The sequence below is a fragment of the Mauremys reevesii genome, linkage group 11 (genome assembly GCF_016161935.1).
Source record: "Mauremys reevesii isolate NIE-2019 linkage group 11, ASM1616193v1, whole genome shotgun sequence".
NCBI lineage: Eukaryota > Metazoa > Chordata > Testudines > Geoemydidae > Mauremys > Mauremys reevesii.
Window position 1 is genome coordinate 2,235,786 of NC_052633.1, and position 72,089 is coordinate 2,307,874.

The 72,089-nt window shown below is 46.0% G+C and overlaps 1 long non-coding RNA gene across 1 annotated transcript; it reads right to left on the bottom strand.

Moving 5' to 3' along the window:
- Nucleotides 1-14,508: 14,508 nt before the first annotated feature.
- LOC120374228 lies at nt 14,509-37,414 on the bottom strand. The gene is made up of 3 exons (XR_005585950.1): nt 37,357-37,414; nt 23,227-23,338; nt 14,509-15,412 (listed from the first exon to the last, which is right to left on the bottom strand). It is a non-coding gene; the product is annotated as an uncharacterized LOC120374228 (long non-coding RNA).
- Between the last annotated feature and the right edge of the window lie 34,675 nt (nt 37,415-72,089).

Genomic DNA, 72,089 nt, shown 5'->3' on the forward strand with positions numbered 1-72,089 from the left:
CCTTCAAACTCTCCCTGGCCCTAAAGCCTGCACAAAATGGACAACAGTTAGGCTGCTGGGGTGCTGAAACCACTGCCCATTGGCTGTCTATTAGTGACTCTTCGCTTTCTTGCACTCCTCCACCAGTCTGCATCCACCCACTGTCTCTTGTCCTCCATTGCAAGCTCTTTGGGGGCAGAGACCATCGCTTAGTGCTGTGTTTGAGCCCAGCCCCGCGACGTCCTAGCCAACGACCGGGGCAACTAGGTGCTGCGGTAAGATAAATAAAATATGCAGCCACTTTGACCCAGGACTCTTGGTGCCAGCTGGCAGAGGCATGGGGGTGCACAGGGAGCCCCAGGGCAACTATGAGCATAGTAATTCACTAAGAGGTGGCATGCATGTACATACAGACAACTCCTTAAGTATAGATTTGCAATATCTAAAAATTATGTTCTTAAGTTCTTGGAGGTAAGGCAGATAACACGGTGTCTCAGCCCTCTGGAAAGCATCACAATCAGGACCCCGGGATGATGAAGATTTGGTCCTCAGTACAGTACTCCTAATCCTGCCTTTCATTTCATCAGGAGGCTCTTTTAGGGCCGGTTTCCCCATGTGAGCACAGACCCCCAGTGCCTGGAACCTATAGGCAGTGAAGTCACAGGTACAACTTCAAGGAGGACTACTTGGACTCAGCCTGTTGGCCCTGCACAGGTGACGCCACTGGCTCAGTTCAAGCTTACCGGCGTATATCGATTTACTCCCATGACACTCTCAAAAGCCAATTGAGAGTTTCACTGCAATTATTTGGCAAATCATTTAAATAAACCACTACATGTGATCGGCTTGGGGAGAGTTAGCTCCAGAAGGTGAAATTCTAATATATTTTCTCTGAACTAATCACCCAGCTACCCCCCACTTCCATTACCATTAAAGTCCTAGGGACTATAATTATACACTTGCACTTTGGAAACAAATTATTCAGCATAAACTAGAGCTGACGTTAAGAGAAAAGTTAGAAGCATCAAAATGGAGAACAAAGAGCTAGAGATGCAAAAACATGAATAAAAGATGAAGCATATCAGATGCCTGAAAAATAATTGGTGGGTTCTCTGGATCACCAAGGCTTAAAGGGAGGGCATTGATGAGAAACTGAATGATTTCTTTTCATCAGTCTTCACCATTGAGAACATTGGGGAAATTCCTACCCCAGATGTGATCTTTTCGATTTGCAAAGATGAAGTACTCTCAGAGATGGAGGTGACAGAAGGAAAGATGCTGGAGCAATAACAATAATATCCAGAGCTATCAAACTGGCAGTACAATTTTGTGGAAGGGACATTAAAACTCTTGCTCCCGGCCTTAATCCAATCTCTATTAAAGATCAAGATGAGGCCAATGTAGGGGCGGATTATCCCAAGTCTGCTACTGCATGGTACATTTTCCTTCAAAGCAGGTGGTGCTGTCACAGATGAGACACTGGGCAATGTGGGCCTCCACTCTAATCCAGTCTGGCCTTTTTGCATTATGTAATTTACTTGTGTAGTTACTTTTAATACCATCTTTATTAGCCCTTGGCACTAATGAGTGCAGTATGCAAGATTTGCAGGTTTATGGTTTTTTGAAAGTGTCCAGCAGTTACTGGGAGTTAAATAGAATCTGTCAATCAGATTTCTAAATGGATGTTGCTTCAATAAAAGTGTAAGAAGAAATAAATCAGGCTTCAACTAGGCAAAAATATATAAAAAATATGTTTGGGGTGGCTTTTGGGCAAGGAAGATTGGCAGCAACACAGACACTGTACAGACTGAGCCAGTCAATGGCACAGATTCAACAGGGGTGGATGGCAGAAGAGTTTGTGTCACTCTTGAGAGCGGGACAGAGGGTGCTGGCCAGCAGCTATGCGAAATTCCCAGTTCTGTCAGCCAGCCCCTTAAGTTCTCACTGTGGCAGGAATGTTTTGAAAGCTTCAGCACGGCTCTGCCACATTCTATCAAGGCTTCACGCAGGGTCCAAAGTAGTGTCATGACTGATCTAGTAAGTCCAGAAGCACTGGAGATGGGTTTCGACTGACACACATGCTCTGTTAAGCATCACGTCAGAATACTACTGAACTGGAGAGAGTTGAAATCAGGATTTGAACTTTCCCTGAAGTTCAGGGACCGTAATCAGACCCACTGGAGTTTGTGTTGCATAATTCTGGATTAAATCCCAGGGCTATTGACTTCAGTGGGACTCCAATTTCACCCTTTGGATCCAAATCCACATATGGAGTTTGTATCCAGGGCATTTTTTTTGTGCTTCTATCAAAGGAGAGTTTATCTGTCTCTCAGCTCCAGATCTATTTATGGTTCTAGCTTTCTTAAGGGACTGAGATTTGGGGAGCCCAAAGCTAACGTGATGTTGAAAAATAACTTAATTCACAGCTCTACTGCTCCAGTGCAGACCAGTCAATTGAAGCGGGGGGTCCTATAACCACCAAGTTTCACTGTGCCCACAATTCAGAAGGATGTTGATAAACTGGAGAGTGTTCAGAGAAGAGCCGCAAGAATGATTAAAGGATTAGAAAACCAGCCTTACAGTGATGAGCTAAATGGATTGAGGTCTTTGAGCCTAACAAAGAGAAGGTGAAGGGGTGACTTGGTTAGTCTGTAACTGGGTTTTCATAGTGAGCGTCCCTGAACTATGAAAAAATGATTGCGCCTCCCCATAGCCAGGGCCGGGTGGGGCTCCCACTGTCTCCTTTATCCCCTCGCCCCACCTTGTGTGTGCACACAGCCCTTTTGCATGAGCCCCATCCACTCAGGGCTGACAGCCCCAGCTCTGAGCAGGGGGGGGGGGCGGAAATAGCAGCACGCTGCACACACCTCCTTTGACACATTCCTGTGCCTCCCAAGGGAGGAGTGCCCCACCGTTTGAGAAGTGCTGGTCTATAAGCACAAGTATTTAACAATGGGCTCTTCAGTCCAGCAGAGAAAGGTATAACCTGATCAAATGGTTGGAAGTTGAAGCAAGACAAATTCAGATGAAAATATGGTGCATGTTTTTAAATGGTGAAAGTAATCAGCCATCAGAACAAGTTACCAAGGGTTGCAGTGGATTTGTTGTCACTGACAGATTTTAAATCAAGAGTGGATGTTTTTCTAAAAGATCTGTCCAAGGAATGTTTTTGGGAAGTTCTCTGGCCTGTGTCATACAAGAGGTCAGACTAGATGATAACAACGGTCCCTTCTGGCCTTGGAATGTATACACTTACGACTTTGATTGTCGATGGGCGTCCTTCCGGTGCACGAGATTAATTCTCTCTGTAGGGTACTTCCACTGAAACACAGCATTCGTTCCCCCAGTGCATTAACAGCAGGCCAGGAAGAATCACTTGTTTCTTCTTTAGCGCCTACCACCAAGGGGTGCACATTAGCAGGCAGTTCCCACTTGAAGGTCACATCCATTTCACCCAGCTGCAAAATGGGTACGTGCTCCATCAAGTTAGGGAGTCAAAGGCAGTCAGATGTGATACTGGCTGCACCACGCCCTTGTCCACTGCTGGCTGTGAAACTGACAGGTCTTAATCATGTCAACACAATTAGCCCTGGGCTCATGAGAATTGACTTTCGACCCTGCGGGCTGCCCCACTCCTATGATGTGCTGCTATATTTAGGGAACTTAGTATCAACACAAAGGCAAATCCATTTTCTTCCGGTGTTCATGCAGGATTGCACTTACTTGAAGGTTGCTCTCTGCATTCTGAATTTCAGTTACCGGGTCAGTTGGGATTGTATGTCTGGGGACTGTTTGAGCCTTTGCTCCCTGGATCATCCTTGATCAGTCTCAATCAGCCTTGTGATCACCCTCCCCTGTGTTATTAACGAGGGGGTAGGGCTGATCAAGGAGAGAAGGCCTTAAAATCCAGAGGCTAAGTGACAAGGGACCACAAACACGGGAGCTTGTAAGAGGGAGTCATAATATAATCGCTACGGTTAGGAAGGGCCACATTGCTGGTGGCAACGCTGCTTCTGTCTCCTCCACCTGCATCCAGATTGACAACCTGAACAACCTTGGGGAGGTCTAGGTTGGATATTAGGAAGCACTATTTCACTAGGAGGGTGGTTAAGCACTGGAACTGGCTACCTAGAGAGGTGGTGGAATCTCCTCCCTTAGAGGTTTCTAAGGTCAGGCTTGACAAAGCCCTGGCTGGGATGATTTAGTTGGGGTTGGTCCTGCTTTGAGCAGGGGGTTGGACTATATGACCTCGAGGTCTCTTCCAACCCTAATCTTCTAAGATTCTATGAACCTAACCATGGATACCTCTACCCAGATCCTGGCGTGGCTGTTTCAGAGGCTGTGGCCGGCATTTACCACTCACAGAAAGCCAGGCTGGGGGGACCATCCAGTGTGAAAGGTGCCTGCCGATGGAATCTCTCAGGAAACAGGTGGGAGAGCTACAGGAGGAGGTGGCTAGGCTGATGAGCATCCATACCCACGAGGAATTCCTTGAGAGTATTCATATGGTGACATCCAAGGCTGAGGAAGTGATCCAGCTAGAGAGGATTTCTGTCGCACCACTAGGGGAGGAAGATAGGTCTCTGCCACAAGGAGGACACTGGCTGCTGGTTACTTCTGGCAGCAGGCAGCACTCCACCCCTACTACCAATCCACCCACTATGGTGATGGAAAACCAATATACTGCCCGGGCAACAAGCAATGAGGAATCACCTCCAAAAGGTGGAGGAGGAGAAGCCATGTACCCTCAAAGCTGGGAGGATTGCAGCCACCACTGCCAGGAGGAAACATAGGGTAGTGGTTGTTGGTGACTCTCTTCTGAGGGGGACGGAGACACCCATCTGTCACCCTGACATGGCATCCTGGGAGGTATGCTGCCTGACAGGGGCCCCTATCAGAGATGTTACAGAGGGATTGTCGAAGACCATCTGGCCCTCTGACTACTACCCCATGCTACTCATCCATGTGGGCACTAATGATACTGCAAGGTATGACCCTCAGCAGATAAGAAGTGACTACAGGGCTCTGGGAGTAAGGCTGAGGGAGTTGGGAGTGCAGGTGGTGTTCTCTTCGATCCTTCCAGTCAAGGGTAGGGGCCCAGGCTGACACAGATGATGTTGCCGGACGGCTTTGGCTTCCTTGACCATGGGATGCTGTTCCAGGAAGAAGGACTGCTAAGCACAGATGGGCTCCACCTATTGAGGAAGGGGAAGAGCATATTTGGATACAGACTGGCTAACCTAGTGGGGAAGGCTTTAAACTAGGTTCGATGGGGCAGATGACAAAAGCCCACAGGTAAGTCATAAACATGGAGACCTGAGAGAAAGGTCGGAATCAGGGGGGAGGGGGTGGGGGGAGCATGGGCCGTTATAGCAGGGATAAGGGTGAGACAAGAGAGAACATGGGTGGGGGGAGAATCAAATCAGTATCTTAGATATCTGTACACTACTGCAAGACGTATGGGGAATAAGCAGGAATAACTCAAAATGCTAGTAAATAAACTGCTATTACATAGTTGACATTACAGAGACTTGTTGGGATAATACGCATGACTGGAATATTGGTATAGAAGGGTACAGCTTGCTCAGGAAGGACAGGCAGGGAAAAAAGGGAGGAGGTGTTGCCTTATGTATTGAAAATGTAGGCACTTGGACTGAGGTTGAGATTGAAATAGGAGAGACTTGTTGAAAGTCTCTGGGTAAGGATAAAAAGGGTAAAAAAACAAGGGTGATGTCATGGTAGGGGTCTACTACAGACCACCTAGCCAGGAAGAAGAGGTGGATGAGGCTTTTTAAAAAAATAACTAACAAAATCGTCCAAAGCGCAGGACTTGGTGGTGATGGGGACTTCAGCTACTCAGACATTTGTTGGAAAAAACAACACAGCAGGGCACAGATTATCCAACAAGTTCTTGGAAGGTATTGGAGACCATTTTTTTATTTAAGAAGGTGGAGAAAGCTACTAGGGGAGAGGCTGTTCTAGATTTGATTTTGACAAATAGGTAGAACTGGTTGAGAATTTGAAAGTGGAAGGCATCTTGGGTAGAAGTGATCTCATGAAATGATTGAGTTCATGATTCTAAGGAATGGTAGGAGGGAGAACAACAAAATAAAGACAATGGATTTCAAGAAGGCAGACTTTAGCAAACTCAGGGAGTTGATAGGTAAGATCCCATGGGAAGCAAGTCTAAGGGGAAAAACAATTGGCCGTTTTTCAGAGAGACATTATTAAGGGCAGAAGAGTAAACTATTCCACTGTGAAGGAAAGATAGGAAGTATGCAAGAGACCACCCTTGCTTAACCAGGAGATCTTCAATGATCTAAAAATCAAAAAGTCCTACAAAAAAGTGGAAACTAGGTCCAATTACAAAGGATGAATATAAACAAACACCACAATTATATAGGGACAAAATTAGAAAGGCCAAGGAACAAAATGAGATCAAAACTAGCTAGAGACATAAACAGTAACAAGAAAACATCCTACAAATACATTAGGAGCAAGAGGAAGACCAAGGACAAGGTAGGCTCGTTACTCAATGAGCAGGGGAAATAACAGAAAATGTGGAAATGGCAGAAGTGCTTAATGACTTCTTTGTTTCAGTTTTCACCAAGAAGGTTGGTGGTGATTGGATGTCTAACCGTGAATGTCAGTGAAAATGAGGTAGGATCAGAGGCTAAAATAGTAAAACAAGAAGTTAAAAATTAAACAAGTTAGACAACTTCAGGTCACCAGGGCCTGATTAAATGCACTCTAGAATACTCAAGGAGCTGACTGAGGAGATATCTGAGCCATTAGCAATTATTTTGGAAAAGTCATGGAAGACGGGAGAGATTCCAGATGACTGGAAAATATAGTGCCAATCTATAAAAAGGGAAATAAGGACAACCCAGGGAATTACAGACCAGTCAGCTTAACTTCTGTACCCGGAAAGATAATGGAGCAAATAATTAAGCAATCAATTTTCAAACATCTAGAAGATAATAAGATGATAAGTAACAGTCAGCATGGATTTGTCAAGAACAAATCGTGTCAGACCAACCTGATAGCTTTCTTTGACAGCATAACAACCCTCCTGGATGGGGGGGGGGGAAGTGGTAGACATGGTTTATCTTGACTTTAGTAAAGCTTTTGATACTGTCTCACATGACCCTCTCATAAATAAACTAGGAAAATGCAACCTAGATAGAGCTACTATACAGTGGGTGCAAAACTGGTTAGAAAACTGTTCCCAGAGAGTAGTTATCAGTGGTTCACAGTCATGCTGGAAGGACATAATGAATGGGGTCCCGCAGGGATCAGTTCTGGGTCCAGTTCTGTTCAATATCTTCATCAATGATTTAGATAATGGTATAGAGAGTACACTTATAAAGTTTGCAGACGATACCAAGCTGCTTTGAAGGACAGAATTAAAATTCAGAATGATCTCAAACTGGAGAAATGGTCTGAAGTAAATAGGATGAAATTAAATAAGGACAAATGCAAAGTAATTCATTTAGGAAGGAGCAATCATACAAAATGGGAAATGACTGCCTAGGAAGGAGCACTGCACAAGGGGATCTGTGTGTCATAGTGGACCACAAGCTAAATATGAGTCAACAGTGTAACACGGTTGCAAAAAAAGCAAACATAATTTTGGGATGTATTAGCAGGAGTGTTGTAAGCAAGACACAAGAAGTAATTCTTCCACTCTACTCTGATTAGGCCTCAACTGGAGTAGTGTGTCCGGTTTTGGGAGCCATATTTCAGGAAAGATGTGGACAAATTAGAGAAAGTCTAGAGAAGAGCAACAAAAATGATTAAAAGTCTAGAAAACCTGACCTGTGAGGGCAGATTTAAAAAATTGGGTTTGTTTAGTCTGGAAAAGAGAAGACTGAGTGGGGACATGATCACAGTGTTCAAGTACATAAAAGGTTGTTAAAAGGAGGAGGGAGAAAAATTGTTCGTCTTAACTTCTGAGGACAGGACAAGAAGCAATGGGCTTAACTTGCAGCAAGGCAGGTTTAGGTTGGGCATTAGAAAAAACTTACTAACTGTCAGGGTGGTTAAGCACTGGAATAAATGGCCTAGGGAGGTTGTGGAATGTCCATCATTGGAGATTTTTAAGAGCAAGTTGGACAAACACCTGTCAGGGGTGGTCTAGATAATACTTAGTTCTTCCATGAGTGCAGGGGACTGGACTAGATGACCTCTCGAGGTCCCTTCCAGTTCTACGATTCTACGAATGCCATACTAAAGTCAAGAGGAAGACCTCATTCTGCAACCGAGACATGCACATGCCATCAACAGGGAAGAGAACACCTTTCTTTGCTCATTTCCTGCGTCTTTCCCTACTTGTGATCCTCCGGTCTGGAGGAAAGCTGAAGGTTTAGCTTCCCTCCCCTCCCGCTCTAGGGCTATTGATTTAAAATAGCAAAAGATTAGAGCCCTGATAACTCTTTGCATGCATGTCGAGAAAGAGAAATTAGATAGGAATCTAATATCACCATCTTCCCCAGAGGCTCTTGTCTAGAGGCACCTTGTAATCTATCATTGGCATTACAGTTCCACCTGCCAACTCCTACCAACGTGGTGCCGCATTCTGCTAGACACAATCCATACACAGAAAGCCCTAGCCCCAAAGAGCTTACAAGCTACATAGACAAGTTATGAAGGTGGGGAAAAATCATCCCCTATTTACAGATGGAGAATTGAGGCACAGGGAGGCTAGGTAACCTGCATAAGTTTACATAAGAAGTATCTGCCAGACCCAGGCACTGAACTCAGACCACCCAAGTCCCAGGCCACCACCTTAGCCACAAAACTGTCTTTCCTCCCATCTCATTACTCACAACTGTGAGCTCTGGTTTGTATATGGCAGATTTTCCCCTCCAGAAATGATGCTCTGTGGGACAGATTGAAACTTAGACCTTCAATTCTGCATCTTCGATTGCCCATTCAAGTTATTCATAGAGAAAGAACTATCTAATTGCATGGTGTACAATGGGCAAGGTGGGAGATCATTCTTTCAGCATGGAAAATTAAGGAAGGGCTGAAAGTTTATTTCAGGCATCCCTGAGGAATACAACAGTCGTGTGAGTAACGATTAATACAAATGAGAACATTGTACAGTAAGTTATGCCTGTCCAAATCCACTGGGCTTCTTTCCTCTTTAAATAAACATTCCAAAGTCTTTGACAGGCAAGCTTTAAAAGGGACATTTGATTGCAGAGTAGTTGCAGAGTAGCTGCACTGAAGGAAGCCAGCCAAGGCAGACTCCAAGGCCAAATGACCTTCCTACACAGCATTGCAATTTCAACATAATCGGTCTTGTATCAGACATGCAAATCAGAGTGAAGACTGCTCTCCTGAGAGCTAGAAGAAAGCCTGAACTTTTCTAGATGAGGAAACTGAAAGGAATGGCAATATCTCCTGGAGACTCCCATAGGCTTAGGATATGTGTTTGAGTATGAGAGAGGTGCCTAATTGATTGGATGCCTGTGGAATAAAGACAAGGGACTGGCTTTGTAACAAAGGACACTATTTGAAGGGAAAGCAAATGCCTGCCAACAGAAGCCAGAGAAGGCACTTTTTGCCCTCACTACTTCCTGTGCCCCTCTCAGTGGCCCAGGGTCACAGGTCACTTGTCGGGCACATGCAAGCCATGGGCTAATATTGCAAGGCTGCCTCTATGATCTATGCCGACATTTCTAGTGGATTCCAGCCCACTGCTGCCAAATTTTTGGGGCTGTGACCCTGTAAGGACACGCCCTTGTATGGATACTTATTCTCTATACCCCTTATATGAAGAACTATTAATGCTTCCTAGCCCCTCAAAAATTAGAAAAGCTACCCAGGTCTGTTTTTCCCAAAGTAGGATCCACCTAGTACTGAACTCCACCTAGAAAGTAAAGACAGGGAGAAGTATTCGTACTGTGCCCGTCTACACTACAAACTAACATCAGTGTAACTACATCGCTCGGGCATGTGGATCCCTGAGTGACGCTCTAATACTGACTGAACTCCAGTGTGGACAGCACTATGTCAATGTGAGAGCTTCTCTCATCGACACAGCTACCGTCTCTCAGGGTGGTGGAGTACCTACACCGACAGGACAAGCTCTCCTGTCAGTACAAGTAGCATCTTCACAGCTGCAGTGCTGTGACTGTAGACAAGTCCTGCTTGAGACTCTTTGCCTAAGGACCCACACATGAGCTAAGGTTAGGAGCTCCACTCTGCGAATAGAAACTAAGATGGCTAAATGAGAGTATTGTTAATCACTCAGACAATGATCTCAAGTTACTTATGGATAAAACCTCTTTCTCCCTCGCAACCTAGCTAAAAAGAACCCCAAAAGGTTACCAAGTAAGTCAACAGCCTACTTTTCTATACGAAGTGGCCAATTGCACATTGAATGAATCGAGAGATGGGTGGAGAAACTGCAAAGTAAACCAACCAGAGATCAAGAGGGTGAAGTTGGTTCCTTATCCCCAGTTCCTTATTTGGGGTAACCAACTTCAGCCTAGTCTAGAAAGAGCTTGACGGAAGACTCGGAAAACTGAAAGTCAAATAGGACAAAGCTGCCTGTTACCCCATAAAGTCCAGTTTACATGTTTTCACCCCAAATTATAACCTGTACAAGTGTTAGCCTTATAAATCCAATATGCCATGGATAATCTTTGTCCCATCAGTAGGTCTTTCACACCAAATTAGAAGCTGCACATTTGTCTGCCTTGTGACTCAGATAAGCTGCCTCTCTATATGTGAATAATGTCTTCTGTTCTTTTGTAAGGCCTAAATGAAGTGAAATGCATATATACTATCAAAAAATGTATGGAGCATGCCCTTTAGATTTGGAAGATAAGGGATTTTGTTGGTTTTCATTGTGTTCAGGAGGCACACATTGCTTAAAAATGGGGAAATTCCAAGCATTAATTAGGGATAATATGGAAGAACAATCCTTGACATGAAACCAAAAGCCTTTGATAAGAATAAGACTGAAAAAGTGTGTTATACTCTGACTTCCTCTACTGGATACCAGTGAATGCAGCAGAGAAACAAAGCTGAAATCCGAGCACTCAGTTGACAAGCGTACAATAGAAGTCAGAGAGTGGCCTCTCTCCAACAAGCCCTGGAATCAAGGTATATAAAACTGAGGTCAACATGTGGGACCTCACAGTTGACTGAACCCATGGAGAAGCTGCAGATTCCAGAAGTGCGCATGACACCCAGACCAGCTGTGTAGAAGAGACTCTTCCGCATCCCAGGGTTAACAAGATAAGAAGTGGGGAGATTTCATTTCAAAGATTGTATTTTTCTGTCTGTTCTTTAATAACTGAAGGTTAAGTTGTTGATTCTACACTCCTTAGTGAGACCTCAAGAAACAATGTTTAGAGCAAAATAACACTCTGTGCATAGTCTCCTTTATAAGTCCAAGCAAATTGGCTTGAGAGAAATTTAAAACAATTGCTTTTGATAAATGATTTGGTATGAAATGGACAAATTTAAACTAACAGTAGGGATCACACTCAAGTGCCTTTAAGACAGTGCATCCTCGATCCTTGGCAAAGCAACAGAAGTGTAATAAACATGTTAGCGATACTAGAGAGTTGCTAACTGTTATAAGTGTATGATGTAAACCTAGGGAATTTGTATTGTTATATGGGATAATCGCACTGCCTCAACCCTATGACACTTACTTGGGAGACTGTGTTCAGTACTTGCCTAGAACCTTGGTGGCGTTTACACTTGATTGATGAACTGGGAATTATATACTGATGTAATTATGGGTGAATTAATAAATTGTTGATTGGTTGACAATAGCCAACTGTCCTGATTTGAGAAACACTGTTCAAGTTAAAAACTGACCTGAAAAGAACCTAGCATTACATTCATAAGCTAGCAGTCCCTGGACTCATAGACTCATAGACTTTAAGGTCAGAAGGGACCATTATGATCATCTAGTCTGTCCTCCTGCAAAACGCAGGCCACAAAATCTCACTCACCCACACCTGTAACAAACCCCTAACTTATATCTGAGTTACTGAAGTCCTCAAATCGTGGTTTAAAGACCTCAAGGAGCAGAGAATCCTCCAGCAAGTGACCCATGCCCCATGCTGCAGAGGAAGGCGAAAAACCTCCAGGGCCTCTGCCAATCTGCCCTGGAGGAAAATTCCTTCCCGACCCCAAATATGGCGATCAGCTAAACTCTGAGCATGTGGGCAAGACTCACCAGCCAGCACCCAGGAAAGAATTCTCTGTAGTAACTCAGATCCCACCCATCTAACATCCCATCACAGACCACTGGGCATATTTACCGGATTATCCTATTAGATTACATTCTAATATTTGCCAATTGGATAAGCATTATTGCCATCTAGTTGGTTAGATTCCAGCTTTAAAACTAACTGGCACCTCGGCCAGTTCATAACATTGGCCCTTTCCCGCTTACACTCAACACTGCTAGCGGTGGCCGCAGCCACTCCAGTGCAGAGACAGCTTGGTCGTTGTCTCCCCCTAAGCAACGAGGGAACTTTGGGTGCTGACGTGAAGGAGCATACACAGAGCTGCTGGCACTATCTGCCAAGGCATCTTCCTGACCAGGTCTGCACTAGCCCAGACCAGAGAATAAGATCTCCTTAAGCGATCAGTGAAATCATTGCCCGCGAAAGGGAATGTGGAGAACAAACTTTACATAAAGAGTGAAGGGGACAAGTTAATCAGATCTCTGGCTTGCTGTGAACAAGTTGAGTATTGGAAAGGCTGGGTATCTGGGTCGAGCAGGGAAAGACCTAAATTTAATCCTATCCTTCATCTGGAACAAGATAAGGACGAGGCTGACCTGAAGCATAAGAATCTGTGTACCCCCTTGATTTCCCATGGAACGCTCTGTACAAAAACCTAGGCTCCAGTCAGGTAGACCATGCATGCTCCAGAGCTCAGACGACTTCAGTGGGACTTATGCAGATGTTAGTCATCCCCGCCCCTCCAACACACACATGGTTGCAGCCTGGTTCTCGTCGGAAGCTATGTGGCCTAGCAGATAGAGCACTGGACTGGGGTCAGGAGACCTGGCTTCAGTTCCTGGCTCAGCACTGCTTTGCTTCAGTTTCCCCATCTGTAAAATGGGGATGGTGATATTGACAGTCTTTTGTGAAGCACTTTGAGATTAATAGAACAAAATGCTCCCTAGCTCTCAGGACTACTACTCTGAGGACTATTCTTTTCGAATTTATAATTGTAAAAAATCAAAAATATTGTATAAAAAAGTGGCGCGTGGCCACTAAACACACACGGTGGTGTCGGGTCGGTCCGATGGCTCGAGCACTGGCTCGACTTGGGCACTGCTGCTATGGTAGCTATCCCAGTTCCTCCCCCCTTCCCACCTTCCCCCCCCATCCCCTGCCTGATCCAAAAATCCCATGGCCTGAAAATCAAAAAATCAAAAAAGGGGGTCATGGGGAAAAGTCTCATCACTCTCTTCCTCTGGGTCCTCACTTCTGGGGGGGGTGGGGTGGGTGGGGTGGTGCGAGCTATGCCACCCCCCTGACCCCACTTGTTTTTGAGAAGAGAAGAGCATGGAGCTCAGAAGAAGCAAGCACTTTCGAGACTGCACTGCAGGAACTGGGATGATGCTGAGTCCTCTGGTCTCCCAGTCCATTTTTTGGCTTTTTTCTTTTTTCTTTTGCAGTCACGCCGCGCGTGGCCTGCTGTCTCTGAATTTTGTTCTTCTTTTGATTTTTGATTTTGAATTTCTGAATCTGTAACGGCTGACTGATAGAACAGATTTGCCTGCCACAGCGATCACATCTGCCATCTCATCTTCTTCTTCTTTTTTTTTTTTTTTTTTTTTTTTCATTCGCCACATGCAGCCCACGGCTGGCGCGGAGGCAAAAAGGAAAACAATGAAAGTTTTCGGGCTTTTCCTGTCTACCTGGCCTCTACTCTGGCCACTGCATCCGAGTTCAGATTGCTGTCAGTGGTGGTCAGTGGTGCGCGAGGAGCCAATACGGATTGATCTGCGGCCACACTAACACACTAACGATGGTAATTCCAAAATAGCGCCTACTCTCTCTTCTGGAGAGAAGAGTAAAGAAATTTAAAAGCCTTTATACCGATATAAAGGGCCTCTCAGTGTGGACGGGTGTGGCGTTAAAATCGGTTTTACGCTCCTAAAACCGGTTTAAACGCCTAGTGTAGATCAGGCCTCAGTCATCACAGCCTAATCATGCTCCTATTGAGCTCAATGGCAAGATCTACAAGTCAGTGGGTGTCTCAGTACGGCAACCATGGAACCTACTTCCATCATGTAGCTCAAATCCACCCTAGCTTCTATGTGCAAGAACTTCACTTCCCAGACAGGAAGCCCTTGATAAAGTGCTAGATGGCAGACAAGGAATTCACACTGTATTGGATCTAAACAGCTGCTCCTTCTCCTGTCCTTTGCTCACTGTGCACATCATCCCTCATAGGCCTGCTACTATCTCACGTGGATAACTGCTAGTACAATACAGATCTTCCCATAGATGGCTATACGATGAATGACGGCCTAAATTCACTCTTAAATGACAGGGTTCCTGACCACACTTTAAATTACTATCCAAGCACATGGGAAAACTGCAGATTATCCAAGCTAGAACAATAATATGCCTTTTGTCATGTGTTTTGAATACAGTGTATAGTCAGAACTAAGTTTTGGAAAATCGCAGCTCACGCTGAGAACCCCGAATCACCCCCAGCCAGTTCTGAATTTAAATAAAAAGCCACAGTTCAACTGCATTGACTTCGATATGTCACACAGCCCTGGCGTACATGTTTAACACTGAAAAATCACGCTGCCTAATTTTGTACCATTTTAGATATTTCTCTCTTACACACAATAAAATGTAAAAAAACTGATAACAGAGGCCATATAGCTTCATTTAGAAGCCATGGCTTTTGACGGTTATTAAATTTAATTGCTTCCCCTGCGGCTTTAAATCAAGGGCAGATTCTATTAAAAGTAATTACTTTCTCCTGCAGCTGGCATGGTGAAGTTACATGATAAAGGTTAATCTATTAAATGACGGCAGCTACTAAATGAGGGTAGATTTTATTAATAACTGTGTGGTGAAGGTAAGCCTACAATTTATGCATAAAATGTATATGGCACCTATCACCATGGCCCCTGGGGACCTTACAGCCTATTATTTTCTCAAGTGATCAGGGTGCAGGGATGCATTAAATAGCCACCAGCCCAAGGGCATTGATTTCCGGCTTGTACAGTTGTTTCGTGGTCACCCGATGGTACACGAATCCCTGTGCTCCAATTGCACCGTCCATTACTAGCCAGTCAGCACAGGAATTGGCAGAATCATTCAGGTCTGATGGGCTCTGTACTCGGCGTCTTTAAGCCCTTTGCTTTTTGGTTGCTTTTCCTCATTAGGTCTCTCGCACAGGGAGGGAGAAGTATAGGCAGCTGCCTCAAGATAGGAGAAAGGAGCATATCAAACAGCAGAAAGGGAATTTGGGTTTTAAATATTTAATCTCCCATTCCAGTTCCCTTCCCTGTAGCTCAGCAGCCCTTTAGTCCCTGGCATTAACCATTTTTCTTGTGACAGCCTTGTCAACCTAGTGACCATCCCAGCCACCTTCAGATTCAGCGTGGAAATACAATGCAGGTATTCTAGGGGAAAGGGGCTTTGCTGTCATTTAGGACAGAGGAATTTGAAACAGGTAGAAAGAGGAAGAGCCAGAAGGTTTTAATCTCTTTAAATTAAACTTTCTGTAGTTTGCCAGCCCTTTGGGAGTTTTGCCATATCTTTCACTTAAGATCTGAATATTCAATTACACACAGGGTTATACTCCCTCTTAGCCCTGCAGTAATGATCTCTTTCCCTTCAGCTTCAGTCCATTTGGGCTAAGATATTGTTCCAATTGTCAATTCTGGTGATTTGATCACAAATCTCACTTTTCCTTTAAGCCCCATCTTCTGGAGTCAAGTGATTATGGGTTGTTGGTTTTTTTAAACCATAAGCTGAGATTCTTGTATAAAGAGTCCATCTCTCCCAGTTATGGAGAAATGCTTGAACACTTAATTTGTAAATAGTCTCAGGATGTTTTAAATGCCTCAGTTAGCAATACAGGGGTTACTACCTTATAAACACCAGGCACGCTCATGTGGAGGCTACGTATATTAAACAGCCACACCCCTCTAATTGAAGGAAATTCCACATGTGTGTCATATATGGAGAGGGATGGAGGGAAGGAGCTTAACTTACACTAGCAGATCCATATGTTAAGGGCAGGTTAGCCCCTCCATTTCTGTGAGTGGAGGGAGCCTGCATGGGGAAGGACTGGGCCAAGGACAAGGGGCACATAAGGGGAAGTGCCAGCTCTGTGTTTTATCCCCCTTCCCTTGACCTGACTTTTGTTCTTCTGAAGGCACCCTGAGCTCAGCCAATTGGAAAGGAGCAGAACAACGGGGGTGGGGGGGAGGCGAGCTACCATTTTCCCCTCCCAACTCCCTGCACGGAGGCCCCATACAAAATAATGCAAATGTTAGCACACAACACTGAGTCCTGCACCCCACAGAAACACTCCTTCCCTTGATGCAGAGATTTGGGAAGGAGGCTGGTGAACCACGCAGAGGTACAGGGCTCGTGCTGGTATCAGGGGATGCCAAGAGGAAGGAAGAGATGTGAACAGATCACGTAGTGTTCTTGGCACACAAAATAACTATTTCATACAACGGTAAGTGACCATATACTTGTCTAATCAAGGTAAATGCTTGGCCTTCCTGCCCCCACTGAAAATCTTGGGCGGCACTTCTGGGAGATTTCCAGGAAGGACTGCCTGTTTTCTGACACGCCCGGTCGTACAAGTTAATCGCATAACCCAGACAAACTGTTGAGTCTAGACAGTGACGGTCGTTCCCCTCTGAAGTCAGAGCTGCACCGCAGGGCTCTGTGCTGAAATCGTGTCGATCTAGGAGTTGAGAGTTCCAGCGTAAGGAAAGCAAGAGCTGCAAAGTAAAGCCTAAGAACAGGTAGAGATTTTTGCATAAAATCAAATGCTCTGCTGAGTAATTCACAAGCTGTTAGCCCTGTATGAGAGCTGGGTGTTGCTTTGGGCATCGTTCGGGGCAAAGCCATTCAGCAGTTCTCATACTCTCGTAAGATTTAGAGCAGAAAATGTGCACACTGGGCTAATAATGAAAGCCATGAGCTTTCAAGAATTACATACTGCACTCACGAGGCTCTGGGAAGAGAGCAAGGTAGAATGAGATGCGGCAGAGCTATGCTAATTCTGACCTCATGATTAAATTCATGGATACAGCAGATTTAAAGAGGATTGCAGAAAGAGAACGGATTTTAGAATGAGGATTAGAGCTTCTTTCTGGAATGGTGCTATAATCCAAAAAGAGTTGTTAAAAAAACCTCTCGTCTATACCCGGTGCTTAGTTCTTTTCACACCACCCCTTGATATGGGTTGTTGGCTTTTTGCAGAGGGGGCAAGTGGAGAAAAAAAATCAGAATTAAATACCTTGCTCCTCTATAGAACTGTTTTTAGGACATGACAAACTGAAATAGTCAAGCTTAATAAAAAAAAGTCATTTCAGCATTGCACAGTCTTGACTCCAACATTAAGGCTATAAATCATTTTTCAAGATAAGCTCCCCACCCTTTAAAAAAACAGACAGACAATTCTCATGCATAGTTTGCATCCAGAAGAGAAACTTGAGGCTCATCTTATACACAGACTTAGAATTTGTAATAACGTTGACAGTCGGATCTAAAACTATTTTTGCTTAACTCCACATGGAGAGGTTATGGGTGTTTAAGGGATTTAGGATCTCTGCAAAGTGCTTATGAACTTCATCCATGAGCCAAAACGCTATTTTTAGAGCACAATCTGCACCGGAGTTTGTATGCCAAAGTCTGCAGAGAAATTGGGCACCTGAGATATCTGCAGAGGAGAATTTAGTTGCAACATTGCAATTCAAAGTTGGTATGCAGAGAAGCTTATTGGGATGTGGAGAACTTTAACAAATAGCCTTAGTCTATTGGCCAGAAATCCCCATCCAGCTATCCATGTTGTCAGCATGAGCTGCAGGCCCCAGTAGCCCTCCTATATTCTGCCCCCCAACTCCCACAGTCACCACAAACAAGCCAGACCAGTCCCGTCTTTTTAATCTTCTCACCTTCCGTGAGCTGCAGACACAGCATCTTGACCGTCATTCTATGAACAGTCGTGAGATTCAGCCCTCCCATTGTGCTACAGAGACACTCATCTCACCTTCCAAATAGGCTTGCTGCACAAGGGAAATGATGATCCAGTGGTTAAGGCAGTAAGTTGGGACTCAGGAGACCGGGGCTCAATTCCCTGCTGTGCCACAAACGTCTTGTGACACCTTGGACAAGCCACCTAGTTTGTGTGTCTCAGTTCCTGTTAGTACGCATTAACTCTGTCACGGAAGCACCTAGCAGCCCCAAGTCCCCAGTGTGCTAGGGATGGTACGAACACAGAACAAAGAGTCCCTGCCCCAAGTAGTCCAAGTGTAAAACAAGAGAAAGCTGCACACAGAGACAGGGGAATACAATGAGACAGCACAGGTCAGCGTGACAGGCTGTGGTCACTTCCCTTGCTCACAGGAAGTTACACTGAAGATGGTGAGGTACTCACATACTGTGCTGATGGGGACCATGTCTCTACCCAAAGTAGACAGATACCCACAATGAACTGGAGAACCCAGGCTACCCTGGCCACTCTTACATACAGGTTAGGAACCCTGCTGCATTTACCTTAAACTCCCAGTCTGGCTACAGAAGCCTGGTCTCCATATACAGGCCAAGCCCTTAATTTAATTATTGGAGATATACCAATCTCCTAAAACTGGAAGGGACCTTGAAAGGTCATCAAGTCCAGCCCCCTGCCTTCACTAGCAGGACCAATTTTTGCCTCAGATCCCTAGGTGGCCCCCTCAAGGGTTGAACTCACAACCCTGGGTTTAGCAGGCCAATGCTCAAACCACTGAGCTATCCCTCCCCCCATGTTGATAGCCCACATGCAGAGACTCTAAAATAGCATCCAACTCTAACCTCCTGTCATCGACCCCAGCAGCTCAGAGATGCCAGCTCCTCCCCCTGGCTGTCGTCCCCTCACTCCACTACATACAGCAGATATGCAGCTGTATCTCCTTCCCCCAGTCCAGCCGGCACCAGTGCAGCTGCTAAGCGTGCTAGACAGCCAGCCAGAAAAACCTGAGGGTCATCTCACCCAACTCCTGGGGCTGCTTCTTCCATGCTTGGCTGCCACTCGTTAACTACCCTTCTCCCACCCTCCAAAAAGCCACACATTGCTCAAGCAGTGCGTGTCACTATTCTCCCATTCAATCTCCATCTACCACTTAGATGCCACTCCCGTCCCCTACCACAAGTGAACGTGGCTCCCAAAGAAGAGCAGTGATGGGAAATTCAGGAGTAGGTTGGAAATGTGATGCATCTGGGAACAAAGGATTATTTGTAATACATTCTGAGGGGCGGGGGGTGTGTGTGAAAAGTTTGTCTATTTAATTATCACGTCAGTTTGAAAAAGACACTGCCTCCCTTGGGCCAAACAAAATAAAATGACATGTTCCTACATGGCTACAGTTATCTACAGCCAGCCCCTTCTGTAAGGTCAGTGGAAGATTAGCTATTCCCAGCCCCTGTAAGAAAAGGCGGTTATTTAGTTATTTCTGCAGTTAAGCCAAGCGAGAGCTGGAAAGGTGTTCTATTACTGTCAGCTTATCCACAGGGTCAAAAATAAATTCTCTCCCCCCTTGCTGGATAGAGTCAGTAGAGAAAATGAAATTGGAATGGAAAGCTGGGGAGGCAGAGACATTCATTCAGACCAAGGCTGTCTGTCAAGGAAGGTCTGTTCCTATTAAGTGTTGCTCAGCTCCCTGTGGACCACTCAGAAAAGTGACTAGGCTTATCTGCAGATAGCAAGAACATTTAGAGTACAGGCAGACAGCAGGTCTTGGGTTGCATATAAAGGTTTGCAAAGGTAAAAACATGCATAGAATTGATAGTTCTCTTACACCCCAGACAATCGTTCACAGCCAAACTAATCGCAGTTGCTTGCATGATGGATCAATCCTCAGAAACTGTTCTCTAGCAACCTCAGTAACAAAAGAGGTTATATGTGTGGCTTTGGATGAGTAAAAAACCATATGTAATTACACTGAAGAAAGACTAGCAATTTCTTTTCAGTCCTCTATCGAGTTTAATCAGACATTCGGTAAACAAAGGAATCAGCCATAACAGTTCCAAACTAACTCCAGTATCATTCTGATGTTATTATTCCTGACATTGACGGGGTACGTGTCACGCTCAGGACAGGATGTGGAGATAAAGTTTCTAAACACCATTCATGATTGCTTCTTGGAGCAGCTAGTCCTGGAACCCACAAGAGGAGAGGCAATTCTTGATTTAGTCCTAAGTGGAGCACAGGAACTGGTCCAAGAGGTGAATATAGCTCAACCGCTCGGTAATGGTGACCATAATATAACAAAAATTTTACATCCTTTTGGGGGGAAAATACGAAAGAAGCCCACCACAGTAGCATTTAATGTGAAAAGGGGGAACTACACAAATATGAGGAAGCTAGTTACATGGAATTTAAAAACAGTCACAAGAGAAAAATGCCTGCAAGCTGCATGGAAACTTAAAAACACCATAATAGAGGTTTAAATTAAATGTACACCCCAATTAAAAAAAATAGTAAGAGGACCCCAAAAAACACCACCAGAGTCAACGAGGCAGTCAGAGGCAAAAAAATTGCCTCTCTTGAAAATTGGGAGTCAAATCCTACTGAGGAAAATAGAAAGGAACACTTGCCAGAGTTATGCAAGTATATATAATTTGGCAGGCCAAAAAAGAATTTGAAGAGCAACCAGCAAAAGACAAAAAAACAGCAAAAAAAGTTTTTTAAGTACATCAGAAGCAGGAAACCTGCCACACAATCAGTGGGGCCACTGGACAATCGAGGTGCTAAAGGAACATTCAAGGAACACAAGCTCATTGTGAAGAAGTTAAATAAATTCTTTGCACCAGCCTTCATTGCAGAGGATGTGAGGGAGATTCCCACACCTGAGCCATTCTTTAGATGAGAAACCTGAGGAACTGTCCCAAATTGAGGTATAAATAGAGGAAGGTTTTGAATAAATTGTTAAATTTAACAATAAGTCACCAGGACCACATGGCATTCTCCCAAGAATTCTGAAGAAACTCAAATATGAAATGGTAGAACAGCTAACTGTGGTATGTAACCTATTACTTAAATCAGCTTCTGTACGATTACTGGAGGATAGCTAATGTGACACCCATTTTTAAAAACAAGACTCCAGAGGCTATCCTGGCAATTAGACCAGTAGTCTAACTTCAGTACCAAGCAAATTGGACGCAACTATAGTAAGGAACAGAATTATTAGACTCATACACAAACACAATTTGTAGGGGAAGAGTCAACACAGTTCTTGTAAAGGGAAATCATGCCTCACCAATCTATTAGAATTCTTTGGGATGGGGTCACACATGTGGACAAGGGTGATCCAGTAGATATAGTGTACTTGGACTTTCAGAAAGTTTTTGACAAGGCCTCTCACCAAAGGCTCTTAAGTAAGCTCTCATGGGATAAGAGGGAAAGTCCTAACTGGCTAAAGGACAGAAAATAGAAGGTAGGAATAAATGATCAGCTTTCACAATGGAGAGAGGTAAAGAATGGTGTCCCCCAGGGATCTGTACTGAGACCAGAGCTGTTCCACATATTCATAAATGATCTGGAAATCAAGGAAGCAAAAATGCTGCTTGTCCACAGCTGTAGCAGACTTTTAAAAGAGAAACTGAGGCAACCTTTTCAAACGCACGAATACGTGTTTTGGTGTGAACCCACCTGTAAAACTAATGTTCAAATAAGGTTTTTAAAAAATGTACTTCATTGCTTTCTATAGCATTTATCACCATAGCAAATACCTGCTTTGAATTACAAAAGTTGAAAGCCACAAGTCATGCACTACTCATAAGCGATGGGCTAAAAACCAGAACTAGCATAATTGTTACTGGCTAAATAGACCAGCAGTTAAGCAAGATAAAGAGCAACAAGGTATCAAGCAGGCTGTATCTATGTAGTTTCTAGATCACTGCTGCAGTATGATGAAGATTACGTGTGTACCCAAAGAAGGCCAGTAAAGCAGACATGTTGCTTGTTTACGATTGTAGCAGATTTGTAAAGGAGAAGCTAATGTAACCTTTTCAAATGCATGAACTGTGCACTTGAGATTCAAAAATACAGTTTTCTTAGAAGTCTGCTGCCTTTTTGGAAGTTTTACCCTGAATTTCAAAACTTGCACTCTCAAAAGAAAGCAAATGTGCACCAAGCTGAACTGGCTAAGTAAATATGTGAGAATGCAGGGACGTGTGTTTTTACAGTGAATCATACTTACATTTTAATTGCAATGTTATGGAAAGTTGCCTGAAAGAAAGTCTATGGAGGCAATAGCCTAGGGAGAGCTTTTCCTGCAAGACACTAAAGTTTTCTTGCACAACTCTTACATGCTTATTATATTATGAGTTGCAGCTGAAGACTGGAAAAGCAAACAGCTATTGAAGCACCAATTCTGCAGCATTTAATTAAAGTTACTCTTGCAAGGTGGAAGAAAAAAAGCTAATTTCTGTTTCAGTTAATACCAAGCATAGCCATTGTTTGGAATGGCCACAGGTACATGCTAGTAACTAGAATGCCTTAAGGCTTGGAATCTCTGATTTGCTGTTTATTGCAAACAGCAATTAAATTCTGTGAAAAGAGCTCTGGAGGACATGGCATCTCATCCCTCTATGGCTGGGTGGAGAAAGTGAAGCCTATGGACAAAGCCATGTGGGAGTTCAGTTCCTCCAGGTTAGCGTGTAATTGCATTAGAAAGCAAGATGCACATGAGCTGTTTGCAATTGAGAAAAAATGTAGACGAACCCCAGAAGAACAGTAAAATTAATTTATGAGTAGCCTGGATCAGAAAGCAGAAGTCTAGTAGAATTTTTCATAGAACTGCATCGTAGTCTCATTCCTTGATTTTGAGTGCTTCATATAGCAGTACCATTCCACCTTTGAGTAGGAGTATATAGGACACAGACTATCACTGTGATATTACTTTAATGTCTTAAACACATCCACTCATCCTTCAGGTAGCAGTTAGGGGAAGTTAAGCGAGACAACAAGCATTGCTTTCACTGTTCATTTAGGAAGTCCACTTACCCAGCCCAGAAAGTGTCAGGACTTGAGCTTGACTCCATCTCCTCCAGGGTGTTGGAGATGTTCTCTTGACTAACTTAAGCCTTGCACCTTCCGTGGATCAAAGAACCTACATCTGAAGAGAGAAAAGCCTGCATCAAGATTTATGGTAAACTGATCCTGATGTCTCAGGCTTTAAGAGATGTTCCATTTTAAGGGAATCAAGTGTAAGAAAGTTTGATGACACTCAAAGTGAAGAGCCGGTTCCAGCACACTGTTCCATCTCTTGTTTTTAGGAGCACTTGAAGGCTTTTGGAAAGGCCAATCTGTTAGCCGGCCCAATAAACTCCTCAAGGACCCTGCCAGCCATTAGTCCACCATGCATGTCATACCTGGCATGCGTCAGTTCCCAACCCCCCAGAAGAACGTTCTCCTGCAGCATCCGGCTCCTATCACTGGACACTCAGAAATTACCAAGTCCACTATCTCCAACGAGACACTGTGCACACCAGTCTGTGGGCTCAACTGCGGAGTCACACTTCAATATATTGCACAGTGATGAACTTATTCTGGGTTTTACTATTAGTTTATTAATAAAGAACAGAGATTCAAGTGATACTAAGGAAGCAAAACAGAAACAGAAAATGATTACAATTAATAACAAAATCATAACACATTGTCTAGTGACTAAAATTTATTAACAGGCTATACCCTTGTCTAAGGCAATTTCTCACCAAAAGCCTCCTCTCAGCATCACAAGGCCAACTGGGCCAAGATCCACTTTTCATGGATACAGATAACTGCTGCTCTTTTTGCTCCCTCAGTGACAGATAACCTCTTCCTATAGCTTCTAGTCAACCTTGGAAATGTCCCCACTGAAGTACAGCCCCAGACAAATACCTCTCCCCTGCTGTTTGTTCGTCAGGTGCAGATGCCATGGTGTCCTTCTAATCCTTCCATTAACTTGCTTTCCCAGTTGACTTAATATGGAAATGAAATTCCCATTATGTCTGGCTAATGCTGCTCCATTTACAGTCCAGACCTAGGCAGACAGGCCTATCAACATCCCATTGTCTGGGAAACCTTTGTGCCTGGTTTTCAGTATAAACATATATCACACAGCCATCATGACAACCAGCATGATAGAAATTCTCATTGGATACCTTACATGACATTCTGTGTTAGGTGTAGTGAGTTGGTCAGTCGCTGTTATGACAGTGACCCCTTTGCCAGTAGACAATGAGGTGCTCTTAGGTCACCATACGGTACCTTTACTATCTTGCAAGGGGTTTTTTGAGCAGAGACTTATGGTCCTTCTGAACGCACAGAGGAATTCCCAGCGGAACTGTCCAAAGTACTCTGAAAAAACTCACCAGTTCAGTCACCACAACTGTAACATGGTATTAAAAGCAAATGAAAAGCCTCCTAAGCTTATGTACCTGGCAAAATTTAAGAATTAAATACACCCTTGTACACTAGCACCAAGCTCCCACAAGTGTCTGTCTGCATCAGCAAGGTACAAGCAGATATGAGGCTGGATCCATCCTAACAACACAGTTGACACCACAGCACTGTCTGCTAAGTGACATCTTCAGATGGTCTAGAGTTACCAATAGAAACCTGGGCAGAGTGTTAGAGCCCTCTTTCTCAGTTACTGTCTGTGCCAAATACCTAGAAGAGTGACATACTTCTCACTCTTATTTAATCTGAGCCCCGGCATGCTAGTAATTTACACACTAAATTAGTGTAGCATAATCCCATAGTTAATAACAATGTAAGGCTTGAACACTGTCTCCATCTTTGGATGCAAATCTCCTAAGCCACGTGGAGCAGGGAGGAGGCCTCCTCCACAACTACGTAAGCGCCAGCTAACAGAGCTGCCCAGCATTTTTCCAGAGGAAAACTTCATATTAGACTTGGTCAAAAAATGATAACAGAAGAGAACTAGAGGATCTTTGCTGGATGGATTATGGGAATGGGGCTTTTGTTGAGAAATTTGGGGTGGGAGATTGCCTAGACTAGGAGATAAGGAAGTATAGATATACTAGATAGAAGCATTCTAGGAGCTGGGCATGCACAGATAGGCCCTGATTCTGCTAACACTTATCCCTAGAGGTACTATGAGCAGATACCAAGTGTGAAAAATCAGGACACTTTCAGGGGAGTGGGGCGGGAGGCGGAGGGGGGTGTTATATAAGACAAAGCTTCTAAATTTGGGATGGTCCCAATACTATCCAGAGGTCTGGTCACCCTATGAGAGTCATGCTAGGCACATGACTATCAAAGACTGTTCTTGTGTGCCAAATTGTACACATGTGTAAGTATTTGCAGGATTGGGGAATTTGGGGAGGGATAGCTCAGTGGTTTGAGCATTGGCCTGCTAAACCCAGGGTTGTGAATTCAATCCTTGAGGGGGCCACTTAGGAATCTGGGGCAAAAATTGGTCCTGCTAGTGAAGGCAGGGGGCTGGACTCAATGACCTTTCAAGGTCCCTTCCAGTTCTAGGAGATTGGTATATCTCCAATTATTGGGACCTGCTTTTTCTCATGCAACACCCAGAAACGTTTTCCCTCTGGTTCACACCGCTGCTCGCTTCTAAGCCATGCAAAGCAGCAGAGTGCATGCGTGCGCACACCCCTTTTTGACACGGCATGCTCCGAGTGAACATGCTGAGAGGCTTGTTCCACTTTTAGCCTCCAGACCTTACTGCATGCGATTACAAGTCCCTAAAGATAAAGGCTTTATATTGGAGCACTGCAGTCACTGACAGGGCAGTTGAGCAAAACTCTCATACTCCTGGAGTCATAATAGCCTGAGAAAAGCAGCTTTGATAAAATAGCAGTACTGAATTTTCTAGCACAGAAATAAAATAAGCGAAGGGTCTGGAGTACATACCCACCGAATGCACAGAAAGCCTGGAGAGATGCGCTTGGGAGTTACCGGATTAAACCTCTGGCATTTCCCTTGGCTTCAAAATATTTGTGCCTTGAAAAGTGGCAGCTAGTTTTATAGGAAAAGGGGAAGAGTCAATGGAGAGAACACCACCAAATATGAGCCCCAGGAGGATACAGGATGGGTTGCAGAGGATTGCAAAGGCGAATACGAAATGAGAGGACTTGTAGCCAGAGGGAACAGGGGATAGACTGGAGAATCGCACTGTCACCAGGAAAAGGCAGGCCTACATGACTGGAGACTCCTTATTGAGAAGAATAGGCAGGTCTGTAACTAGAGCTGATCCGGAGAACAGAAGGGTGTGCTCTCTGACGGGTGCTAAGATACAGGATGTGGACCTGAGGCTGCAGAGTATCCTAATAGGAGTGGGAAAGAATCCACTGATTGTCCTTCATGTGGGAAACAAATTATATGTTCCAGCGAGAATCCAGACTATGCCAGTCTGGGGAAAATGCTTAAGGAAATCGAGGCTCAGGTGATCTTCAGTGGGATTCTGCCTGTTCTTAGGGAAGGGCAACAAAGGTGTGACAAGATTATGACGATCAACAGATGGCTCAGGCAGTGGTGCTATAAAGAGGACTTTGGGATGCATGGCCACTGGGAGGCATTCATGGACAGAGGACTGTTCTCTCGGGGTGGACTTCACCTGAGTAAGGAGCGAAATAAACTTCTAGGATGGAGGCTGGCAGAACTGATTAAGACAGCTTCAAACTAGGAATTTGGGGGAGATGATTGGGAGATGTCCAGGTAATCTCCACGACGGATTTTAACATTGAGAAGGAAGAAAACGAAGTAAGAAAGGATACAGCCGTGGGTAGGACAAGGGACATGAGGAGGAAGGGTAGTGTAGATACCAGTCTAATAGGTGATACTGGCGGTAGAATGTCTGTGCCTAATCGGGTAAAGAATGTGAGCGAAGCCAAACAGCAAAAACTAAGATGCTTGTATGCTAATGTGAGGAGCCTAGGTAACAAAATGAAGGAACTAGAGCTACTGGTGCAGGAAGTGAAACCGGATATTATAGGGATAACAGAAACATGGTGGAATAGTAGTCATGACTGGAGTACAGGTATTGAAGGCTCTGTGCTGTTTAGGAAAGACAGAAATAAAGGCAAAGGTGGTGGAGTAGCATTGTATATCAATGATGAGGTTAACTGTAAAGAAATTAGAAGGGATAGAATGGATAAGACAGAGTCTGTCTGGGCAAAAAATCACATTGGGAAAGAAAGCTACTAGAGCCTCCCCTGAGACAGTGCTTGGGGTGTGCTACAGACCGCCGGGATCTGATCTGGGTATGGATAGAGACCGCTTTAATGTTTTTAATGAAGTAAACACTAATGGGAATTGTGTGATCACAGGAGACTTTAACTTCCCAGATATAGACTGGAGGACAAGTGCTAGTAATAATAAGAGGGCTCAGATTTTCCTGGATGTGATAGCTGATGGATTCCTTCACCAAGTAGTTGCAGAACCAACAAGAGGTGATGCCATTTTAGATTTGGTTTTGGTAAGTAGTGAGGACCTCATAGAATAAATGGTTGTAGGGGACAACCTTGGTTCAAGCGATCATGAGCTAATTTAGTTCAAACTAAATGAAGGATAAACAAAAAGAGATCTGGGACTAGGGTTTTTTATTTCAAAAGGGCTAACTTAAAAAAAATTAAGGAAAAAGTTAGGAAAGTGGATTGGACTGAAGAACTTGGGGATCTAAAGGCGGAAGAGGCCTGGAATTACTTCAAGTCAAAGTTGCAGAAACTATCAGAAGCCTGCAACCCAAGAAAGGGGGAAAAATTCATAGGCAGAAGTTGTAGATCAAGCATGAGCAAGCATCTCAGAGAGGGGATTAAGAAAAAGCAGAAAGCCCACAAGGAGTGGAAGATGGGAGGGATCAGCAAGGAAAGCTACCTTATTGAGGTCAGAACATGTAGGGATAAAGTGAGAAAGGCCAAAAGCCATGTAGAGTTGGACCTTGCAAAGGGAATTAAAACCAATAGTAAAAGGTTCTATAGCCATCCAAATAAGAAGAAAACAAAGAAAGAAGAAGTGGGACCGCTAAACACTGAGGATGGAGTGGAGGTTAAGGATAATCTAGGCATGGCCCAAAATCTAAACAAATACTTTGCCTCAGTCTTTAATGAGGAGCTTAGGGATAATGGCAGGATGACAAATGGGAATGAGGATATGGAGGTAGATATTACCACATCCGAGGTAGACGCCAAACTCGAACAGCTTAATGGGACTAAATCGGGAGGCCCAGATAATCTTCATCCAAGAATATTAAAGGAACTGGCACATGAAATTGCAAGTCCATTAGCAAAAATTTGTAATGAATCTGTAATCTCAGGGGTTGTATCATATGACTGGAGAATTGCTAACATACTTCCTATTTTTAAGAAAGTGTGGGGGGGGGAGGCGGAAAGTGATCCAGGTAACTACAGGCTTCTTAGTTTGACATCTGTAGTATGCAAGGTCTTGGAAAAAGATTTTGAAGGAGAAAATAGTTAAGGACATTGAGGTCAATGGTAATTGGGACAAAATACAATATGGTTTTACAAAAGGTAGATCGTGCCAAACCAACCTGATCTCCTTCTTTGAGAAGGTAACAGATTTTTTAGACAAAGGAAACAGTGGAACTAATTTACCTTGATTTCAGTAAGACATTTGATATGGTTCCACATGGGGAATTATTAGCTAAATTGGAAAAGATGGGGATCAATATGAAAACTGAAAGGTGGATAAGGATCTGGTTAAAGGGGAGACTACAATTGGTCATACTGAAAGGTGAACTGTCAGGCTGGAGGGAGGTTACAAGACAAAACAAAAAAAGCTAATAAACAGGACTGGGTAGGAAATGTTTTTCCCATCCTGCAATAATTATCCAAAAACATTCCTACCCCAAATTATACAAAAAAGTCAAAATCTCGAAAACATTCATGAACAAGAAAAAAAAATCAAAACCTTTTTTGGACTGGGTCAGTCAAAATGTTCTGTCCTGCTGATTCCCTCCGCCCCCACCCCCACCCCCACCCCACTTAGTTTACTAACAAAAACATTAAAATTGGATTTGAATGAAAAGCCAAATGATTTTTTTTTTCATTTAGGAAAAGTCATAATGGGATATTTTAACAGCTTGAATTTTTTTTTAAACCAAACAGGAAGTTTGGCAAAACAGGCCTGTACCCAAGAACAGTTTCAGTTTTGACAAAACTGATTAGTTGAAAGATTTCCAAACAGCACTAACAAAAGCTATGTATGGGCATTATACATAGCTCAACAGAATGAATTCATTGTCATAAGATACATACTGAAAGCAATACACAGTCCCCAATATACAAGTGACACCCCAGCTCCACTACCACTCTGCTCCCCCAGCCCTTAGAGAGCTCCAGGACACGCAGATTGTATGGTGGGTAATGATGTGGGCAATGGAGTAGGATTGCACTTGGTGTATGCATACAGAATGTGCCCCATAATATCTGCACACACTCAACTTCTATTGCAGTAATTGGAAATTGCATGCAGGAAACGAGCCCTGCATGCCTGCAGTAGGCTCAGTAAAAACATTTCCACTACATGCAGCGGGGTGCAGTTTTCATGAGAAAATTAAAGCCTCCTTAGACATTAATGAATATGCAAATGTGTCAGTTTTGGGAGTAAAAATGGGGAGAGGGCTGAAGTGTGCTTTCCCTTATCAAATCTCATGGTGATGCACTCTTCCTACATGTCATCTAAATATGGCACACACTCAATTGGACTACTATTACATTAAAAATAGAATATCTTTGAAAGGGCGCAGCACCTCTGAAGATTATGTTGAAGATTAAAAACCCTGCTCTTGCTTGACATATCTGAACGGCTAGTCAGATCGTGACCCTTCCTTTGTACCAGTGAAAGTCTGAGTCCCCCTTTTCTCCTCTTTACGGCTTCATTAACATTCTACTAGTTCTCCCAGGAGCCGGTGTTAATGATTTAGAACTGTTACGGGCTCTCTTACATGTTACTCATTAGTACGAGTTTAGACCCAAAGCCCCTCGCTGTTATGCTCAGTGGCTTATTCACCCAGGTGAACATTCCTGCCGCAGTCTATGGGACAATAAATTACTAGTGCTGCTAAGCATTCCTGGAGCCCACTCAGTCACTTGGATCACTGACCCTGCCAGCAATGAGACAACCCTTCCCCCAAAACACTTGTCTTTCTAAGAATCACTGCCTTGACAGGTTTCCCTTGTGACAGCCTTAGATATTCCAAGGCTCTAGGTTTTCCTAGTTGTCTCAGATATTTCAGTGATCTGACATGCCATAGTTCAAACCCTAGTACTCATAAAAACACAGCTGAGCTAGTGATGTTTTACAGAGCTCAGCAAGAGTAATGGGCTCCTGTTTAATGAATTCTCTTGCTAGTCCATTTCTGTAAGAAAGGTCCCTCTTTCACCTTCCTTCTGCCATCTCATTTCCCTAAACCTCCAGCCCTATGATCCAACTTTCCATCTCCAGCCCACTGCTTTCCATCTCTATGCTTTTGTGGTCTTCCCCATCACCCCATAGGACAGTAGTATCTCAGGGGGCATCCTTTCCCAGACAGACAAAATTCTCTCCAACTTGACAAACAGGTAGAAGGTTTTTTGGTGCTAATTAGGTTGGTGCAGTGATTTTCAACCTTTTTCATTTGCAGACCCCTAAAAATTTCAAATGGAGGTGCAGACCCCTTTGGAAATCATAGGCATAGTCTGTGGACCTCTATGGGTCAATGGACTGCAGGTTGAAGACACTAAGCTAGTGGCTTTTGGTTCAGTCACCACAGGGAACTGATTTCATATCACAGATCTTAACTCCTCTGTTTGACCTCAGAATAGTCCAACCTGGTCTCGGTGTATCTCTTCAAATATCAATATAACTGTCCATTCAACCTCTTATCAATTTCTTCTTATACAGATGTCGACCTCTTGGTCAGGATGCAAACAAACAATCTCAAAGATGCTCCAGAGAGCTTCTAGCACAAGGCAGCTGCCTTTGGCTACGGATTTCTCAGGAAAACACAGAAATCCAGAGTGTCAGCGCAGAAGTTATGATACAAGCCACCTGTGCTTCTGGACAAGCCCTGGAAGTGGTGAATGACTTCATCTGTCTAGGCAGCAAATTGTCATATGGGCACAGACAGTCAGACAGCCTAAGACGAACTGGTTTAGCAGCCTCAGCTGTGAAGGGTCTGCATAGGGTATAGAGCCAAAAAAAGGTGAAACTATATACAAGAACATGGATTTATCAAGCCTGTGTACTTCCAGTCCTCTTCTATGGAGCCAAAACATGGACACTGCTTGAACAAGACATCAGGAGACTGGAGGCATGTCATGTGCCTTGCCAGCTGCAATTACTGGTTTGACTTTTTCAGGATGGACCATTGATAACTGGCCTTGAGAGGACTGAAGTCATCCTTGGCCACCACCAGCTGGCCCTTTTCGGTCACGTTGCCCACCTAGGATACAGTCTCCGCACATCGAGCCCTGAAGGTTAGACTTGAGGTCAGGAGGGGACACTGCCAGCTCAGAGACTGGCAATGGTCATGCGTTCACCTGCAATTAACCTAGTTGCATCAGATCACTAATGCTGTGGAGCTCTTAGACACCTGGAATAAAGCCATGCAGTGCCGTCATGGACGCTCAGCACTACAGACCTCCTCTGCCTATGTGTATTGTTGTTGGTCTTGACTGTCCATAGTGCTACTATCTTTCTGTTCTGTGTTTGTACCGTGCCTAGCACACTGAGATCCTCTTGTGAGACCGGGACTGCTAGGGGCTACAATGATATACATCTACCACCACATTATATTGTTAAAAAGTTGTCCATTTCCTATTTACATTTCAAAGCCCACCCATTGTTTATTTTATTGCTCTCCAAAACACTTGCTGAATACGTGTGAGCTGGAAGATTCTGTGGCTGGCAAAACTGTTCCATAATCTTGTGTTAACAGCTCTGTGGGACTCATTCACAGCCCCTGATTCAGGCTCAGAGATAGCGCAGAGCTTGGGATAGCACGAGGGAGATTTTTAGTATGTAGTTTTTAAGGCAAACTGTTCCTGGGAACGCAGGATTTGAGCCAGACAACTCATTAACAAAGCCCAGTTTCTGGGCAAGTGGTGAAGAGAGCAACAAGGCTGAAACCACAATATTTCAGCGCATCTATCCAAAAACAACCCCAAAATTCTTAGTGACATAATTTATCCAACCTTCTAAGCTGCTGACCCTCCTCTGCTTCTTTCACTGTCTTGTTTTCTCTGTGCTATTTGTGGGTATGAAGAAAGCAAGCTTTAGGGCAGCTGTGAGCGAAAGTATTATGCAAGTCTGCAACAAATCAGTGCTACAATGCTAGGTGTGCATCATGACTATTTCATTGGGACAGCTGAGGAGAGAGAAGAGAGCTACCATTTTATCCTAGACTGCACCCCAGTAAACTGGATTGGGGGATCAGGGCCCTACATTAAGCAGTTCTGAACAAAGGCTTACCCCCAGGTCCACACAGTGGATGCCACCATGGAGTCCTGATCCTGACTGGGAGCTGTGGTCACTGCCACAGTTCAAGGTTAGCTGCCCCTTTGACCCTTCTCAGGGTCAAAAAAAGATGCATTCTTAACATGGGTTGGCTAACTCTGGTTAAAATAGCAGTGAAGATGTGGCAACCAGGCTTAGCAGCCTGAATTCAACCCCATGCTCCCCTATAGGCTTTAACTTCAACTGCTAAGCTAAGATGCCCTGTCCTCACCAGTATTTTAACCCAAGGTAAGACCGCACCTTTTTTTGGCACATAAATGTACCCTCTTGCCCCCTGGAGCGGTTGCTCTCTGAGAGGCTATCCGCATCCCTCAGTCCCTGCATCTATCCCCTACTGACGCTCAGAGCTCAGGTTTCTATCTAGTTCCAAGGTCTTTCTTTGCCTGTTCCTGGCACCTGGTCAAACTGGTTTACAAGCTCCACCAGAGGTGGTCAGAGGTAACGCAGCAGAGGTAACTCTGGGGTCTGCTGAGGACCTCTCATTGGGGATGCTATCCCTTTCCTGGCTGGAATTAACCTCTTGTGACCATGTAACAAACAGAACAGTAAGGCTAACAGATAAGAACGTAATATTCATAAGATACTACAGACATCTTGCTTGACAGCAGGCGGTTAGCTAACACTACCAACCACCGCCACCCCAGTGGCACATGCGCTCCATTGTAGTAGTTTAGCATACAATCATTAGAGTTTGCCAGAAGGGACAATCACATCTAGTCTGACCCCCTGCATTTCACCGGCCACTAGCACCACCCAGCGTCCTCCACACCAAGGCCGACTCCCAGAGCCGGGCTAGGAGACTAGATTGTTGTGTGCCACAGGCAGAAAACAGGAAGGACCCAATGCCCAAGGCACCTGCAATGGGAGGGAATTGATAAAGTGAGAGATACCCAGACAGTCCTGGCATGGGACTTGCTAATGAAGCAGTAGCCACATCTGCTGCCATAGCTATTCATAAACACAAGGGCAGGGGCCCATTCTGAACTCCTTACTAGTGCTGTTTGAAAGGTGGTAATTTGTTACATTGATCATGCTATGAACTTATTTGATAGAAGCTGGAACTGGATGACACGGGATGGATCACTGCTCTGTTCACTCCTTCTGAAGCAACTGGTAGTAGCCACAGTCAGAAGACAGGCTACTGGACTAGATTCCTGGCCAAGTGTATTCCTTAACCAAGTCTTAATGAGAGATTGCCCTAGTGAGGAGTGCAGAAGAGAGCCCATACACAATACTGAGCTGCTAAAGAACTAGCTTCCAAGTTTCACAGAAGAGTTGACTCTTGCAGGGCTGATTGGTTTTGAACATGGGTTTTAGGAATTTAGAGACTGTAACCGGGTGGACTCACCCCTGCGGCGCCTCCTGCTGGTTGCTCTCCGAATTTAGGCCAGTCCAGCCCTGGAGCACCCTCTGCAGGCTGGTGATCCACCTGTTCGTAGGCCCCCGTGTCCCTCCCTGGACCCGGTGCCCTTCTACATGGGGTGCTGCCCCCTAGCAGTAACCCCTTTCTCTGGGTCTTCCCTCCTTAGGGAACCCTCACCCTCTATCCCTACCTTGCCTCAGTTTTCGGCTACTGCCAGTCATTGTCTAGCCCCACACTCTGGGGCAGACTGCAGTCTCAGCCAACTCATCCCTGGCAAGGAGGGTTTGGACCTGCTGCTTTGTCCTACCCCTGGGCTGCCCTCTGCAACCCCCAGTACCTTTGGCCCACTACTAGGCCGCAGCCTGGGGCTTTCTAGGCCGGAGCTCCCCGGCTCCTCAGCCTTCCCCAGCCCTGCTGCACTCAGGTATCTAGTTTCAAGCCCTAAGCAGCCAGGCCCATCTCTCTCTATCACCAGAGAGAGACTGTCTGGGCGCCTAGCTTCCCTGCCTTTTATAAGGCCCTGCTCCTCAGTTTGGGGCGTGGCCCCCAGCTGCAGCCACTTCCCCAATCAGCTCAGCTCTGTCAGGCCACTTTTAACCCCTTAAAACCCCGGAGCAGGGTCCACCCTGCTACACACCTCCCCCCTTAAAACCTCCACCCCTGGGGATCATGGGGCCTTCTGGCCTGTGCGGCCCGGAGGTGTCCTGCCAGCCGTGCCTGCTTCTCCTCACTGTCTTTTAATTTGCCGGCCAGGGCTTCCTTCTCCTGTCGGACGTTTAGGAGCTCCATTACGGCTGTCTTCCACGCCTGCTCCGTGGCTAAGTCCCCCAGGCCCTCTTCCCTCAGGGTCTGGGTTCCGGTGGTGGTCTGTCCCAGCACCACCTGGGTCCATTTGGTTTCTTGGACCAGTCTCTCCTGGGCCCCAGCTTCTTGCTGGGCCCACTCTGTTTGGGTCTCCTCGTTAATGACCTCCCTGGCGATGGTCTGGGTCTGACCCTCTCGCAGGATCCCCACCATCCCAGCTGCGGTCTTCACCACCTCCCCTGGGTGGCCCACTGGCCGGTCAGCCACTCTCTCGGCTGCCTCCAGCTGTGTTGCCCTCCCCACTAGGGGGCAGTCTTTCTTCAGGTGGCCCCGCTCCCGGCAATGCCAACAGGCTCCCCGCCTCGGTGTTGCCCGGGCCCCCTGCTTCTTCCCACTGTCCCTCTCTGGGCCAACCCTTCCTGGGTTGCCCTGGGTCATGTTCCTCCGGGCCAGGCAGTCCTGCCAAAAGTGGCCCCGCCTCTCACAGGCCCAACACACCCACAGCCGCCTGGGTTCCCTCACCCAGCGTGCCGTCTGAGGGACTGGGTTTTGTCCCAATCTGGGGTGAGGCACCCTGCCCCCAGCCCCATAGGGACAGTCTCGTTTTATGTGCCCACTCCTGGCACAGACAAAACAAGTCCTTTCTTCTGCCCTAGGCCTCCTGGCCCTAGGGCCGGGCTCCTCCCTTGGTCCTCGGCGGTCCCTCCTGAACACCTGCCGCAGGAGTTTCCGCATGGCCCGCTGTTCCTCCACCAGCTGGGCCATCTGTCCTTGGAGGGCCCATTGCGCCTCCTGCAGTCCCGGTGGGTCATCAGTCCCCTTCCTCTGGGGTGCTGACTCCAAACCCCACCCATGGACTACGCCTGGAGTCTCCGCAAAGAAGACCCCGGGATAACAGGGATCCATCACTCCCTTGGGTTCCCTGCTCTGGCCCCTTATATCAGGGGCGGTTCGTGCTCCTGCCTGGCTTGCCACGTGTAACCGGGTGGACTCACCCCTGCGGCGCCTCCTGCTGGTTGCTCTCTGAATTTAGGCCAGTCCAGCCCTGGAGCACCCTCTGCAGGCTGGTGATCCACCTGTTCGTAGGCCCCCGTGTCCCTCCCTGGACCCGGTGCCCTTCTACATGGGGTGCTGCCCCCTAGCAGTAACCCCTTTCTCTGGGTCTTCCCTCCTTAGGGAACCCTCATCCTCTATCCCTACCTTGCCTCAGTTTTCGGCTACTGCCAGTCATTGTCTAGCCCCACACTCTGGGGCAGACTGCAGTCTCAGCCAACTCATCCCTGGCAAGGAGGGTTTGGACCTGCTGCTTTGTCCTACCCCTGGGCTGCCCTCTGCAACCCCCAGTACCTTTGGCCCACTGCTAGGCCGCAGCCTGGGGCTTTCTAGGCCGGAGCTCCCCGGCTCCTCAGCCTTCCCCAGCCCTGCTGCACTCAGGTATCTAGTTTCAAGCCCTAAGCAGCCAGGCCCATCTCTCTCTATCACCAGAGAGAGACTGTCTGGGCTCCTAGCTTCCCTGCCTTTTATAAGGCCCTGCTCCTCAGTTTGGGGCGTGGCCCCCAGCTGCAGCCACTTCCCCAATCAGCTCAGCTCTGTCAGGCCACTTTTAACCCCTTAAAACCCCGGAGCAGGGTCCACCCTGCTACAGAGACCTATTACTGAATTCACAAGCCTTTTTGTTTTGTTCATTCCCTCTCCATATTTTATGGCTATTAACCCTAAAACCAAGAAAGGGAGTCTTAGATTCTGTGCCACTCTCTGACTTGTGTGACACTGAAAGAACCTGTTCAATACAGTGGCCTCTGGTGAGTGCACAAGTTCCTTTGATACCAGCTGCCTGGCCATACCTTGATTTTGTCCTTCCCAAGATGGCTTCCCCACCTAGCAGGGCAATTCAGCCCCCCCAGCCAAACCAAGAGTCCCTCCCTTCTGGGGATGTTCAAGCACAGTCAAGCTTTCTCCCCACAGAACAGGAAGGTGGCAGATAATGCTTTTCCCCTTGGTGGCAGGGGTGTCTGCACACCCCTTACCAAACATACAGGGGAATCTGTGCCCTTCCTTTACTACAGGCTCTAGCTAAAGGACCTCCAGCAGAGAGCACAGCTAGATAGGCTGACTTGCCTGCCTCCTCATCCTGCCTCTTGGCCTCTCCACACCCTTCTTCATCTTCTCCCCAGAAAGCCTCCTGTAACAGAGCTCCCTCACTGCTAGGTGCCCAGGCACAGCACGGCACAGCTGCTCTCTCACTGGGTTAACACCCCCTGCCAACAATCACTGCAGTGGTTTTTCCTTCCAGTGACTCAGCCCCCCAGCCAGGGCCCCAAGGCCACCTTTGTCCAAACTGAAAGGCCCAAAAATGTCTTTAAAACAAACAAAAATCATTCCCCCTCTCAGGCTGTCTTCAGCTCCGCCTGTAATCCCCTTGCTAAGCTTGTACGCGCCCTTCTCTGGGGGCGGTGGGAACCTTGGCCTGCCTGCTACTGAATAGCTACCTCTGCTCCTTTACTCATGCTGCAGTTTTCCCTAAGCCACTTTCTACCCTGCTGCTCCACTTCTTCTAAGCCTGCCTCCCAGCTGGGCTTTATCACAGCTTGAGCGTAGCCCTTATTACTGGGGCCACCTGCTGCTCTTTGTGGAGAATGTGCCTGACTCTCCCCAGGTGAGGCTTATTTTACAATCAGGCTGGGTTAGGCCCAGGCTCTCCAGCCTCTGGGGCAAGCCAGCCCATTACACCCAAGGATACTGTAACAATTTGTGCTGAGAGCCATTGAGTCAAACTGTAAACCTTGTATATAATGGAAACCACTTCAAGCCAGGGGGTGCAGCAGCACCCCTAGTTCCAGTACCTATAATTCCACCCCATCAGGAGTCCATTTCTCCCTCTCATTTTCCTAAGATTTCCTCAGGCAAACCTCTCAGGGGCTCTACTCCTGTCCCCTGCTCCACAGGGAGCCTTCCTGCCCCCCAGCCTACTGCTGTCTTTCCCCGGCACTCCCACAACTGAGTGGAAGGGTGCCCATTTTCATAGTCCTGCCCCTCTCCCCAGCAGGCCTTACCTGGGAGGAAGACCATGCACGGGCGAGCAGCTGAGCTAAGCCAAAGCCTTCTTGAGGCCCCACTCACCCTGTGATGCCCCAGTACTGGCTTCTTATACTCAAGTCTAACTTCTTCCAGACAGCGCTTTTGGTAAGTGTGGATGGGGACTCAAATAGAGTCTTATTCCAGTTTTGTGCCCAAAAGCCCATATATAACCATCCCACACATCCCAGAAATACCCAAGAAATCTGAGCTAGGTACCAAGCACCAGTGTGTCTCAAGGTTACCTGGGTCCTGAAAGCAATTCTGAACATATTTTCTAAATGCTAATGAGTCTCTCTCACCAACAGAAGTTGATAACGGGCTGGTGGTGTTAGGGAGCTGACACCCAGCTAAGCACCAGCAAGATTCCCTCACACTGGAGGCAGGGGGACAAGGTGATTCACAGCCATAGGCGCCAACTCCATGGGTGCTCCAGAAAAAAATTAGTGGGTGCTTAGCACCCAAAGCCAGCTCCCCTCCTGCCCCCCAGTACCTCCCGTCTGCTGGCAGCCCTGCTGATCAAGAACTCTCCCTCCCACCGTGATCAGCTGTTCTGCAGCCTGCAGGAGATGCTGGGGAAGAGGGGGGATGGGGTGTGCTTGGGGAGGGGGCAGAACTGGGTGGGAAGAGGCAGGGCAGGTGTGGGGCCTTGAGAGAATGGGTGGGATGGAGCAGGGGCTTGAGAGAAGGGATGGGGTGGGGTGTGGCCTGGGGCAGAGTGGGGGCAGAAGAGGCAGGGTGGGAAGGGGTCGGGTGGGGGCAGGGCCTGAGGTGGAGTGGGGGGTTGAGTACCCCCGGGACCCAGAGGAAGCCGGCGCCTGTGCTCACAGCCCTGGATACCCTAAGAACTGTCACACATACTGCTGTGTAGGATGAATCTGCTTGGCCATTCCTGGATGTGATTCGAATACTAGACTGAGCTCTTTTCTTCCCACTAAAGCACTGAAAGCGCTTCTCTTTCCCTTAGCCATATTTATAGCCGAAGGAGGAAATGAGAAGCTGTAGTTACTGTCACCACATATCATTCAGCTGAAGTGACCCAGCCCAAAGTCAGATCTGAGCATTGTACCTTGATGTGGCCACTACAGCCCTCTGCACGTCCTGTCGTTTTATTGCTCGCCACTTAGTGCAGTATGCCAGGGTGGAGGTTGCGTGACCTTGCATTCCTTACTCATTGACGAGGGGTTCCCTCTTCCTTTGAGAAGGATGTTCCTTTGAGAAGGATGTTCGCCATGGTGCCCACCGGGGAATTTATGTGCGCTCGCCTAGTGCCCAGCAGGGGAGAGAAGCCACTGCCCCACGCCTGACGAGGACAAAGAAGTCAGGCTGCGGGCACGGTGTTCTCTGTTCCCGGCAGGCACAGGGCCTGCCTAATGCCCAGCAAGGTAGAGAAGCCCTGGCCCCACGCCTGCCGGGGACAGAGAACTCCGGGGCTGCGAGCGCCGGTGTTCTCTGTCCTCGCGGCTTCTCTCCAGCTTCTCGCTGGATTCATATATTATGTAATATTAAATATGATGTTTTTTGTATTATTTAATGTACAAATACAAAATAAGCCTTGAAAAATTGTTGGCACACACCCACACTCTTCTGAAAACATGAATGTGCTACTGGCCACAAAAAGGTTGGGGACCACTGCTCTAATGCAACCAGCAGCTAGGGATTCCGGGTGGAAGAAGTCTGCTTTTCCAGTAGTTGGGAGTTTTCCTTTCACAGGCTGCCGCCATGAGCTCCCACTTACAAGAACCTTTATTTCTGTTAGGAAAATGAAAGAAGAAACAAGTGCAGGGTCTCCACAAGCACATATATAATGTGCCTGATCCACCTCACCCTTTGTTATGGGTGTTACACTGGTGAAATGCCATTTGCTTCAATAGCACTGCTCTTAATTTGCACTAGTGTAAATCAGGCACATCGGGCCTGTGTGTGTGTTTATCTTCTCTGCTGCCTTGCAGACAATAGGCCTACCCCAACAGTGAGCAGAATGACCACAGAGTAGATGTCCCAGGCCAGTCCTCTCTTGAAGGGGATAATTCTTGAACCCGGCTGTGGCCATGGAAGGCAGAAACAATGTAGTTCCATTGGATTTCGCAGGGGAGTGGCTGATTTGAAAGCCCCACACAGGGTGTTTGTAACTCAGCTCTCCCTTGTGTCCAGTTTCTAGGGTGCATATCCATAAACAAACAGATTTGGGGGCAGCGTCAGGGTGAGTAAAAGGAGCCGCAGGGGTGAAGGGACCCCTTCACCCTCAGGGCTTGGTAAAGTTGCTGTATTCCAAGCAGCAATGCATAGACGTGTTCTTCTGTGGCTCTTTTAAAAAAAAAAAGATTTAAAAATGCAATCTGTGAAGGGTTTGAGCCCTTTGGAGCATCCCCTGATGTGCTGGGCTGCCACTGAGTCAGCCTAGTCTGCCAGCCTGGGTCCCCTTTACCTGGCCTTGCTGGGTTAGGCTTACAAGCCTCTTCCAGCCAAACACACAGGCAGGGCCACACCCAGCTGCACAGAGACAGGGATCCGCTCTGGAAAGATTCAGCCTCAGGGGCTTGTCCCAACACCCTGGTGCCCGCGCCCTTTAAGGGGCACAAACCCAAAGGTTTATGAAATTCGCCCCCTCCCTCAATGTGGAGGGAGATAGGCACAACTTCTTGCCCCCCTAGTTAAAACTTACACAAACTGGGTTGTATTATAAACAAGAAGTTTGTTAACTACAAAAGGTGAATTTTAAGTGACTATAAGAGATGACAGACAGAACAAAGTAGATTACTGCCCAAATAAAGCAAAATACGCAAGCGAAGCTCAATATGCTTAAGAAACAGGTTACAAAATGTAAATTCTTACCCTAAATGTTATTTTAGGCGGGTTGCAAAGTTTCTGTGGTTCAGAGTTCCAGTTATATAGCTTTTCAGACTGGACCCCTCTCTCGGTCTGGACTCCCCGCTGCCTTCCCTTCAGGTGGCTTTAGCAGGCTTTCTTCTTGGGCAGACAGGCCAGAGAGAGGAGGAATCCCGTTTGCCTTCCTCCCCACCTTTAATTAGGATTTACATAAGGCGGGAATCCTTTGTTTCCCAAACTTGACCCCCCTTCCCTTCCAGTGGAAAGTCGCAGGTAATGTTTGGTATCAGGTGACAAGACCACCTGACTCTGTAGCATCACAGCGTCCATGAGTCAGTGGCAGTATGGAGCATCTGTCCACAGGAGGCCAAGCCTTTTCACTGTCCCTTGTCCTCGCTGATGGGTCATCAGCCCTGTCTGGCTTTCCCATTGTTATACCAGAAGGGTTAGCAGTGGGCATCACGCAAAGTAGCATAGGTGAAATATAGATACATAGTCAATATGCCTAACTTCAGATATAGAAATGACACAGGCGTACAAATTGGATAATCACATTCAGTAAATTATAACCTTTCCAATGATACCTTACAAGACCCATCTTGCATAAAGCACATCTCAGTTATGTCATATTCATATCATAAGTATATTTTCATAAAGAATATGGAGTGAGACATCACACAATCAACTTCCAAAATATTAAGAGAAAATGAAAAAACGGGTGTTGCCATGCCCACTATACCGAGAGTGATTAGTTAAGGTGGGCTATTATCAGGAGGAGAAAAAAAATCTTTTGTAGTGATAATCAGGATGGCCCATTTCCAACAGTTGACAAGAAGGTGTGAGTAACAGTAGAGGGGGAAATTAGCATGGGGAAACAGACTGGGAGTGGATGGGTCATTATACAAAATAAAAACTGTTTCCCCATGCTAATTTTTCCCCCTACTGTTACTCACACCTACTTGTCAACTGTTGGAAATGGGCCATCCTGATTATCACTACAAAAGATTTTTTTTCTCCTCCTGATAATAGCCCACCTTAATTAATGGGCTATAAAAGATTTTTTTTCTCCTGCTGATAATAGCTCACCTAATAGCTCACCTTAATTAATTACTCTTGTTATAGTTAGTACGGCAACACCCATTGTTTCATGTTCTCTGTGTATATATATCTTCCTAAGGTATTTTCCACTGCATGCATCCGATGAAGTGGGCTCTAGCCCGTGAAAGCTTATGCTCAAATAAATTTGTTAGTCTCTAAGGTGCCACAAGGCCTCCTCGTTCTTTTTGCTGATACAGACTAACACGGCTACCGCTTTGAAATCTATATTAGTGTAATTCTACATAAGGGTGAGCGACTGGGGACTGCACATGTAAATTACACCCATTTATTTTCTCCTTCTGCACTCTTGGAGTGACTTCTTTGTGGAAGAGATAGCAACAGTCTGTTCTCATTGTCACCAGGGAGACCACAGGATTAGCTCCAATATAAGTGGATTTACACCCATGTAAGTGAGACCAGAGTCAGGCTCTTAAATGTGAGTCTAAGGGAGTATTGGGGCCTGACTGATCTCAGAATCAGATCATTCTAAAATCCTGGCACTGTAGCTTATACACACACAGATAGGGAGCTGGGATTGGAACTTTTTGGTCCCTTAAGCCTGGTCTACACTATGAGTTTATACCGAATTTAGCAGCGTTAAACCGAATTAACCCTGCACCCATCCACACAACGAAGCCCTTTATATCGATATAAAGGGCTCTTTAAACCGATTTCTGTACTCCTCCCCAACGAGGGGAGTAGCGTTGAAATCGGGATTGCCATGTCGGATTAGGGTTAGTGTGGCCGCAATTCGATGGTATTGGCCTCCAGGTGCTATCCCAGAGTGCACCATTGTGACCGCTCTGGACAGCAATCTGAACTCGGATGCACTGGCCAGGTAGACAGGAAAAGCCCCGCCAACTTTTGAATTTCATTTCCTGTTTGCCCAGCGTGGTGCGCCGATCAGCACAGGTGACCATGCAGTCCCAGAATCAAAAAAGAGCTCCAGCATGGACCATATGGGAGATACTGAATCTGATCTCTGTGTGGGACGATGAATCTGTTCTATCAGAACTCCGTTCCAAAAGACGAAATGCCAAAGCATTTGAAAAAATCTCCAAGATAGACAGAGGCCACAGCAGGGACTCAACACAGTGCTGCGTGACAAGCATAACGGAAAACCAAAGAATCAAATGGAGGCTCACGGAAGGAGGGAGGGGGGACTGAGGACTCTAGCTATCCCACAGTTCTCGCAATCTCCGAAAACCATTTGCATTCTTGGCTGAGCTCCCAATGTCTGAAGGGTCAAAAACATTTTCCCGGGTGTTTCAGGGTATATGTCGTCAATTTACACCCTTCCCCTCCCGGGGAGTCATTCCCATTTTTGTCCATGTGCCACCGGCCAACCTCCGTGAGGCCAGCCAGGAGCACCCATGACAGCAGCAGACGGTATAATAGGACTCGTAACTGTCATTACCAATTTCCAAAGCAGCAGACGGTGCAGTAGGCTGGTAACTATCTCTGCTACCTTGCAAAGGCAAGTGAATGCTGCTGTGTAGCGCTGCAGTACCGCATCTGTTAGCAACATCCAGTACACATACGGTGGCAGTGAAAAAAGGCTGAATGGGCTCCATGGTTGCCGTGCTATGGCATCTGCCAGGGCAATCCAGGGAAAAGGACACGAAATGATTGTCTGCCGTTGCTTTCACTGAGGGAGGATTGACTGATGACATTTACCCAGAATCACCCGTGACACTGTTTTTGCCCCATCACGCATTGTGATCTCAACCCAGAATTCCAATGAGCGGGGGAGACTGTGGGAACTATGGGATAGCTACCCACAGTGCAACGCTCCGGAGATCGACGCTAGCCTTGGTACATGGACGCACACTGTCGAATTAATGTGCTTAGTGTGGCCGCATGCACTTGACTTTAGACAATCTGTTTCCAAATACCAGTTTCAGTAAAATCGGAATAATCCCGTAGTGTAGACATACCCTTAGTTCCAAAACCTGTAACTAGCTAAGAAAGAGCTCTTTGAGTTTAATCAGTACAGCAAGCCAACCTCTGGCTTCCTGGAAGCCATCCATCACAAGGCTTATTGTTCACAAATGTAATACAGCCTGGTGCCTGCCCCAGTGGTACAGCCACACTGGAGGAGCTGCCTGAGCTGGGTACTGGCTCCTGGGAGTGGTGGCCCAGCGTGCTGCTGCTTCTGTTGCTGTGGTTCCTGGTAGAAGCCCTGCGGATATCTGCTTTGGATGCATGGATATAAATTTTGTATCTGTGCAGGGCTTTAGTGTTTGGTTGAGGCATGGGGACTTTGGCATGGGCTGGGACCTGGCCTGCCAGCATCACACCCCTTATGCCCTTTTACAGATGGTATCAAGAGGTCTCTGGATCACAGTAACAACTCTGGAACTATCCTGTGGGGCAACTAGAATCACAGATTATTAGGGTTGGAAGGGACCTCAGGAGATCATCTAGTCCAACCTGCTGCTTAAAGCAGGATCAAGCCCCAAACGGCCCACCTCAAGGGCTGAACTCACAGCTCTGGGTTTAGCAGGCTAATGCTCAAACCACTGAGCTATCCCTCCCCCCCAGGAAAGCTGAAGCAGGAGACTCGGAGTTCTATCCCTGCTACTGCTGCAAACACACACCTCAGGCTTGCCAAGAATCTCCATTCGCAGTGTAGGGTCTGATGCAGTCCCGGTCCATCTAAGAGAAGATAACAGTGATAACACCACCCAGTTCTTTACAACAAGTGCTAAAGAGAGACATCCCACCCTCCTGCCCACCTGTTCAGAGACCAAGGTGCTGCCGGTTACAGATGGGAATAAGTAAACTGCTGAGGGAGTCTTTTGTTTCCCTCTTTTTATTCCCTACTTTCCCTCCTCCTGTCTGACTCATTCTGTCCATCTGCCTTGCTCCCTAGGGCAGCTCCGAACTTTAGTTCCCAGCATAATAGGTTGGTGAAGGTGCTTTTCCCCGCCCCGACATAGGCCAGTAAAAGCCCCGGTGTAGGTGCAGTGATGCTGGCATGATGGCACCTTATACCAGGATGGCTTATTTTGGATCCCTCACTAGTCTAAGCCCTTTTATCCTGGGGAATAATTGCATCCAAATGAGGGGGGTTTGCCAGCTAGTCAGCTGGCAAAGAATAAGTGCAAGTTAGGCCTGGGTGTCTGTCTTTTCAAAACACAGAAACTGCTTCATCCCTGCTTCTTTCTTGCTTTGGTAACGCCCCATTCTGCTGATTTCCTCCCTGCTGCTCAGTACCTCTCTGCATTGCAATGGTAAGCAGAGGCCCCATGGTCCTAGTTCTGTACCGAGAGCTAGACCACACATGGGCCCCGCCCCAATGAGTGTACCCTGTAAGGAGGTGTGTAACATACAGAGGCCCGGGAAGAGGGAGGCAACAGCGCCCATAAAATGTTTCCATACAGAGAAGCCATCTGTGCCTCTCACCCCCTATAGCTGAGCCCTCCCCAGATCTGGCCCTGCCCACCCCCATCCACTAGGTCCATTTAACCCACTCCCCGCTCACAAGACATACAGGTGCAGCCCTCCCTCCCGCCCGCACTGTCCTTCAAGGAGGGAACCACAGGGGAACCTCACCCCACCCCATTTCTGCTTATGTGCAAATTGTGATGTGCAGGGGCTGCCAAGCAGGACCACACCCCTGATGCCTCGAGGCTCTTTGGCAGGAGGAATTGGCAGCCTACCCCCACCTCCACCCCTACAGCCACCTTGCTGCAGCAAAGAGCCTCCCAGGCCCCCTCCCTGGCTCCGCCAGCAGCAGCATTGAGCTCTGCCTGGCTGCTAACCAGCCCCATCAACATGGTTTGCTGGAGGCCAGGACTTGTCAAATACAGTTCTGGTGTCTGCATTGTAAAAAGGGTGTTGACAAACTTGGAGAAGGTACAGAAAAAGCCACATAAATTATCTGAGGGCTGGAGAAAAATGCCTTCCAGTGAGCAACTTAGAGAGCTCAAGCGGTTTAGCTAATCAAAAACATGATCAAGGAGTGACTTGATTACAGTGTCAAATTCTCGTCCCAAGGGGAAAACCCCAGGGTACTAACGGGCTCTCTCACCTAGCGGAGAGGCGCAGAACCAGGACAAATGACCGGAAGCTGAACAGTGGCAATACGGCACACATTTGTAACAGTGAGAGTGTGGTTAACCACTGCAACAAACGACTAAGGGAAGTAGTGGGCTCTCCACCTCCCGGCGTCCTCCAATCTGGGTGCCTTTTGCCGTAGGCATGTACAAGCTGCTGGGCTCAATACGGGTGAAATTTTCTGGCCTCTGATCTACAGAGGTCAGACTAGAATGATGAGCTAATAGTTCCTCTGGCCTTCATCTATAAAATCCCCTCAAACTGGGCTCCCTTTCCTCTCCCAAGGCTGTCCGGCAGCAGCACGGAGGTAATGCCTACAGAGCACACTGCCATAGCATGCCTGGTGGTACAACCCCTGTGCTGGCTCCTGGCATCTTGCCCTCTTCCACCCAGCAGAGTTATATTTGTTCCCCTGCAGGGTGGAGCCTCCATAGCTGCGAGGGATAAGATAGGGTTTGGTTTTTAAGGACCAGGGATATCTAGTTATTACATTAATTTTCTTGTCCTTGTAACTGGTCCCATCCCACGGGGTGTGACAGGCTTTATAAAGCTGGTGAAATGAAGTCGTTTGCAAAGGCTGCTGTGCTACAAGCAACAGTAAGTCCATACTAAAACGAAAGAGCTACACTAAAGGACAACCATCTGCGTTGAGCTTCATGTATGCCAGGAAGTGTGATTAACGCCGCCCTGACAGCTCCTCTTCTGTCTGCTGTCATCAGTCTGTATATGTTCCAAAGTCTGCCTGTGGCACTAAGAACAGATGTCTCTAGCCTGTGCAAACGCTTGCATGAAACTTCAAGATGATATTGTAACTTTCATACCCTAAGTGCAACAAAGGAAGGGCTCTTTGTAAAACCATTTTATAAATTCCCTTCCATGTGTTTTCATAATAATAAAAAATTCCCACATTGCAGGCCCCTTATACCAAACCAGACCAAGACTTAGGTTATTACTAGCAAATTGCGCAGACACCAACTTGACACAAAGATCTCTCTGCCCTAAGTTGCAGCATCCTCCCATTTCTTTGAGCTAATTTAGAGTTGGCTTCAGCAGAACTGGTTCTGCAGAAGTTGAAATGGGTCTGGCATATGGAAAGCAATATATTTCTTGGGCACAGCTTCAGCTACTCAGGAGTTTTCAGTTGGATCATTCTTTAGAAATTCCATTTGTGAGGGGCAGTTATTCCAGGAATAAAGGGGAGTGACAGATAGAAAAATGCCTTCCTAACAAGAGTTCCTACTGATAACCCTGTTTTCAGAGGCCTGAGTTTTTCTGCAACTGACTCAGACAATGTTGCAAGGATAAAACAGAGCACACAGGTCAGTCCTGAGCTGCTAAGAAGTGTCTGATTAGTATCCACTCAAAGAGTGAGGTGCTGTTTGGTACCACTGTGTTGTATCCCTCATAAATCACTACTGCAAGCATTCAGCAAATGAGTTTTGCTTGAATGAAGACTGTGCTCTTTACAAGTACTTTATTTGCACATAACCAGACATTATTGTTCATGGACAAGATTATTGGTTCATTATTTCCTATTTGCCATTCCTTTTTCTCCCCCTTCATTTCAGTCATGCAATCAGGGAAGCAGGAACAATACCATGTAGCAGCCATAGATGCTAAGCATATGTATTGATGCTTTGACACATTTGTGAAGAAACTAGTATAATATTATCCCCCGTTGGAAGATGGGAAAACTGAGGCACACATTAAAATGACGCCCAAGCTCATACAGCAAGCTAGTGGCACAGCCAGGATTAGAATCCAGCTGTCCTCTCCACTTACTTATTTCTAATTTACTATTGGGAATTGCACACCAAAGAGCAGTGAGTTAAGTGAGCTTTACCTTATCAGTATTTGCTGCAGAGCTTCTGTGTATATGTGACAATAGAAATCATGAATAAGCCCTGATGCGAAGCAAAGGCTAAATCCACTGGACTTTTTTTTCTTTTTTGCCAGCCATGTTCACACATCACCTATGCATGCCCACACAAAGGTATCTCCGTACCCTTTGAAACAGTCACATTCTGAAGGAAGAAACCTAATACAACTTGAATATAAATCTGAGGTAAAAGTTTAATGTCTGAAGTTTTAGCATTAGTCTGAGTGTATTTTGTTACCAAGCAAAACAATTAGCTCGAGCGTGTAATTGCTTATTGCTGCCAGTAGTTAATTAGTATCAAATTAGTGATGTGTGTTTAATGCTATGTATAGATCTAATTTCAAGCAGCAAGTCAAAGGACGGCACTAAACACAGTTCTTTGATGTAAGTGGAAACATTTATATTCCTAATATGCACTTCTGAGGTTTCTATTGACTGGCATTTGTTTATTCTCATGCTCAGATGAAACATTCTGGAAGTGGAGTTTTGGTGCTAAACTGCTCCCCCTATATTTGAGAGCTAGAGTTCCCTCCCAGTGCCAATCTGCTGCACCAGGAGACATATCAAGCCCCTTTCTCTCTGCGGTTCCACAGTGATGCTTGTTAGACTGGGTACCTTTGGGTCCTACCTAGAGTCCTCTCTTCCCTTTTTCCTCTGCGCCTCTCTCCCCAGGCCTGGCACTCTGGACTCAGATTGTGATGAGGGTATGGCTGTTGTCTAGGGCCGCAGAAGCTTGCCCCTCAGACAGCAGGGGGAAAAACAAACAGTCTGGAGCCCTGAAACCTCCTGGCGGGGGGACCAGTAGCACTTGGGGTGTGGTAGGGGAGCCTGGCCCCACCCTCTCCACTGGGTTCCAACACAGGGCCCTATGAAGCTGGAGAACTTCCCATCAGGGTCTCCGGTATCCACTTCTCCTAACTCCCCTGGGTCACTTCCCACCACTAAGTGCATCCTGGGCTGCCGGCAACTCAGCTTTCCCATCAGCCTCTGCAGTCAGCGAGTTGTCCACAGCATAGTCTGGGTCTACCGGATCTGCCACCTGGAGCGTCACAGGTACTTCTGCAGGGACACATCCTGCTCCCTCCACTGATCACCCCACCTGAGCTGGGCTGCCTCCTTTTATCTGGCTCTTCCACCTGGAGCATGCGCAGCAGGGGAAGGTGGGTGTGGACTCCTGGGCTCACAGTGATTGGTCTGCCCCCGCCGGCCCAGTGCGGAGTCAGTATGCCCCGTCTCACTCCCAGCAAAGGGCTCTTCTCTTATGAAAAGACATTAGCAGTATGTTCAGCTTGACCAGTTCAAAACAGAGAATAAGAACTGTAGTAATTTGCTACAGCCAGATAAATTAAGAAGGTCGATATCTCCATTTCTTCTCATTGTTTCCACCCATACACATCGTCTGTCTTCTCTGGCATGAGCTTCAGAGAAGAAACCCACATCCAAACCTTCATCTTTGGGTACGTCACGGAGGGCCAGGTCCTCAGAGGTATGTGAGCACCTCGCTGTCAAAATCCTTCACAAGCTATGGGGGTGGTATCAGTATTCTAAAACCAGAGCACCATATCTTCACTAACCTTCCCTGCAGCCTCAGATATTGAGCAGGAATGGTAACAGAATAGAACTCTGCAGTACAGCACATGAGAACCTTCATTACAGACAAGTTATCACTCAGCATAACTCTCTGGCACGTTCCAGAAAGTGAGACAGACAGCCCAAAGCAACTCCAGCATTGCTTGTTAGGGACTGCAGGTATATCACTAAAACCTCCTGGTGATAAAGGCAACTAACAGACTTAGAGGTTTCAGCATGGACACCATTTTTTATCCATCATCAGCTGTCAGTTTCTTTATATACCCCATTCCCGAATGGAAACTGACTAGGGTAAAGGAGATTAGCTAAGAATCCTAGATATTGTCAGAATTGCATTGTCACACCTTTCCTAAAAAGGTTGGAAACAGGCCTGTAACTGAGAGAGACCTCTATTCAAGAAGGCTTTTCTTGAGACACAAACAATTGTCTCTTAAGATGGAGGGAGTGTCAGACCCTGAACCATTCAAGTTGGGTGAGGTAATATCTTTTATTGGATCAACTTCTGTTGGTGAGAGACAAGCTTTCGAGCCACACAGAGCTCTTCTTCAGGTCTAGGAAAGGTACTCGCAGTGTCATGGCAAAATACAAGGTGGAACAGGTTGTTTAGCATAAGTAGTTAGCCCATATTGTAAGGCACCACTCAAGGTAGAATGGCCCATTAACACCTCTGCAGTCATAGGACTACAGAAGTTGGTCCAATAAGAACATAAGAACGGCCATACTGGGTCAGACCAAAGATCCACCAAGCCCAGTATCCTGTCCTCTGACAGTAGCCAATGGCAGGTGCCCCACAGGGAATGAACAGACAGGTTATCATCAAGTGATCCATGCCCTGTCACCCAATCCCAGCTTCTGGCAAACAGAGACACCATTCCTGCCCATCCTGGCTAATAGCCATTGATGGACCTATCTTCCATGAATCTAGCTCCCTTTTGAACCCCTTATAGTATTGGCCTTCACAACATCCTCTGGCAAGCAGTTCCAGAGGTTAACAGTGTGTTGCATGAAAAAATACTTTCTTGTGTTTGATTAAACCTGCTACCTCTTAATTTCATTTGGTGGCCCCTTGTTGTATTATGAGAAGGAGTAAATAACACTTCCTTATTTACTTTCCCAATACTACTCATGATTTTATAGACCTCTATCATATCCCCCCTTAGTCATCTCTTTTCCAATTTGAAAAGTCCCAGTCTTATTAATCTCTCCTCATACAGAAGCTGTTCCATGCTCCTAATCATTTTTGTTGCCTTTTTCTGAACCTTTTCCAATTCCAGTATATCTTTTTTGAGATGGGACGACCACATCTGAACACACTATTGAAGGTGTGGGCGTACCATGGATTTAGATAGAGGCAATATGATATTTTCTGTCTTATTATCGATCCCTTTCTTGATGATTCCCAACATTCTGTTTGCTTTTTTGACGGCCGCTGCACATTGAGTGGATGATTTCAGAGAACTATCCACAATGACTCCAAGATCTCTTTCTTGAGTGGTAACAGCTAATTTAGACCACAACATTGTATATGAATAGTTAGGATTATGTTTTCCAATGTGCATTACTTTGCATTTATCAACATTAAATTGCATCTGCCATTTTGTTGCCCAGTCACCCAGTTTTGTGAGACCCTTTTGTAGCTCTTCGCAGTCTTCCTTGGAACTTAACTATCTTAAGTAGTTTTGTATCATCTGCACATTTTGCCACCTCACTGTTTACCCCTTTTTCCTGATGGTTTATGAATATGTTAAATAGGACTGGGCCCAGTACAGATCCCTGGGGCACACCACTATTTACCTCTCTCCATTCTGAAAACTGACCATTTATTCCTACGCTTTGTTTCCTATCTTTTTATCAGTTACCAGTCCATGAGAGAACCTTTCCTCTGAATTCCATGACAGCTTATTTTGCTTAAGAGCCTTTGGTGAGGGACCTTGTCAAAGGTTTTCAGAAAATCTAAATACACTATATCCACTGATGGGATGTTAGATGGGATGGGATCTGAGTTACTGCAGAGAATTCTTTCCTGGGTGCTGGCTGGTGAGTCTTGCCCACATGCTCGGGGTTTAACTGATCACCATATTTGGGGTCGGGAAGGAATTTTCCTCCAGGGCAGATTGGCAGAGGCCTTGGAGGTTTTTCGCCTTCCTCTGCAGCATGGGGCATGGGTCACTTGCTGGAGGATTCTCTGCAGCTTGAGGTCTTCAAACCGCAATTTGGGGACTTCAATAACTCCGACATAGGCTAGGGGGTTGTTATAGAAGTGGATGGGTGAGATTCTGTGGCCTACGTTGTGCAGGAGGTTAGACTAGATGATCATAATGGTCCCTTCTGACCTTAAAGTCTATGAGTCTGAGTCTATGGGTAAATCGGACTATTAAACTATTTTTTTAAAATATTTTATAAAACAAATAAAATAATATAAAAAAATCGGTGGTGGTGCCCACACTAGACAACAAATCGATGTGGTGTCGCATGAGCGTTGCACTGTGGTAGGCTGCTGGCGAGCTCTGGGTTCCTATCCTGTGGTCCCCATCCCCCCCATGTTCGGGTTGCCCATTTGAGACCGCCCGGTGCCTGATGTGGCGGTGATTGATGGGGCAAAAATCATTTATCCTCCTGACCCAGCCTCTCCTCCCTCCCCCCCCTCCCTCTGCTGTTTCGCTTGGTGAACCTTGCTTTTTTTTTTTTTTGCAGCAGCCGCACAGCCTGCATAGCGCAGCAAGCATGGGACTGATGTTCTAAAATACCGCAATCGTCGCTGACGAACACCTCACTTGCTGTATATGAACCAGGAGGACCAGGAGGCCCGAGCGGGGCGCGCCGAGGGCGAGATGCAGCGGAGGACACATGATCTCAAACCGCTGGCCCTGCGCTTCAAACCCGACCCCCCCTGATTGGAGATCTGAGATCCTGTGGGCAGATTTGGGGATTTTGGGCAATGACTGACTGCTGGGGGGCCGGTTGTTGTGGTGGGACTGGTTGCCAGTGTGGTGTGTGCTTTCGCTGGGCGGCGCGGGGCACTTTCATGGATTTTTGTGGGTCTTTTTGACCCTGCCCTGAAACGCCACCCTGCCCTGAAACGCCCAGCCCATAAGATGAGAGCAGCCGCAGTGGTAGTAGAGTGGCGCAGTGCCTGCAGGGAGCCGCAACGCCAGACAGGAATGGTGTTGGGGAATCAATTCAATTTTGGAAAATCTGTGATGGGTGGGCTGTGCAACTCACTAGCTGCTGCTCACAAGGTTGCTGCTGCTACAAACGCAGGCCATAGGATGAGTGGATGGCATTGGATTCCCCCTAACTGTGGGGCGATAGATGGAGATGATATCCCTATCTTGCACATGGCAGCACCAGGGCACAGGCACACAAACCGTAAACCGGCAATGTAAACTGGGTGCTGCACTGGTGGATCACAACTGAGGGTGGACAAACATCAACGTGATGGCCAGGGCCAGGAAGGGGAGGGTTGGGGCTTCTTTCTAACTACACTCTGTTTTTAAACGCTGCAGAGGGACTTACTCAGACCAGAAAATACAGTTGGGGGATGTTGAATGCCTTGTGTTATTATTGGGGGACCCAGCCTCCCCCTTTGATCATGGCTCTCATGAAGCATACACAGCAGCCCAGGCAGGTGGTCAGGATTCAATTACAGGCAGAGCAAGTGCAGAATGGTGGGTGGGTGTGTGGCATTTTGTTTAAAAAGGCGCTCGGCGGCACATACATTACTCGCTCTCCTCTCAGCCAAGCCAATGTCCCCTATGTTATTGCTGCTTGCTGTATTCTCCATAATCTCCAGCCAGCACATCAGAGAAGCAGAGGCAGATCAGATGAAGCACCAGAAGACTGTTGTTGTGTTTGTTGATGATTGCCCAACCCCCCCTTGATTGACTCAGTCCCTGTGAGACCCTCCCCTCCCACAGCTTACTCCCTCCCCTTAAGCAACTTATCCTCTTATATTAAAAACTCTTACTTATTATATAAATTATATAAAAATTTAAAAAAAAAAGGGGTGTGCTTAGAGAGGAGGAGAGGAGGAGGAGAAAGAGAAAAAAAAAAAGGAGAGGGAAAATTCTGGGAGGGGGTGGGCTAAAAATGAACGGTGGACGGGCGGCTTCTGGCTGGGCTGTCCACGGGGTGTGGTGGGGGAGGGGTGTGCGGAGGGGGAGGGTGGTTATACTGGGGAGGAGGGCAGCGGCACAGGGTGATCTGTGGGTCTGTGGGTGGTCTCCAAGTACAAGAGCTGCAGCATGTCAGTGCAGACCCAGCAGCCCCAGAGTTGCAGCATGCGCCCCGCTCGATGTCAGCCGCGCTGATTTTTTTTCCCCGCCTGTCTTCCTGTCGCCGCCTCTCTCTCTCTTGTGTCCCTCCTGTCCTTTCCTCACGCGCCCTTCCTGTAATTTGAAAACCACGTCCTTCCACTCATTCAGATGAGCTCTTTCATAAATATTTAGACATTTTACAGAACACACATTACTGGAACAACTGTTCACAGTCTTCACATTCACCTCACCTGTGATTTATGATTTCCCTTTTCATTTTTTCATTTCAATAGTGATCGCTCAGCCGCTGCAGCTCTGACACATCAGATCACACACACACAGGCATCAGCAGGCATCAGAATTCAGCTGCCATGCGGCCCTCTGTCTCTCACCCTACCCCCCCCCCCGCCATGCAACGCATGGCTACTAGCTCGCTAGCTCCAACAAACCCCAACTCCCCCCCCCACCCCACCCAGAAGAAAAAGATCAAATCATTCCTCCTCTCTCCCTCCTCCCAGCCGCAGGAAAGTGTCTTTCTTTTTTAAGCTGCTGCAAACCAAAAAAAAAAAAAAATGGCCACCCCTTACTTAAAATTTTTTTTTTTTAACATTATTATCCTCGATATCACTTTTTGCTGAGGATAACACAGAACAAGATATGGATGCTTCTTGAATGCCAGCAGTCCGGGACCATACGCCGCTGATGCTTTGCCACGCAATGATACCTGATTACTTGCTACATGCCCCTGGGCAAATCAATCATTAAAAAAGGCTTAAAAAAAAAAACACTGTTATTTTTGCAGTTGGTACACTAGAGCTCCCTTCCAGCTCATTTCTCATTCTCTGTTGCTTTTGAGGGCTGGGGGCAGGGTAAGTCGTCAGGGGTGATAAAAAGCTCCTGCTGCTGGGGTTCACGGAGTGCTGTGTGCTGCTCCTGCGAGTCTTCCTCTTCTCTTTCTCTTTCATCTCCCGTCTGCATAATCCTCAGACATCTCCCCATATATAGTGATCAGATCCATCCCCTCCTGTCTCGGTGGGCTGGGGCTTTTTTTTCTTTTCATTGTTAACTGTGTAACTGTGCTGTGCTGTGTCACGTGTGGTCATGTGTGATGATGCTCTCTCCACACTGTCAAGAAAGAAAATGAATTTCAAAAGGTTTGGGGGGGCTTCTGTCTACCTGGCCAGTGCATCCGAAATGAGAGCTGTGTCGGTCAGTGGTGGTGTGTGGGATAGCTGGGGAGGCCAATACCGCCGTTGCGGCCACACTAACCTATTTATTCCGATAATACACCGATATTAGCGCTCTCTCTCTCGGCCGGGCAGCAGAAAAAAACCGAAAAGAGCCCATTAAATCGATATAAGGTGCCTCCTAGTGTGGACGGTTGTGGCGTTAAATCGGTTTTACGCTCCTAAAACCGATTTAAACGCCTAGTGTAGACCAGGCCTATGAATGCCCTTTGTCTACATGCTTATTGACTCCCTCAAAGAATTCTAGTAGATTGGTGAGGCATGATTTCCCTTTACAAAAACCATATCGAGTATTTCCCATCAAATTATGTTCATCTATGTGTCTGACAATTTTGTTCTTTACAATAGTTTCAACCAATTTGCCCGATAAAAGATATTACTTCATCCACCTAGCTTGTTTAATATCCTGAGACCAACATGGCCACAACTATACTGCATACATGTATTAATATGTCCACCCAAGGTGGTGAGAACAAACAGCTACTGCCTGCTGATTTCCTCAATGCCGATTGAATTCTGCATTGCTTTAAGATAGTTACCTGCAGAACAGCAGCCTTGTAAAGCAAGTCATAATTAAAGATTTTAGTCTAAAAATATAAAGGACAATGTTTAAATAGTGCTATAACTTAATAAGACTGACTCCAACTTTTGCTTTCTATTCCACAGAAGAAACTCTGTAGATTCACCCTGGATTATTTCAAGAGTTGTCAAAAACCTAGCCTACTTAGAGGTAGCCTGCCTTGCATTCTGCAGAATCAGACCTTTCGTTTAGAAGTAAGTTTCTAACCTCCATGGCAGTAAAGAAAGCAGTCCGAGTGTATTGGTGCAGCTGTCTTCCCAAGTCTGTTTTGCTGAAGAGAACATGGGCTCAATCTGACCCTTTTGTTGTACGGAATACTAGTATGCTTGTTTAAAAATTGCCATACTGTATAATTAAGCTCTACTATTATGACTTGCTGACAGACCTGTCAGTCAGTAATTATTTTAACTCAGAGCATAGTTTAGCTGTGACACATACAATGATCACAGTTAATTTAGCACTAGTTTGTTTTAGGAATGATGAATTGTAAATGGGTTTGTAACTGGAGTTGACAGATTCCCTCCCCTCCTCTCCTCTCTTCTCCCCCACCCCTCCAACCCCAAACACTGCTTTCCAAATAAGTCACTTGAGGCATTATGATCTGTTAGGTAAAGCCTGACCTGACTCACATTTCTCACACTAAGATGAAATAACTTCGTATGTGGAAGTTTTGTTGTATCTGTCTCTTCATGGGAACCAGTAGGTCTGTGACACCACACATTGCACTATTGTACAGAAGTCTTAGCATTTGTTAACACAGTGATAGCTGAGTGTCTTCCAATACTTAAAAAAGGAAATAACTGACTTTCACTCACCTATTTAAATAAAGGCATCTGCTCCTGTATTCTGGGTGCACACGTTTTTTTTTTTTAATTTAAATACGGCAGGTCAGGAAAACAAATATTGAGAACCGAAAAAACCCTTTACCTGTTTCTAGCCAACAACAACCAACCTCCTTTACCTCCGCAATTGAAAAATGCTGTCAGACATTTCACCGCGAAATGATTAAACCGATTAATAGGCATGGTGTGCTACTTTAAAGTTTCATATCCCAATTGGGGGGGAGGGCGGAGCTCCAGAGTCAGTTTATATGCAGGGAGACATGTTTGCATCTGCAGAGGTAGTTATACCTTGATGCTAATGGGTGGGGATAAACAGGAAATTAATATATATTAGCTACAGCAGCTTGTGGCTAAGGTTAATGGCTCACCTTTACCTAGCATTAGGCACAATTATGCGGGTCATCACATGACTCTTAAATCCATGATGCTTTTCCAAACATATGGTTGTTTGCACTGGCTAAGCCAGCGTGGGATGCCTAGGTTCAAAAAAAGGTCAGAGAGGTACAAATAATCACTTTTCCTAGCTACACAAAACCTCTTCCCCAACAAAATTGTAGCATAGTAAGTTGTCAGTTCATTCACTATGAAGAATTTAAAGACAAGGGGGGAAAACAGGGCAGTAATATACATACCCAAGACGGGGAACAAGCCAATCAATCTCTACTAGTGATTTTCTCAGCTTTCCCCTTGAAGTTGGACAGCATCTCTGGAGGGCCAGGGGTGAGGGGTTGCAGAGGGGCTGTTTCTAAAGCTCTATCAGTTGATGCATTCCTAATACATACCGTGACCTGCCCCTGTACTGTGCACCAATCTGCCTCAGAAAGATGGGTGCTCTTGAGTAGAATGGAGTACAGACTAGCTGCCGTCAGCTGGAAATTCTGCAGCAGCTTCAGATTAAGTGTCAAAATCTTGAATTTTATTAACTTTGCAAATATTAGTACTATACCTTCTGCCACTTTATTCATTTCAGTGTTCTGTTGTCCTTAATTTTCAGTGCTCTACAGGAGATTCTAATAATATTAATTGCATTATAAGAACTGATATAGGAAAATGGGCATTTAAGCAGTTGGGGAGGGGACAGGAAGACATGGGAGGAAGAGTTTGTGGTTGTACAATAAGCACATGGCCTAGATGTTTCTGCTGAAAGTGATCAGCAGTGAAAGAGTTAACACTGCCACTACAGCTGTCATCATTCAGCTTTAGAGTTAACAGGCCCTAGAGATGAGGGGGGTGATTCACATCAGAGCTATTATTTCAGACTTTGGAAGACAATCCATCGATTTACATTCACACAGTCTCTCTGTAACCTTAAGAGCTAGAAACGTAGTGGGTTTTTTTTAAATAAGAGATTAGATTCTGGAGCAAGGTGTAAATTCCGCAGACGATCCCATGTTATCAGGACATAGGGTATTCTGCGTACACTTACAAACACCATTTGCTTAAAGATCGCCAAGAAACAGAATTAACTAGGTATTATCCATCAGTATTAACACAGTATTATCCATCAGCAACACCTGAATAACCTGAGGTACAGAGTGGTTTAGTGACTTGCTGTAGGTCACACAGCATGGCAGTGTTAGAATGGAAAAGAATCTATGTTTTGACTCTCCTCCTGTCCTATTCAGCCGCTAGGGAACAGCTTCTAATGCTGCTCTGTGCTTCTGCATCCAACATTATTCATTTCATTTTGACATCTCTGGCTTCTTCCCCTTTAGCGTTGCAAATGAACTTGAACATCAGAAATGCTTTAGCCTAATTCTATACTCCAAAAGAGCAACAAAAATTATTAGGGGTACAGAACAGCTTCTGTATGAAGAGAGATTAATAAGACTGCAACTTTTCAGCTTGGAAAAGAGATGGCTAAGGGGAGATATGATTGAGGTCTATAAAGTCATGACTGGTGTAGAGAAAGTAGACAAAGAAGTGTTGTTTACTACTTCTCATAACACAAGAACTAGGGGTCACCAAATGAAATTAATAGGCAACAGGTTTAAAACAAATAAAAGGAAGTATTTCTTCACACAATGCACAGTCAACCTGTGGAACTCCTTGCCAGAGGATGTTGTGAAGGCCAAGACTATAACAGGGTTCAAAAAAGAACTAGGTAAATTCATGGAGGATAGGTCCATCAATGGCTATTAGCCAGGATGGGAAGGAACGGTGTCCCTAGCCTCTGTTTGCCAGAAGCTGGGAATGAGCGACAGGAGATGGGTCACTTGATGATTGCCTGTTCTGTTCATTCCCTCTGGGGCACCTGGCACTGGCCACTATCAGAAGACAGGATACTGGGCTAGATGGACCCTTGATCTAACCCAGTATGGCCGTTCTTATATCCCTCGCTCAGCCACGTCTCCCATTGTGGGGAGAATCTTCAGAAGCTAATCCAGACATGGATGCAGGATTCCTACTGGACTGAAACATGCGAGCCAGGCCTGGCAGAATGCAAGGGGGCAGGAGAGAGACAAGGTCATGGAAGAGGCAATGGCAGCTCCCTTGCCTGCTGCCACATTCTCTGGGATCCCACTTCCCACTCCACTGGGGATCTGCGAGAACGGACCTTTGTCAAAGTTTGGGGGTGGAACCAAAGAGCGAAGGAGAAAAGCCGGAGAGCTAACATTGCTCCACGCAGCATGACCCCGGCACTTACTGCAGTCATGGAAGGAGGCACGCACGCACAGCTTTGGGAAAAGACAAGGGAGCCCGCTGTGGCACAGAGTCTGCCTAGGTGACATGGCCTAAGGGGGACCCACTTAAACTCAGGGAATATTACTGAATAATTGTATAGCACTATCCCAGTACTAGAAATCTACAAGGAGGTCTGCTTATCTATTGACCTCCCAGAATGGAGGCCTTCACAGCAGAAGGGATACGGCACACTATACACTGTGCTGTACTGGAGACTTCACATTTGGTTTCCTATTTTTAATTCTCTCCCTTTATTTAAAGGAGGAGATTCAGACTTGAAGCCTTTGGTTATTGCCTTTGTATGGAAAATCTTGACATCTGGATAGGAGCTTTTTGACATTCCCCCAAAATGAGCTCTAGCCACGCCTCCTCCTCACCTGTGGTTAGCCATAATGTAACATAATTGCATTGCACGGGCTACAGCTAAAGTCCAATCAACTCTCATTATGGGGTGGTTGTTCACAGAAGACCGACATGGTGGCTCCATTGCCTAGCATTAGCAGCTTGGTTGATTTCAATGGCGTGAGAATGGAAAGGTGGTGTGTGGAAGTGCAGCAGCATTATTAATGGTCTTATGAGAGCTTCTAAAAAGCATGAGTCTGTCACTGCTTTTACAAGAGGTCAATCTTGTTCATAGTCCTCTTTCATATTTATTCAAGTGATCCATGCTGAAGGTGTTTGGGAGCACTCATAGACTATCAGGGTTGGAAGGGACCTCAGGAGGTCATCTAGTCCAACCCCCTGCTCAAAGCAGGACCAATCCCCAGCCAGATTTTTGCCCCATATCTCTAAATGGCCCCTTTAAGGGTTGAACTCACAATGCTGGGTTTAGCAGGCCAATGCTCAAACCACTGAGTTATCCCTCCCCCTTTAGCTGTGGTGTAACTTTTTTAAAATGCTGCCTAGACTAGACTTAGCAAATGTCCACCCTTGTTCAACCCTTATCCCAGGAGAGAGTCATCTCAGACATGTTCGTGCTAAGTTGTTAAACGTGTATATTCCAGATATCACCAAAGTAGACACTTACAAGTAGTATCATTTTGCCATGTGGACAGTGGAGTTGGCTTGTGATATTTAACTACCTTGGATGGGATTTGTGTATGCCCCAGAGAAGAGGTATGTTGTGACGGTTAAGTCTCCAGGGATTTACTCCACAGTGGGGAAGAAGTTCCTCACTCCATAGGGCTGCCATACTGCATCAGATCAGTGATCCAGCTAATCAAGCATCCCACCTCCAACATTGGCTAATACCAGCTGTTTCAGAGGAAGATGCAAGAAACCTCTTCTGGATGAAGCTATGGAATAACCTGTCGAAGGGAAATTTCTTCCCAACCTCCCATAGTTAGAGGTAAGGATTCATGTAAACACTCAGAACAAGTTTATCCTCTCAAAGAGGAGAGGATACAAGTTAATAAAGTACAGGAAGGAATTGAAGAGAAACAATCAAATGAAAAAGAGTCCCTTTCAGTTACATCACACAAAGGCAGACAACTAAATATTGACCAAATTTTATAAGTGCTGGTATACAAGTGCTAGAAGTCTAAATACTAAGATGGTGAGCTTGAATGCCTGGCATTAAATGAGGATGTTGATATAATAGGCATCACAGAAACTTGGTGGAAGGATAATAATCAATGGGACACAATAATACCAGAGTACAAAATATATAGGAGTGACAGACTAGGTCGTACTGGTGGGAGAGTGGAACTTTATGGGAAAGAGCGCATAGAGTCAAATATAGTAAAAATCGTAAATGAATCAAACTATACCATAGAATCTCTATGGATAGAAATGCCATGCTTGAATAACAAGAGCAGTAGAAATATACTACTGACCACCTGACCAGGATGGTGATGATCGTGAACTGCGCAGGGACATCGGAGATACTACAAAAATAGAAAAAACTCAATAATAATGGGGGATTTCAACTATCCCCATATTGGCTGGGTACCTGCCACCTCAGGATGTAGAGATAAAGTTTCTAGACACCATTAATGACTGCTTCTTTGAGCAGCTGGTCCTGGATCCCACAAAGAGGGAGGCAGCTCTTGATTTAGTCCTAAGTGGAGCACAGGATCTGGTCCAAGAGGTGAATATAGCTCAACCGCTTGGTAGTAGTGACCATGATATAATTAAAATTCAACATCCTTGTGGGGAGGAAATACCAAAGAAGCCCACCACAGAAGCATTTAACTTCAAAAAAGAACTACACAAAAATGAGGAAGCTAGTTAAATGGAAATTAAAAGGAACAGTCACAAGAGTGAAATGTCTGAAAGCTGCTTGGAAACTTTTTAAAAACACCATAATAGAGGCTCAAATTAAATGTATACCTCAAACAGAAGATAGTAAGAGGACCATAAAAATGCCACCATTGCTAAATAGAGTAAAGGAGGCAGTTAGAGGCAAAAAGGCATCCTTTACAAATTGGAAGTCAAATCCTACTGAGGAAAATAGAAAGGAGCATAAATTCTGGCAAATCAAATGTAAAAGTACAATTAGGCAGGCCAAAAAAGAATTTGAAGAGCAACTAACGGAAGACTCAAACTAATAGCAAAAGAAGTTTTAAGTGCATCACAAGCCTGTCAAACAATCAGTGGGACCACTGGACAATCAAGGTGGTAAAGGAGCACTCAAGGAAGACAAGGCCATTGCAGAGGAGCTAAATGAATTATTTGCCTCTGTCTTAACTGCAGAGGACGTAAGGGAAATTCCCACACCTGAGCCATTCTTTTGAGGTGACAAATCTGAGGAACTGTCCCAGATAGAGGTGTCAGTAAAGACGGTTTTGAAACAAATTGATAAATTAAAAACAGTAATAAGTCACCAGGACCAGATAGTATTAACCGTGAGTTCTGAAGGAACTCAAATGTGAAATTGAAGAACTACTAACTGTGGTATGTAACCTATCACTTAAATCAGTCGCTGTATCACATGATTAGAGGATGGCTAATGTAAAACCAATTATTTTTTTTAAAAGCTCCAGAGGCAGTCCTGGCAATTACAGACTGGTAACCCTAATTTCAGTACCAGACAAATTGGTTGAAACCATGGTAAAGAACAGAATTATCAGACACATACATGAACACAGTTTGCTGGGGAAGAGTCAACACGGCTTTTGTAAAGGGAAATCATGCCTCACCGATCTATTATAATTCTTTAAGCGGGGGTCAACAAACATGTGGACAATGGTGATCCAGTGGATATAGGGTATTTGGACTTTCAGAAGGCCTTTGACATGGTCCCTCACCAAAGGATCTTAAGCAAAGTAAGCAGCCATAGAATAAAAGGAAAGGTCCTAACTGGTTAAAGGACAGGAAACAAAGGGTAGGAATAAATTGTAATTTTTCACAATGGAGAGAAGTAAATAGTGGTGTCCCCCAGAGATCTGTACTGAGACCAGCGCTGTTCAACATATTCATAAATGATCTGGAAAACAACAAAGCAGAAATGTTGCTTGTCTGCCGCTGTAGCAGACTTTTATGGATCAGTAACTGGTTAAAAGACAGGAAACAAAGGGTAGGACTAAATGGTCAGTTTTCACAATGGAGAAAGGTAAATGGCCATGTTCCCCAAGGATCTGTATTAGGACCAGTGCTGTTCAATATATTCATATGTGATCTGGAACGAGGGGCAAACAGTGAGGTGACAAAGTTTGTAGAGAATACAAAATTACTCAAGATTGTAGTCTGCTTTGGAATTAACTAAGCGTTACAAAAGGGTCTTACAATGTGACTGGGCAACAAAATGGCAGATGAAATTCAGTGTTGATAAATGCAAAGTGATGCACATTGGAAAAAAGTAATCCCAACTATCCCCTACAAAATTAAGGGGGTCTAAATTAGCTGTTACCACTCAAAAAAGATCTTGGAGTCACCGTGGATAGTTCTCTGAAGACATCCATGCAATGTGCAGCGGCAGTCGAAAAGGCGAACAGTGTTAGGAACCGTTAGGAAAGGGATAGATAAGACAGTGTGCTGACGAAGAGAAACTGACAAGCAGCACAGCAGGGGTTAAGCAGAGCCTTTGGGCCCAGCTAGCCCCGCCCTGTTATGCCTAAAGCCAGTGCCTGGTCTGGAGCAGGGAGAAAAGGAGGGGATCTGGCTCAGTGCGGGGCTGACTGGCCAAGAGGCAGGAGCTACCAGAAGGGAAGGATCATGAACCTGCTAGCCAAGGCAGCCACCTGGGAGTGAGCAGTGTCGCCCCAGCCAAGGGAGACTGTGGAGGAGACCTAGGAGCCTCCGGCATCTGAGGTAACTGAGTGAGTGAAGCTCAGAGACATTGTGGGGCTTGGCCTCGCCAACTTGTGGATGCCCTGCCCGAAGGAGCCTGGGAGCCACCCAGATCCATGACCGGGTGCTATGGGAAGCAAGCTGCCAAGCAGATTGGACTAGAGGGCCATGCCCCAAACTGAACAGACGCTGGTAGGAAGTAGCCCAGGGCTGCGGATTTAGACCCCCTGCTGAGAAGTTCTCCCCACCCCCTTTCAGAGGTTGACATACACAGGGCCCTGGGTTGGGAGCCAGTAGACAGGGAGGGCCTGGGTCCCCCTACCCTTCTAGATTTAGAGACTGAGGCTCCTCAACCAAGCAGGGGGCTGAGAGCCCCATGCTCTAATCACTAGGCTCCTGGCTCTCTAAGCCACTTGTTGCAGACAGTAAACATCATAATACCACTGTATAAATATGTGGTATACCCACACCTGTGTGCAGTTCTGGTCACTCCATCTCAAAAAAGATATATGAGAATTGGAAAAGGTACAGAGAAGGACAACAACAATGATGATATGGAACAGCTTCCAAATGAGGAGAGATTAAGAACACCGGGACTATTCAGCTTGGAAAAGAAACAATGAAGGAGCGATATGATAGAGCAGGGGTAGGCAACCTACGGCATGCGTGCCGACAAGCTGATTTTCAGTGGCACTCACACTGCCCGGGTCCTGGCCACTGGTCCGGGGGCTCTGCATTTTAATTTAATTTTAAATGAAGCTTCTTAAATATTTTAAAAACCTTATTTACTTTACATACAACAATAGTTTAGTTCTATATTATAGACTTCTAGAAAGAGACCTTCTAAAAACGTTAAAATGTATGACTGGCACGCGAAACCTTAAATAAGAGTGAATAAATGAAGACTCGGCACACCACTTCTGAAAGGTTGCTGATCCCTGTGATAGAGGTTTATAAAATCATGACTGGTGTGGAGAAAAAGTTTATTTACCCCTTCACATAACACAAGAACCGGGGGTCACCCAATGAAATTAATAGGTAACAGGTTTAAAACAAATGTAAGAAAGTACTTCTTCACACAATGCACAGTCAACCTGTGGACTCATTGGCAGGGGATATTGTGAAGGCCAAAAGTATAACTGGGTTAAAAAAACAATTAGAGGAAGGCCTTCTCCAGCAGACCCAGGAGCCAGGGGTGTCACTAGGGTGGAGAATGCAAGCTTGGAGAGGCAAGGTAAGAAGTAGTCCAGAGGAGAGGCAGAAAGCTGGGGGTAGTATGGACCTTGGCTGCTGGAGATAGGGCCCCTGGACTGGAACCCAGAGTAGAGAGTGGGCCTGGATGCCCCTAACTCTGAACGAATGGCACATCTGGGCAGTGATCTTCACGACTGTCCGGGACCATTCATCCCTGTCATAGAGTGAGTGACTTAGCCAGGGCGGTGGACTTAAGGATTGCCTGGGACACTTTGATAGAAGCCTGGAAGGGGAGGGCTATGGTGACTTGGCCAGAGGGCTAAGCCAAGAAGATGAGGCACTACAGCTCCTGAGGAGCAAGATGATGGGCCGAAAAACTGCAAGAAGAGGACATCAGGCTGAAAGAGCTAGTCCCCGGAGCAGCCAGGAGGAGGCATCCCTAGTGGTGAGTAGTGAACCCTGTGACAATCAGACCTTGACAGCTTGAGAGGGGCTGCTAGCATTCCTTTCAGACAACAGGGAGTGGAGGGGAAGTCGTCTTCCCTGTTAAAGAGAGAACCCCAGGTATATACCTAGCAATCCATGACCCACCCCTAGAGCAGGCATTAAATAGTCTGACTTTTGGGGAAAGTGGCATTTTTTGGTGTCATAATTTAACAAGCATCTCACTGAAAGTACCCTGTACTATGAAACATATCCACTTTGTTCAACATGCAATGCACCTGAAAAGTCATAGAATCAGAGAATCATAGAATATCGGGGTTGTAACAGACCTCAGGAGATCATCTAGTCCAACCCCCTGCTCAAAGTAGGACCAACCCCAACTAAATCATCCCAGCCAGGGCTTTGTCAAGATAGGCCTTAAAAACCTCTCAGGATGGAGATTCCACCACCTCTCTAGGTAACCCATTCCAGTGCTTCACCACCCTCCTACTGAAACAGTTTTTCCTAATATCCAACCTAGACCTCCCCAACTGCAACTTGAGACCATTGCTTCTTGTTCTGTCATTGGCCACCACTGAGAACAGCCGAGCTCCATCCTCTTTGAAACCCCCTTCAGGTAGTTGAAGGCTGCTATCAAATACCCCCTCATTCTTCTCTTCTGCAAACTAAACAATCCCAGTTCCCTCAGCCTCTCCTCATAAGTCATATGCCTCAGCTCCCTAATCATTTTGTTGCCCTCTGCTGGACTCTCTCCAATTTGTCCACATCCTTTCGGGGGGGGGGGGCAAAACTAGATGCAATACTCCAGCTGTGGCCTCACCAATGCCGAATAGAGGGGAATAATCACTTCCTCAATCTGCTGGCAATGCCCCTACTTATACAGCCCAAAATGCCGTTAGCCTTCTTGGCAACAAGGGCACACTGTTGACTCATATCCAGCTTCTTGTCCACTGTAATCCCCAGGTCCTTTTCTGCAGAACTGCCGCTTAGTCAGTCAGTCCCCAGCCTGTAGCAGTGCATGGGATTCTTCCATCCTCAGTGCAGGACTCTGCACTTGTCCTTGTTGAACCTCATCAGATTTCTTTTGGCCCGATCCTCTAATTTGTCTAGGTCACTCTGGACCCTATTCCTACCCTCCAGCATATCTACCTCTCCCCACAGTTTGACAATCCACAAACTTGCTGAGGGTGCAATCCATCCCACCATCGAGATCATTAATGAAGATGTTGAACAAAACTGGCCCCAAGACCAACCCCTGGGGCTGACCCCCGGGGCACTCTGCTTGATACCGGCTGCCAACTAGACATCAAACTGTTGATCACTACTCATTGAGCTCAATGATCTAGCCGGCTTTCTATCCGCCCTATAGTCCATTCATCCAATCCATACTTTTTTAACTTGCTAGCAAAAATACTGTGGAAGACCATATCAAAAGCATTGCTAAAGTCAAGGTATATCACGTCCACTGCTTTCCCCATATCCACAGAGCCAGTTATCTCATCATAGAAGGCAATCAGGTTGGTCAGGCGGGACTTGCCGTTGGTGAATCCATGTTGACTGTTTCTGATCACCTTCCTCTCCTCCAAGTGCTTCAAAATGGATTCCTTGAGAACCTGCTCCATGATTTTTTCAGGGACTGAGGTGAGGCTGACCAGTCTGTAGTTCTCTGGATTCTCCTTCTTCCCCTTTTTAAATGATGGGCACTACATTAGCCTTTTTCCAATAGGCCGGGACCTCCCGTGATCACCAAGAGTTTTCAAAGATAATGGCCAATGGCTCTGCAAACACATCAGCCAACTCCCTCAGCACCCTTGGATATACTGCATCTGGCCCCAGGGACTTGTGCATGTCCAGCTTTTCTAAATAGTCCTTAACCTGTTCTTCCGTCACTGAGGGTTGCTCACCTCCTCCCCATACTGTGCTGTCCAGCGCAGCAATCTGGGAGCATGACTCTGGGAGTCAGTGAATGTGTTTACACTTCTGGTACATGAACCATTGTTTTTAGACCCTAAACAACCAGCTTTGGTTGGGATTACCTCCTGTTGTATTTTGCTTGGCTCTAACACAAGGATCTATGATTTGGGTCTACACAGAGGCGATAGACTTATTTGTCACAACAGAGAGAAAAGACTTTAGGGGATAGTCATTTCATGACTAACTCTAGGGCCATTAGTCAGAAAGATGCTAACGTACAAGTTACACTCTCTAATCACTGACAACTTATACCTCTTCCAGGCAGCTAGAAGGGGTCACCTCACCTACCAAATGCAGCCACCAGTGCCCACTGTTTTGGCAACCCTCTCCCTATAGTTTAGGACAGGAAGTGAAGAGACATCTAGCAAAAAGTAAAGGTGTCACTGAGCCAGGGACTCACTATCACTGCTTCCTGATGCCCCAACAAATATCTTAGATGTCTCCTATTTAGTTACGGATGCACCAAAACCCTACTTTGCTTAGAGATGGAATGGGAGGGCAGTTCAGGGGCACATTGTTAGTAGCCGCACCAAGGCGTAAACAGAAAACCATTAGACAGTCCAGAAAAAGAGGATGAACAGGGAGAGCCAAGAGCTGTGATGCTTTGAACATCAGCCGGAGACCAGTCACCAAGCAGTTGTTCCATTGCCTCTCCCCTTTGGAAAGGCTCTGGGAGGTGCAATACTGCAAAGCTCAGCTCAGAGGGAGTCTCTTGTAACCTGGGAAATGCTGTTCTGCCCAAGTTCTTGTCTCAAGCACCGTGCGTTCACACCCACCCACAGTTCCTTTTAGTTTGTCTTTGGGATCCGAACAGTAATGTACTCAGGCAATAGACTAATCACTCCATTTCATTAATCATTCATTTCATCAATCATTCCAGGCCATTCCCTGGGGGCCACCCAGCCTTCCCTACAGCTTGTTTCATCTCTAACCTAGTTTCAGAGCTGCCTTGTCTCACTGCCTTTCATGTTTTCATCTTGCATTTTATTCACACAAATCCATTCCGCTGGCCCTGCCAGTAGAAGGGGGTGATCCAGACTAATTATTATTGTTTTTACTAAGCCTAGAGTCTTGAAATGTTTCAGTTGCTTAATTGCTTAAGATGTTTCAGTTGCTTAATTCCAAGTCTTGGAAAAGCAAGAATCCACAAACTGGGCAAAACTCCATGCTAACCAGTATCGACGGGTCTCCAGAAATGAGCAGGCATTTGATCACTGTACGAAACAAAACATCTTCATGAAGCAGCATGTCCTGGTGTTACATAGGCCCCATCACACAGGAATTGGCAATGAGCACCAATGCACTTTAGGCTCAGTCATTCACAACAACATCCACAAATTTAATCATGCATAGTAGCAAGACGTTTCCACGTGTTTACGGTCTGGGAGTGAGGAACCTTCATTCTTCCAGGGGAGTGTGGCCTTCACTGGCATGGTCGCAGACAGAGGGCTGCACTTACTCTCCCTGAGATAACAGAGAGAAAGGGTTTATGGACTGAAGAGGAAGGGTTTGTCCAGCAGACCAGGAGATAGGGATGTAGCTAGGGTGGAGAATACAAAGCTGGGATAGGCAAGGTAGGAAGTAGTCCAGGGGAGAGGCAGGAAGGTTTGGGATAGTACAGACCTTGGCTGCTGGAGATAAGGCCCCTGGACTAGAACCCAGAGTAGAGGGTGGGATGGCGAGTAAATGGGAGACAGTGAATGGAAAGGTTTTTGAGGCTTTTGTTTACTCTTATGATTGTCCTGCCCTTGCTGAGCACTTTGGTCACTGGTATAAAAAAATCCTTTGGTGATAAAGTCTCTCACACCTGGAGAATTCCCCCAACTAGTAAATTAAATCCTCCATAACCACATCATAGTCACCATGATACCAACTAAAGGGATGCAGCGAAGAGGCTAGCTGCCTTCTCCCGTGCACACAGCAATCTCCTTCCAGTGAGTTCCCCGCTCCAGAAATGGACCAGAAGTTATAATCAAAAGAAAAAGGCACCACCTTAGTCAAACAGCTCGCACCAGGAACTGCAGCTCCCCAGTCTCCTTCCCAAACTTAGCCCCGAATCCTCACTCCACCTAGTGGCCCCCCTGCCAGCCAGGCTGATAGTTTGAAAGGGATAAAGACAAGGGGTAACCTGAGAAAGTGTACACTTTGGGACAGGGGGAGGGTTATTTAGCTTTCGATTCTGCAAAGCTCCTTTCTTTATCAGTGGATGAACTGGGACCCTGAAGCCACACACCCCTGAATTTGGGGATATTTAAAGCCCAGATCTAAATTTTGTAACTTAGGCCCATTTCTATGTTGTGTGTAAACAGAGAAGCAAAATGCCTCAAGACAGCCTGCCGAGAGGACACGTCATGTACACATCCACACCAGCCCCTCGGGCACAGCTTTCCCCTGAGCGTCCTTGGAGGATGAGGCCATAGCTCCTGCTGTAGGCACCAGGCGTGAGTCAGTGGGAAGTGAGAACTCCCTGTTTCTCATGAGACACTCAACACTTGGCAGGATCAGCTCTATTAACCTGCTGCTGCGGAGGGCAAGTCTACGCCTCTGAGCCATTCACCCAAGCAGGGCCCAGTGGGAAACCAGCCTGTCGTTTACACAGCAAGGTTGGTTTTTTTAGGGAAGTCCCACACTCCTCTTGGCAGTAACATTGCCTCACTGAGAACAACCTGCAACACCGTCACTTGCTCAGATCAGTCTCTTAGTATCTCAGCCTAACCACATGGAGCCAGAAATCCTTCTCCGTGTGCACGTCGCACTTGGTACGATGCAAAAAAAAAAAAAATTCTTTATTCAACTTTGCCCTGCAGATTAGCTCTTGAAATGCTGCAGTTACTCTCCTCCTTTATGTTTAAACTTGTTAACATGTTATCTCTGCCTCTCCCCGAAGTGATGGATAGAAAACAGACGACAGCTGCTTCTTTTCTGCCCTTTGGCTCTGCTTGACAGACAGGGTGTATAGCTAGATTCAAAGGGTTCCCCTGACATACCCACTGTCTTTCACATATCTACACCAGCTCAATACAAATATGTAAAGCCAGCAATTTATGCTTTGCTTGAGAAGAGGCTTCATACAATGTTTTGTGGAGAGGAACACGGGAGTTCAAATCTGCTACTCCAGACCCTTTCAGAGCTCACCAGAGGTTCACACAACTGTTTCTACCCTCATAACGATCTGGAGAGAACCTCATTCACTTTGATCATTCTCTGTCCTCTGGGAAGGATGGTGTGAAGGGTGGGTTATTTTTGGACTATCTGTGCCTGATTAAACATTAAAGAAGCAGCGCATCATCACTCGGGCATCCATCACTTAAAAGCACTCAGCTGGAGGTCTAAATAGCTAAAGAAACAAATCCAAAACCAAACACCGTTGTCAGATGCCTTCTAAAATGAAAGCCCAAGGATCCAGGATGAAGACAGGTTGCTGTTTTACAATTTGTTAGGAACACCAATCAGACCATCCTATCCTGCCCCTGGCAGTGCCCTACGTCCAATGCTTTACCAGCCCCTAACAAAGGCTGCTCCATTGTGCTGTGTGGTGCATGGGAGGAAATATTCCTTACTGACCCCCTATGTCAATCAGCTAGTGTCCCGGTTGGAAGATCTAGCTGTATTCTTTGGCAAGCATGCTGGCTAAGGAGGAGTTGCTCTACAAAGATAGCAGTCATTACTGAACAAGAATTAACACCCCCATTAAAACTCAGAGAGACTGTGGTAAGCCAGCAGAGCGAGTGAGCATTATAGTCCTAATGCTTTCATTACCTGGGACCACTAGCACATGATAGGTGAGGCCAGCAAAATTTTCCCCAGGAGTAGCTGGATAGAAGCCTGGTTCAGCGGCACCCACAACAGAATGGTGAATTATGGTAGAGTTACACCACATGGGAGACCCCCCCACCCCAGGTTTTGCACTTCCTGGGCCAGCAGGTGGAAAGCTTTGTGAGCGGAGGCTAAGGGAGGGACTTCCAGCTGCGGGGTCAAAGTTGTGCGTGTGTTTGTGAAATATTGCAACCAATCCATAGCCGCATAGGGTATCCTGGTGGCTATTGGGACCATAGTAATTGCCATGCTGGATCAGACCTGTGATCAATGGCTGGTACCACATGTCCCAGAGGAAGGTGTAAGTGGCAGAAGTGGGAATCCTCTTCCTCCAACATAGGTCTCATCCTGAGGTCCAATAGCTAGAGATTGGCTCAAACACTGAAGCTGGAGGTTTAATATCCCTTCAACAAAATTAATCCCAGTAATTCTGGGTATCTGTGCAAGTGTCCCAGGCCCTTTTGACTCTTGTTAAATTCTTGGCCTAAAAGACTTCCTGTGGCAATGAGTTCCACCATCTAATTCTGCATTGTGTGAAAGAACATGGTCTTCTGTCAGATTTGAATTTCCTCCTTTTAATTTCACTGGATTTCACCTTGTTCTGTGCTCTGAGGCCAGGCGAGTGTCCCCCCTGTACCAGGCATTATTTTACAGAATTTTATCACGTCCCTTCTTATTTGTCTCCTTCCTAAGGGAAGGAATCCCAGTCTCTTCAATCTCTCTACATGGGAAGGTTTTTCCAGACCCATGATCATTCTCGGCACTCTTGTCTTGAACACCTTCTATATCCTTTTTGAGACGGGGTGACCAATGCTGAACACTGTATTCCAGGTATTCACCATTGATTTATAAACAGGCTTAATACTGAATTTCATCTGCCGATGTGTTGCCCATTTACCTAGCTCTCAGTGCTTGACTAACCATCTGCAGATTTTGCTACCTCACTACTCACTCTGCTTTTCAAATTAATATATTAAACCCAGGACTTGGTACAGAGCCTTCAGTCCCCACCTTTCGCCATGATGAAAACTCACCATTTAATCCTACTCTTTGCTTGGCCATGCCAGTTTTTGATCCATGAGGATACTTTGCCTCAGTCCATGACTAGCTTCTTTAGAAGTCTCATGTCAGACCTTGTCAAAGGCTTTTGGGGAGTTTAAAGAAGTTATGCCAACTAGTTCTCCTTCATCCATTACTTTATTGACACTCCCAAAGGATTCCAGAGAGATTAGCACGATAATTTCCCGTCGCAGAAACAGTGCAGGTTAGGTCTTACTGTATTATGATCTTCTACATGTTTTATTATCCTGTTTTAAATGATCATTTGAATCAATTTGCAAAGTACAGATGTCAGGCTAACTGAGCTAATTTCTAGGATCGAATTTTGCTACACTTCAATCCAATCCACCGGCAATGTGGCT